This window comes from Coptis chinensis, chromosome 1 (genome assembly GCF_015680905.1).
Source record: "Coptis chinensis isolate HL-2020 chromosome 1, ASM1568090v1, whole genome shotgun sequence".
In the NCBI taxonomy this organism is placed as follows: Eukaryota; Viridiplantae; Streptophyta; class Magnoliopsida; order Ranunculales; family Ranunculaceae; genus Coptis; species Coptis chinensis.
In genome coordinates, this window is record NC_141456.1 from 8698138 (window position 1) to 8762540 (window position 64403).

At 37.2% G+C, this 64403-nt stretch overlaps 3 protein-coding genes and 1 long non-coding RNA gene across 7 annotated transcripts; 3 read left to right on the forward strand and 1 right to left on the reverse strand.

Annotated features, from left to right (window-relative positions):
* Positions 1-18691: 18691 nt before the first annotated feature.
* LOC147521894 (uncharacterized) lies at positions 18692-19684 on the reverse strand. Its single transcript, XM_086566675.1, has one exon. It carries the CDS (start codon positions 19682-19684, stop codon positions 18692-18694), a length of 993 nt encoding a protein of 330 aa, XP_086422801.1.
* A 28586-nt stretch (positions 19685-48270) lies between these two features.
* LOC147521895 (uncharacterized) lies at positions 48271-50162 on the forward strand. The gene is made up of 3 exons (XM_086589147.1): positions 48271-49105; positions 49190-49246; positions 49850-50162. Exons 1-3 carry the CDS (start codon positions 48295-48297, stop codon positions 49903-49905), a joined length of 924 nt encoding a protein of 307 aa, XP_086445273.1. The 5' UTR covers positions 48271-48294; the 3' UTR covers positions 49906-50162.
* A 223-nt stretch (positions 50163-50385) lies between these two features.
* LOC147521896 (phosphoserine phosphatase, chloroplastic-like) lies at positions 50386-53622 on the forward strand. 2 transcript variants are annotated; one of them, XM_086589158.1, is made up of 8 exons: positions 50386-50863; positions 50969-51184; positions 51413-51545; positions 51637-51744; positions 52183-52276; positions 52545-52694; positions 52775-52828; positions 53226-53622. In XM_086589158.1, the coding sequence occupies exons 2-8, from the start codon at positions 50980-50982 to the stop codon at positions 53349-53351; spliced, it is 870 nt and encodes a 289-aa protein (XP_086445284.1). In that variant the 5' UTR covers positions 50386-50863; positions 50969-50979; the 3' UTR covers positions 53352-53622. The 2 variants fall into 2 exon arrangements, with proteins under 2 accessions (XP_086445284.1, XP_086445294.1); XM_086589168.1 differs by having other exon boundaries at positions 50610-50871.
* A 329-nt stretch (positions 53623-53951) lies between these two features.
* LOC147521897 (uncharacterized) lies at positions 53952-57846 on the forward strand. Of its 3 annotated transcripts, XR_015211121.1 has the most exons (6): positions 53952-54071; positions 54147-54242; positions 55185-55286; positions 55638-56028; positions 56881-57145; positions 57369-57846. It is a non-coding gene; the product is annotated as an uncharacterized LOC147521897 (long non-coding RNA). The 3 variants fall into 3 exon arrangements; XR_015211114.1 differs by lacking the exon at positions 53952-54071 and having other exon boundaries at positions 54104-54242; XR_015211123.1 differs by lacking the exons at positions 53952-54071; positions 55638-56028 and having other exon boundaries at positions 54104-54242.
* Positions 57847-64403: the final 6557 nt, after the last annotated feature.

The window sequence follows — 64403 nt, forward strand, 5'->3', positions numbered from 1 at the left end:
ACCAAGTTAATGTTGTCACCACTCTGAGGTCAGGTAAGAAAGTTGATAACAAGATTGTCTATGAACCAGGAAAAGATTCTGCGGAGCCTGAGGTAACTTATGTTCCCACCATCCCACCCAGTTCTAACATTCTAGATATATCTAGTGTTGTGCCACCCACTGAAGTAACTGTTGAGAGAGAAGCTGAGGGAACTATTGTGGAAGTAAGTAAGAAGAAGCCATTATGAGTGACTCCACCTGTCACTCCACTATTTGTTACCAAGCCAACCAAAGCCGAAAGAAGAGAACCGATATTGAAGAATCCGCCAGTACCGTTTCCTTCGAAACTAGTGAATACCAGGAAGGATGACCAATACAAGGAGATTTGCGATGTATTTCAGAATTTGCATATTAATATCCCATTTCTGACCGCCATCAAGCAAGTTCCCTTGTATGCCAAGTTCGTGAAAGATCTAGTGAAGAAGAAGACCAACATTTTGAAAGAAGCTTTTATCACTCAAAGATGTTCATCATACCTACAGAATCTAGCGGTTGTGAAACTGAAAGATCCTAGAAGTCCAACTGTTACATGCAAAATTAGAGATTCTTTGGAGGAGCAAGCTTTATTAGATTTGGGTGCCAGTGTGAATCTTCTACCATATTTCGTTTACAAGAAATTGGGCTTGAAGGATCTAAAACCGACTGATGTTACTTTACAGTTGGCAGATAGATCAGTGAAGATACCTAGAGGACTCATTGAAGACGTCATAGTCAAGATCGAAGATTTCTATTATCTGGTTGATTTCATAGTACTAGACACAGAACCTACATCTGGTAGGCAGATACCAATCATTCTAGACAGACCATTCTTGGCCACTGCAAATGCACTCATCAAATGTCGAAACAGTAATATGACGTTATCCTTTGGTAATATGAAAGTCGAGACCAATGTTTTCCATATGTTACAACAACCACAGGAGGTGTGTGTTGTGAACGAGGTATGCATGATTGAAGCGTTAGCACAGGATTATCTGACTCATTCATATCCTGCTGACGAGTTGTTGAAAGCTCTGACAGACTCAGACTATGAGGAACTTAGTGTTGAGGCAATCAATGCGATTTTGGATTCATCACCTATCATGGATGACAGCAAGTTCAGAGAAAAGTTTGAATCACCTATGCCTGATGGACCATCTAAAGAGTTTAAGAAGGAGCCACCTAAGCTAGAATTGAAGCCTTTGCCGTCTACACTCAAGTATGTTTTCTTGGGAGATTTGGGAACCTACCCAGTAGTCATTGCATCAGATTTGACTGAGGAGCAGGAATCCAGGTTAGTAGCACTTCTAAAGGAATACAAGCCAGTCATAGGTTGGACAATTGATGATATCAAGGGGATCAACCCTATGATAGTTCAACATAAGATTCATTTGGAAGAAGATTTCAAAACTTCTAAGCAACCACAGAGGAGGCTTAATCCAAAGATGAAGGAAGTAGTTCGAGAAGAGGTCATCAAACTCCTTGACGCTGGCATTATCTACCTTATTTCTGATAGTCAATGGGTTAGTCCAGTTCAAGTTGTGTCGAAGAAGTCCGGAACCACAGTGATCGAGAACGAGAACAATGAGTTGATTACAACCAGGATTCAGACTGGATGGAGAGTTTGTATCGATTACAGGAAATTGAATAACGCATCAAGGAAAGATCATTTTCCATTGCCTTTCATCGATCAGATGTTAGAAAGATTAGCTGGACAAGCTTATTACTGCTTTCTTGATGATTACTCAGGATACTTTCAGATCTATATTCACCCTAAGGACCAAGAGAAGACCACATTCACATGTCCTTTTGAGGATTGTCTGCATCATCTCTCCTTAGTCCTTAAACGTTGTTGCGATACCAACTTAGTTCTAAACTAGGAAAAGTGTCACTTCATGGTAAAGGAAGGGATAGTGCTGGGTCACCAAGTTTCAAAGGAAGGAATTCTAGTAGATCGAGCGAAAATGTCTATAGGAAGTAAGCATGTTGTCGAAAGATCAGTTTTGAGATGGAAACCTAAGTATTCCCCACCTGTTAGTTTATGGGATTTACTCCCTGTTGACCTTCAAAGGAAGATTATTTCTATGGCTCGTGTAGGGTCGGTAAAAGTCCATTTGCACATAAGAGGAGAGTGCGTAAGCTAGGTTCGCGATAAAGAATTGTCATTCAAAACTTGTCCCGGGTTACGACCATTAAGAGAAAATTGTTAGTACAAGGTATACTTTTGTCAATCACATCTTTGAGAGAGATCGGAAGAGAATTCCTACAAAGTGGAACCTAGTGCGTGGGAATACTAGTCTTGAGGATCTGACTATAAAGGACTCAAAAGTCTTGAGAGTCTGACTTTAAAATACTCACATTACGACTTGGGGATCTGACGTAAAAAGACCTAAAAATTTGTTTCTTGAACTAATTCTGATATTTGGCATCAATGGTAATATCCTACCTTTTTCTCATCCATTTCATTTACTTCTTTATACATTGAAGTCAATGCATGCATAAGTAGGGGGAGGGTGTACTTGAGAAATGAATTTCGAAAATTAGTTTTCAAAAACAAAAATATTTTTGTTTCTATATCAATAATATGAGAAAAATGAATTTTAATGATGAGTCTGGGATATATATTCTATACTGCTTAGTGTTGAGTTTGATAGATAGTTGATATTATTGATTTCATTACCGTTTAGACTATTTATTATGCTCGGACATAGTTCTTGTTGATAGAATTCTTTATCAAGGCACCACCACCATAATACTTGGTCAGTTTTGTGTATTTTTGCTAGAAGAGAGATTTAAACCCCTAGTAAACTGGAAATAGAATTTTTTTGACTTAGCCCGTAAGACTTGAGCTTTATACCCATTCTTTGGAGAGTTCATACGAAAAATCCGAGTCTTAGTGACTCAACATCTTTTAGTTCTTTATGTCGTTGTAATATAGTCTCATTATTTGTTGATTTGGTTAATCACGAAGTGACATCAACTGGGGAGATAGCCATTAGGTCTTGTAGTCTATTCGAAACAAAGTATCATACTAATAAGTCAAGTAGTGAACCCATTCAGCCTTTATCCCACCTAGTAGGACCATCATGTTAAACCCTTTTGAGCCTTACAATAAACCATTTTCTTTCATAAAACTCTTTACCCTTTACCCAACTCCAGACAAGGAGTATAGCCAAAATCTTTATCAGTCATACCCATATGTTTCTGAGAATACGAGGGGTACAAAGAGGAAGAAATAGCACAAAAGGAAGATTACAAAGAAATACCAGAGAGATACAATGAAGACCATCATTCTATTCTAAGTGAAAGAAGCTAGTGGAAAACAAGCATACACTATACCAAAACAGGTCATACCTAACGGTCAAAAACTGTTACTAAAAATATTTGTAACGACTTTTTTGCGTTACAGTTTTGGCATTTCTAATTCGTTATTAATATTTGTAACGGTTTAAAACCGTTACATAATTATTTATTGTAACGGTTTTTTCCGTAACTAAAAATATTTGCTAACGGTTTTCTTTGCTCAATTGTATCACTCTTCAGTAACGGTTTTATAAAGTTAGTAACGTTTTTTTGTGTTACTTTTTTCTAACATGAGTAACGGTTTTATAAAATTATTAATGGTTTTATAAAATTAGTAACGCTTTTTTGTGTTACTCTTTTCTAATATCAGTAACGGTTTTATAAAATTAGTAACGCTTTTTTGTGTTACTGATTTATAAAATTTGTAACGGTTAATTTTCTTTTGCTAACAGTTTTGTTGCTTCATAAGTGTTACTTATTGCAAAGCTTAGTTACGGTTTTCCACCGTTATAAAACTATTTCATATGTAAAAAAAATAATTTTCCCCAAAACCACCCTTTTTGGGAGACTACTGAACCTGCATAAAAATGCCCCCACTTATTGGGTATTCTACAATCGTCCATAACATAAACAAGAAATCTTACAAACACATCCAATCACATAATATTTTATTAAAATAACATCACCAAAACGTCTTTCATAAATAGGACTTACCAAGAATGAAATACACATTGTTTTCCAAATCAATGGGACTTGTCCTTAAACTCAAACTCTCACGTCATTTGTATAGAACTAGCACCTTCAGTAGTTGCAAACATCAGGGGATGACTTTGGGATGGTATCATTAGAAAAGTCCCTTTCATCCTATACACCAATAGAAATAAATAAAAATGAGTCAGGTAGTAGAAAACAAATATGTATAGATATATACTTATATCCTATTCTTAAGTAGTAGCTCCTTATACTCAAACTACGAAATTTAGAAAAGAGAGTATGGCAATAGACTAGTAGCAATAGAAGCATAGTATAGACATGAAAGTTTATGTAACGCCTCAAAACCTTATAACCTTGTCAAACACTTTGACGAAAGACATAAAAATTTCGATAGAGTCTCCTCTGTATTTTCAACATTTCATATACATAAATCCTATCATAACCTAAAAATCAAATAATATATTGATTCGTAGAACCAGCTACTCAAATATATATTGATTCGTAGAACCAGCTACTTAACCATCTCGACCAATGCTAGTAAAGTCAAATAACTAATCCTCGAATCAAAAGGACGCTATAAATTATATACCAAAATTAAAATGAAAACAACATATACATCACTTCTACTTATATCAGTGTTATACACCTCTATTAGTTCCAACCATAGATACCACACTTCGAATATATATACACCATACCTTCACACTACTCACATGTAAGAACCCATCTTCCAAAACAAAACTCATGAATATTCCAACATTCGCATACAATTGTCACGTTTGAAACAAAAGAAAACCACATAAGGACCTTACCTTTCATTAACTGCTAGGTCTCCTGTTGTTGCTCTCTATCTACGTTCTAACACGGAACGCTAAAGCTAGTTCCTCACTTGGAGACATTTTAGTTCCTTATTCCCCTAACAAAATAACTAAAGTAACAAGTAACATATACGCAATTATACAAAATAGCGCTACATTTAACTTTACTTTTACCTTTAACCGAGTTAGTTTCACATATGATTTTTGTGCCTTAATAGAAACTGCAGGTGTTTTTCCTAAACGGGTATCCCATTTGGCAAATGTACCATCCACTGAACATGATGTAAAAACATCACCTTCGGTAGGGCTCCACTGCATGAAAGAATTTAGACAACTTTTAAAATGGAATAGACTTCAAATTGAGGGCTTACTGCATTAAAACACCCACACAAAAAAACGAAAAAGTTTTGTTAATCAAGTTAGAGTATACCTGGAGATCCTCTACACTCCCAACAAGCCCAACAAAAGGAGTAGATTCTACTTTCCATGTTCCACTAGACAGGCTCCCACAAATGAATAACCTTCTTGCAATCCCCTTAAGACATGAAAAAATAAGAAAGAAAATAGTAGCAATGTTAGTTTTGAGTAAATTGTTTTGCAGCACCATATTTCAAATACATCACCAAACAGAGATATATCACTTCAAATATACAACGAGCTAGTGTGTGATAATATGCCAGCTAGTGTATACTTGCTCAAAAAGGTACATTTAGGCTCTTTGCCATGGGTTTCAATTGTGCCACTCCCTATGATTAAATTACATAATTTCCACACTACAAATTAAAATTAAAAAGCAAATTAGAGTACTTGTTATTAGTGCATAAATTTAAATAGATTTCATCAGAATGACATATGCTTGCTTAGCTTGTCTTGTAGAGAATGTCGTAGTGCACCTATCAAACACCACAAATAGTTGTGAGAAACACAAAGTTGGGCAAAGGAAGCATAATATCTAAATATGTGTCCCACCCCGTGTTTCCTTAAACAAGAACCAATGCACCCTAAATTACATCTTAATACCTTACTAAGTGATAACGTACCATGTGTAACAGAGCATGTTTTGAGAATACTTCCTTGCATGATGATAGGGGTTTAGTAGAACTCACAATTAAGCATGGTGCATACAAAAGAAAAGCAAGAAAATTATGAGTGTGCAGAGGCATGTAAAGAGACTTGGAAGTACCAAACATCATTTCATACCATGTAATAAAATAACATGGAAAAAGAACCGAAGTACTAAACATTAATTATTCATAACAATTCTCCTAATGCTCCCTTACCAAGCTTCTCAAGAACCCCTTTGTCACTGATTTGTGCCTACCAATTCCAGCCCGGCATTCACCTTTCTCCTTCACTTCGGAAATTAGTGACAAATCACTTCAATTGATAATAGTACCAGATCAATAGCACACACCTGTTTACACACCAACAGAGACACATGGCCGGAGTCATCAAGAACTAAAATTTGGGAATATTTACAAACCTGAATCAGTCGATTCTTGCCATCAAATTGTTATTCCATAAACTCCGCCTTTTTTTGGTTGTGGAATGACCCATCCACCTTCCAAGGAATGGGGATATCCCACTTGTACTCTCTTGAAAACAATAATGAAAACGAGCATAGATTCGTCAATATCATATGATAGTCTTTGTCTCTAGCAAATTGAATAAAATCGGGGACCCCCTACCTGTACACACTCCCAAGTCTGTGTCATCCAATTTCCAAACCTTCATAAAAATACAGAGTCAAAAGCATTTCTAAAAAAGTGTAAGCTAGGCATCTTACCGGAATTCAGTTAGTATCCAATAAAGAGTTCGCGTGAAGGCAATCAAATATTTTCACCTACATATGTACATGGTCTTTACATCAAACAAATTAACTGTAAATATATAAGATTTCAGTTAAATCACTACAGCTAACATGCATACACATCTAGTCTTCATTCCCGAAAGCTATTTTTTCTTACTCGCCACACCTACATGAGACTGGAACAAATACATGTATACCCGATATGGTTGCACTGTGAGGATTGAGGTCAGACTAGCAGTGTAGCTTGAGTTGATTATCGGTACCAAAAAAATCCATATGAGAAGTACAAAGTGACCGAGGGTGGTCACTGTGCTCTGTCCTACATGTTAAACAAGCAATCCGATTTAATAAGATTGTAAAAGAACCACTTTCCATTCTCCTTGGTATACAAACCTGATAAGATCTCTCCTATTACTTACTGTGCGAAAAGATTAAAGTGGAGAAGCTAAACCTGCAATAAGAGCACAAGACATCAGACAACATTATCTTTAAGTTTCGAAGATCACGGTATGCAAGTCACACGTAATAAGGTGGAATATTAATTAGTGAGTAAATAAGAAGCAAATAACAGAGTTCACAATCTAGTTATGGTAAGACTTTTTCATCTATTACAAAAATGAAGCACAAATATTAGGAAATCTAATTGTTATACAATTCGTAACACTTTGAAACTTTGACCAATTTTATTATTATAACTTAACTTTTACTGATAAAGAATAAAATAGCCCAACTCAAGAGAACTTGTAAACCAAGCTGGTATTATGAACTAGGTTAATATTAGCAGTTACGATTACAGTTTAAAAATTCATTAGAAAATTATTACAAGTTGTTCTCTTGGAGGCCCCTTGAACTCACTATTTTGTCTACGTTCCAGGATCCACGCAACTGCTCCTACAAAAAGGAAAAATGCACCAGTGACGCACCACAACTGTGGTGTAAATGGCCGAAGAAAAGACCAGCTATCCGAATTCAACCTTTTAAACAGAACTACTACAAGAAGTCCATAATCATTATAAGACTGAGTAAGTTCTGTTTGGATAAGAACTCGCCCAAACACACCAATGGTTTCGTAAGGGAGGTTATTGTAATGAATTGTTGAGACTGTACCTTCAATGGCTGCCTACGTATCCAAATCGTTCTCTGGAATCAAGTCTCTCAAATGAACGTAGTTCTTTGTTTGAAATGATTGTTGGGTATTTATAGGAATCTTATTGCTTAAAATACCCTTTCCTTATTTGATGAGATATTTCCCTCTTTGTATGAAATCTTTTCAAAAGCTTCATATGGAAAAAATCCCTTGACATATCTTCAGACCTGCTATATATAACTTGGGTGTCATATTAGTGGGCAGTGTCATTGCTCCAATAGAGGGCATGCCCGAATGCCACACTAGTAGGCAAGCGGGACTGCCACAGTAGCGGGCAAGCAAGCCCGCCTCACTAGTAGGCAAGCGATGCCACGAAGGCGGGCAAAGCAAGTCCACTAGTAGGCAAGCGGGACTGCCATGGTAGTGAGCAAGCAAGCACGCCTCATTAGTGGGCGGCTCTTATAGTAGTACCCAATGATGATCGTTCGTAGGGGTACAAGTACACTGGTACATACACCTCCCCCTCTTTGCCGGATGGAATTCGTTCCTTGCGGCGAAGAATAGACATCATATTACTGCAAAAGAATGAAACAGTGTGATTGAAATTTCTGCGATGCCATGTGAATAACTTAGTTAAAGTTAACTTAACTTAGAATGCTTTGTATTAGGTGCTGGTGCGTGCACAGTCTCTTTTATAGTGAAGAACACCTAGGTGATAATGTAAAATTTGGGAAACAGAAATTCAATATTGTTGATAGACACGATAAACCATTTTGCATTTATATAGTCATTCCAGCTTGATTGCTATGTGATTTGTGATGAGTGGGGTAAGGTATTGCAAATGCCAACTCCACAACTTTCTGGTGCGTGGGGCAAGATGTTGCAGATGCAAACCCCATGACTTCTTGATGCGTGGAGTAAGGTGCTGCAGACGCAAACTCCACGACTTTGTGATGCGTGGAGTAAGGTTTTGCAAACGCAACCTCCACGACTTTTTGATGCGTGGAGTAAGGTTTTGCAAACGCAACCTCCACGAATTTTTGATGCGTGGAGTAAGGTTTTGCAAACACAAACTCCACGACTTTTTGTTGCATGGAGTAAGGTTTTGCAAACGCAACCTCCACGACTTTTGGATGCGTGGAGTAAGGTTTTGCAAACGCAACCTCCACGACATTTTGATGAGTGGAGTAAGGTTTTGCAAACGCAAACTCCACGACTTTTTGATACGTGGAGTAAGGTTTTGCAAACGCAACCTCTACGACTTTTTGATGCGTGGAGTAAGGTTTTGCAAACGCAACCTCCACGACTTTTTGATGAGTGGAGTAAGGTTTTGCAAACGCAAACTGCACGACTTTTTGATGCGCCAATTATGTTTGTGTGAGCCATCCGTGTAAACAATCCATGAATCGGATGAAGGGTCAGTATGCTTTGGCAGGGCTTCCTCACCCCGAACTATAGCCGTTTCGCTATAGATACCGCTGTCTTGGTTGACTTCAGGGACAAAATCGTCGATAGGGAAATCTGCCATTAGGGATGCAAGTGCATGACCCTTTTCTGAAATGCGAGATTCAAAATTGATGTTATAAGCACTTAAGTAGATGTCCTATTCCATGAGTCTACTTGATTCCTGGGCACTTCGGAAAACTTTGCGTAGAAGATATTCCGTATATACTTTGATCAGTCTTCCTTGGAAATACGGCTTGAGGCATCTGGCAGCATGAACCAACCCTAGAGCAATTTTTTCAATTCTCGAATATCTGATTTCCTCCCCCGTTAGTGTTTTACTAATGAAGAAGATCAGACGACCGTCTTCTCCATCGATGAACAGGACTGCATTTACTGCAGTATCTGTAGCTACCAAGTAAGCTCCAACAGGTTGCCCTGTAGCTGGGATGGCCAAGATTGGTGGCGAGACTAGGTAGTTCTTAATTGATTGAAAGGCATTTTCACAATCCTCATTCCACCTTGCTGAGTCTTTTAACGTCTGAAAGAAAGGATGATCGACACCGGTCCGAGTATTTAGAGATGAAACGATTTAGTCTTTGCTAAAAATGAGTTTGTTGAATCTCCTTTTTTGTTTTTGGAGAGGGCATGGCTTGAATGGATCGGATCTGTTCTGGGTTAGCTTCGATGCCTCAACGAGTCATCAAATACCCTAGAAATTTTTCTGATATCAGTCCGAAAGCACAAAGGATTTAGCCACATGTTGAATTTGTCAATTCTGTCAAACACTGATTGTAAGTCAGAGATGTGATCGCCACTGTGTTTGGATTTTACAACCATGTCATCAATGTAAGCCTCCATTGTCTTGCCTAACATATCTCCGAATATGGTGTTGATCATCCTCTAGTACGTAGCCCCTGCGTTTTTTAAACCGAAAGGCATAACTTGGTCACAAAAAATCCCTTGGTCAGTGATGAATGCAGTTGCTTCTTGGTCTTTAACAACTAGCGGGATTTGGTGGTATCCCGAATACGCATCCGTAAATCATAAGCGTGGGTAGCCAGACGTGGCATCTACCAATTCTGATATTCGTGGAAGAGGGTAGGGATGAATCGGGCAAGCTTTGTTAAGGTTCGTAAAATCAATACACACTCTCATTTTACCATCCTTCTTGGGCACTGCAACCACGTTAGATAACCACTACAGATATGAACTTGGCCGTATGAACTGAGTTGAGAGTAACCGATCAATTTCCTATCTGACTTTGAGTTTTCTATCTGGGGCCATGCGCCTAGGCTTCTGCCGAACTGGCTTGATGGTAGGATCCATGTCAAGTGTGTGGCATACAACTTCTGGGCTGATTTCTGGCATATGCTCGACTGACCAAGCAAAAGATCTTTTTGTTCTTTCTGAGCAGTGCTACCATTTCTTTTTGTTCACTTTCCGTCAGTTCTGCCGATATGAAAGTTGTTTCTCAGCCTAAATTCCCAATTTGAATTTCTAAGAGGCAGTCGATAGTCGGCGGTCCTTCATTTTGTGAACTAGCAGTATAAATACCATGCGTGACTGATTCTAATTTAGACATTGCTTGCGAATTACTGAGAATTGTATTTCCCTACATATCCGACTGACGATATTCCTCCAAGACTTTTTCGTGACAGCTGTGGGAAACCATCTGGTCGCCGCGCACCTTACAAATTTTGTCAAGAGATGGGAATTTTACTGCCTGGTGGAAAGTAGAGACTACTGCGCCCATGTTGTAGAGCCAGTCTCTTCCTAGGATTGCATTGTAAGGGGACTTACAATTCATCAGGAGGAATTCAATGTCGATGGACTTGTCCATGAGCGTGACTGGTAGAGAGACTCTTCCTACTGGGGTTGTTACGGTTCCGTCAAACCCAATGATTGGAGTACTTTCTATAATAATTAAATTTTCTGACAGCTGCATGTTCTTGTAGCAACCTGCAAAAATGACGCTAACAGAACTTCCAGTATCTATCATGATGCGCTGAACTCGCCATAATCCAATGAAAGCTGAGATGACGACAGCATCATAATGAGGATGATGGACGCCAATTAGGTCTCTATCACTAAAACATAGGGGACCATGCTCTATGGTTTCTAAACAAATTCCTTCAACAAAATCAATGTTATTGACTTGATAAAATTCCCGCAAGAAACCAAACTTGGCTCGTTGTTCACACTTTTGCCTTGTTCGTGAAACATCATTAATTTTGGCATGACTAGTGATAAGTACCCAAAATTGTGTTTTAAACCCCGCAGAGACATTATATTTGGGTCAATTATGTGTTTAATAAATGTAAATTAATTGTATTTTTATGTTTTCCCAGGTTTCGACAGTCAGCGATAAAATACACACAGAACTTGCATTTCAGCATGAAATATAGCCGAATAAAGCTTGGACTTGAAATCTTCAGTATCAGCTCATTTAAAGCTCCAATCTGCCAGCAAAGCTCATGGACTCAGAGAACCATGAAACAAGTTGAAGAATCCAAACTTGAGTTCCTGAGCTAGCCAAAGGAGTCATGTTTGGGTCAAGACTTGGTCAAACTGACTTGTAACAGTCCGAAAATCAGGAGAAAGTTCAAATGGTGATATCTTCCGTCTCCTAACTCCGATTGAAGCATATGACCTATCAAAATGATCGGTATGAAAAAACTCTACACAACGGTATATTGCTTTTTACAAAATGGACTTATGGTTTTAAATCGGAGATAAAAGCCAAGCATCGTCACTATTCATCGAAGACGATGTAGATATTTTAGATTTTTTTATTATTTAACTTTTTGTAAAGTCAAAAGATGAATAGTTCGAATAGTGTCAAATAGTGATTACTATTCCTTAAAGTCAAAAAGTTGAATAGTGATCAAATCTCGATTCGTTGGATCAGATTTAGAGATTCGATCACGACCGGCCCATTCAACTATAAATAGAAGGGTCTAGTTTTAGTTTTTCTCATGGAATGGTTAGCATTCCATCGGTAGGAGTAGAGTAGTTTGTTTGCTTTCCTAGTGTAATGAAGAATTTAATTTCCAGTTTTAATTAAAATATTTTTAATTCAGTTTTATTTTCATTAATTAGAAATAAAACTTTAGTTATGTGATCTTAGAGCGAAACTCCTGCCGAAAGTGAGAATTATAACCGTTTTGGGGGAGTTAATAAAACTCATGTGAGGGAAAATCTTCGTTGTTGGTTTGGTAAGTTGTTTAGGAAGAACAACTAGACCTACATCCTATCTCAAAATGATAGTTGGTGTAGTGTCGAGTTAGGGATCAAAGTGATGAGCTTAGAGATAAGTCATTGCTTTGGTTCACACTTTGCATGTATGAGAAGCTTAGAGATGAGCCATACATGTTAGGGATCAAGTTTTCTTCTATTAGACTTGTCTATGAGTTCTAGGAAGAATAAAATGATCTTATCAAACAACAAAACTTATTAAAATTATTGAGATGAAATATTTTGCAATTTTATTGAAATGTGAACAAAATGACAAACCCGACTTAAAAATAATTAATTAGCTCTTATCAATGGCGCCGCTGCGTTTTCAGTAAAATTAGCAAAATAATTAATTTGATCATATACATCAATCAAATTCATTTCTTCTTCCTCTCCATATTTTTTTTTATTTTCCATACTTAAAAAAAAAAAAAAAAAAACCCACAAAATCAACCATTTTGTGGTTATGGGCCTGTTTTTGGGCCTTAAAAAAAAAGAAAAAAAGACGCACCCATCTTCTTCTCTTTCTCTTCTTCTTCAGCTCACTTTTCTTTCACCCCTCATTTTTTCCCCACTCCTTCCCTCATCTTTCTCTTCTAATCATATAACTTCTTCACGATTTCCTCTTATTGTAGGTGGTGCTGCTGCTTCCACTTGCTTGCCGAGGAGATGATGCCGCTGATGGAAGGTGCTGGCGGTGTTCGCGATCGTGATGAAGAAGGCGGTGGTTGTTGTTGCCGCTGTTGGTTGTGATCATGGTGTTGGTTGATGTTGAGATGGGTGCCTGTAAAAGTGTAGTGGTGGTGACGGTAGATGCAAGTGGCTGTTTCGGTGGTGCTGTTCGGTGGACAGTGGTGCTGTTCGGTGGTGTTGTTCGGTAGTGCTGTTTGGGGTATTTGAATTGTTGTAGTCGGTGTTGTTTCCGTAGTGCTATATTGGTAGTGTTGGTTTGAGAAAAAGGTGAAGGTCTTGCTGCTGGATGAAGCTGATTTTAATGGTGCTGAATTGAAGATGGAGGTTGCTGCCTGATGAAGGAGGCGATGGTGGTTTGAGATCAGCTAGAGGGTGTCTGTGTTTGTGCTGGTGGTTGTGCTTTCGGAGTCTGTTGGTTATGTTTAGGTGGTGATACGTGGCTGGTGGCTTGAGGTAAGTTAGAGTGATGGTTGTGTATAGGTGCTGCTACTGCTTCCAATTGATGTTGATGCCGCGACTGTTGCTGCACGCTCCTTGCTTGCCGAGAGAGATGTTGCTGTTGGAGCCAGGGACAGGCCCAGTGAGTTGTTGCTATTAGCACTGGCGATTGAGTGCAATGTGACTCAAAATGTAAAGTGTGCGTAGTGTATGAAAAAAAAAAAAAAAAGTGCATGTTGTCTATGTGAGTATTGATTATGAGTTGACTTCGAGGTTTGGTATGGTTGGGGATGTTGTTGGTGGTAGTTAAATAATTAAGTGGATGGGGTGTTTACTTAAAATTGGGTGCTGACGCCGCGTGCATGAGACATGTGGATGTTGCTACTGTACTTCCTGCTACTAGTGACTGTCTTGGTACTAAAATGCGGTGAGTGTTCGAGTATGCGTGCTGGAAACTTTTTGTGATGGCTGTACTCTGTACTAGTGCCCTATGGATTATTGTAAATAACTGTAATCAAATAAGTTAAAATATAAATACATAATAATAATAATAATAATAATAATAATAAATATTTTTTGTGTGTGCTTAGGATTTAAACATTGAGGACATTGGACAATACCTAATGCTAATGGACTAACGAAAAATGGACTTCGGACTTCAGACTTCAGACTTAATGCCTTTTCGCCTAATCCTAATGCCTCCTCTCTCACATTTGATTGTGTTGACCGCACAAAACTGTGGACCCCGATTTTCATCATCCAAGCACCACACATTTAAAAAATATATATAATAATAATAATAAATTAGAATGTAGAATTATTAGGTTTTTATTTTATTTTATTTTATTTGTAATTTTGTTGTTTTTATTTTTTAAATATATTCGTGTAATCAAGCCCTCGAAGGCAAACTCTGTAACTTATTGGCCTTGTGCCATCATTTCGGCCTAGTTGTGGGCTTCTATATGTTTGTATATAATTTTCTAAAACAGATGAGTGGTATTGACCCGACACATCAAACAGTCAATGACCACTCAAGTCATCTTTGACCCAAGTGTGTGTAAGCACAACTTGGGAAGGTACGTTTTCTTTTATCTCTCCCTTGAATCTCCTGTCAAAGGGTTATATGTCATTTCCACACATGATTAGGCTACTTAAACGAAAATCAATTTTAGCATTTTGGAAATGGTATGATAGCATGTTTAAAATCGTGATGCATGTTTAAAACGTATGATTAGCAAGCATAATTAGAATTCAAATTTTATGAATGCTTTATAATTTTGCAAACATGATCAACTTTAAACACATGCTTTTATATCAGGTATATGAACTATACTTTTAGGGAATCTACCACATGCAAAATTTTCTACCATCACGGTAAATCAAAATGTAGACCACCCTGAGAGTAACAAACCTTTACCTTTGCATACAAGAGATAAATCAATCATTTCCGTTGTTGAGACCAATCTCTTGAATGAGTATCTAAAAAAATGCTGATCTGTCCCATTTTACATATCTAAGCCTCATGAAAGACAACTTCTGATTTTTTATCTCGACACATGGGTGTAAAAATACCATTTTTTAGGGGGGTACTCGCTAAACCCCCAAATCTTTCAACTATTACCTAATAGTTGATATAGAAATATGACACCCCAGTTTCATCCTGTTTAGGGGTGTGCATAGTCTAGGGGAATCTGACGTAAAAAGACCCCACGTACCTAGTCTCGGGAATCTGACTTAAAAATACCCAATATAAAGTCTTGAGAATCTGACTTTAAATGACTCATTTTCGTTGCATTCAAGTAATACCATAATAAGGTACCCGCGCCTTCTATTTGGAGGGATAGTTGTCAGCGTCAGTTCCTTCGTCCAAATAAATCGTGTATTCCAATTTAATACCTTATGGGTGGTAAGGTAATGTTTATCAACGACGCGAGTTTATTTGTTCAACATATTAGCGAATAATCTGTATTTGCTAAATCATTCCACCATCTGGGTGCGAATGTCAAGGGTTTCTACAAACCCTTATATTTGATAAAAGTCTTAGGAATCTGACTATAAACGACCTAAATTATTATGTCTATATATTTGTGTATATTTTGGTTGTTTTTCTTGATTGGTGTGCTATTTTCAATTTTCTTATTGCATGCATTATGTAATTTTTGTTATAGAGATTCAGCCGAATTTTTGCTCACGTTTCTCAGGTAATTTCTTTCCCTATCTCTTTTGATAATTTGAGGACAAAGCATCTATCTGTTTGGGGGTGGGAGAGAAACATTTTGCAAAAATTAGGCACTTTTAGGTTATTTATTTTTCTTTTTTTCTAAAAAAAAAATCAAAAAATCAAAAATTAGTTAGTCGTAATTAGTAATAAAGGTCTTGTTTCCTTTTATGTGATGAAAATTGTCTAGAAATCTCACATTAGCATTAGAATTATGATTGGTTCTTAGAAACTTATGTTAATATGTATGCAATAGTTTTTACATCTTTTCATGAATTTTCATGCAATGAGTGTCAATGACTGTACATAGCAGTAAGTTTCTGGGATCCACGGTTAGAATACTTAAATTCCAAATCCAGTGAGAATTTAGCCAAAAAGCCTCAACATAAGTGTATCCGAAAGTAATGACCCAAGGATGAAGCAATTCCGAAAGTAGAAAGAAATCACACGCCCACTTGTTTGATCACTATACCATATCCTAGGCGCAGAATTTAGGCATTCTTTGGACCGATATAGCCAAATAAAAAATATATACAAACCCAAAAAACTATATTTTCCCTAGTTTTTCCCGTTGAGCCTTTATATTATCCATTTCATTTTTCAACCATTATTTCCTTACCCATATCCATATATGATGAGTTTGAGAAATATGATGAAGAGCATAAAAGAGAAGAGAAAGACCTATACAAATACGAAAAATTCGCTCTATCGGTTAAGGCCGATTGATGAATCTAGTTAGCTGTGTCAAAACCAAGAAAAAAATAAATTCCATGAAAAAAAAAATAAAAAAAAATCAAAGTTATTAACTCCAAAAATAAAATCAAATGGAGTAGAAAAGCCAAAAAGGGCGAAGTATGGAACAGTTTTGAAACAGAAGAACACTAGGTTTTCTCCAGTAATTATTTGAATACCATATTTTCTCTAACTCATTGTTTTGTTATCCATTCCATTCCTTCTAAACCATTTCCTAAGCCCCGTAATACCTAATAAAAGTCCTCTAGCTCAATTAGGATAGGTTAGTGCGATAATAAGTGGTAGATGTGATTGATCGACCTCGGCTTCCGACGTCATTGAGAATGTGAGGAAACGTGTGCCCACTGCACACTGGAGTAAGCAAAACTTGAGTGAAAAATATGAGAGAATTTGTGTTTCGACACATACCTTTGAGAACCTACTTAAGGACGCTCTCCAAAGGATCCAGAAACGGCCCTGCTTGTACATTTCATTGTAAAGTTCACTGCATACATATTCATATGTAGATGTTTTGATTATTGTACATTTATTAACGTAGGTTTCAAAGGAATTAATCTGCGTTCCCCCGCTAGTGAGAGACGATAGATATCCGATATCTAATTTAGGGAACAAACCTTTGTTACCGAAGTCGCCAGAAGATAGGTGAAGTTTGTGGGTATCTTCTCGGAAAACTCTCACGAGGCTAAAACTCGTCCACTAGGGAATTCCTAGTGGTTTAAGGCCTTGTTGCATATGGTCAATGCAATCGCACTCTGTGAAATGAGAAATAGCTTAGGACTACACATTTTTTATCACTTATCTGTTTTAGTGCCTCTTCTTTGCTTGAGGACAAGTAAAGTGCTGTTTGGGGGTGGTTGATAAGTACCCAAAATTGTGTTTTAAACCCCGCAGAGACATTATATTTGGGTCAATTATGTGTTTAATAAATGTAAATTAATTGTATTTTCATGTTTTCCCAGGTTTCGACAGTCAGCGATAAAATACACACAGAACCTGCGTTTCAGCATGAAATACAGCCAAATAAAGCTTGGACTTGAAATCTTCAGTATCAGCTCATTTAAAGCTCCAATCTGCCAACAAAGCTCATGGACTTAGAGAACCATGAAACAAGTTGAAGAATCCAAACTTGAGTTCCTGAGCTAGCCAAAGGAGTCATGTTTGGGTCAAGACTTGGTCAAACTGACTTGTAACAGTCCGAAAATCAGGAGAAAGTTCAAATGGTGATATCTTCCGTCTCCTAACTCCGATTGAAGCATATGACCTATCAAAATGATCAGCGCAGAAAACTCTACACAACGGTATATTGCTTTTACAAAATGGACTTATGGTTTTAAATCAGAGATAAAGCCAAGCACGTCACTATTCATCGAAGACGATGTAGATATTTTAGATTTTTTTATTATTTAACTTTTTGTAAAGTCAAAAGATGAATAGTTCCGAATAGTGTCAAATAATGTTGAATAGTGTCAAATAGTGATTACTATTCCTTAAAGTCAAAAAGTTGAATAGTGATCAAATCTCAGTCGTTGGATCAGATTTCTCGAGATTCGATCCGCGATCATCCCATTCAACTATAAATAGAAGGGTCTAGTTTTAGTTTTTCTCATGGAATGGTTAGCATTCCATCAGTAGGAGTAGAGTAGTTTGCTGCTTTCCTAGTGTAATGAAGAATTTAATTTCCAGTTTTTAATTAAAATGTTTTTAATTCAGTTTTATTTTCTGTTAATTAGAATAAAACTTTAGTTATGTGATCTTAAAGCAGAAACTCTGCCCGAGTGAGAATTATAACCGTTTGGGGAGTTAATAAAACTCATGTGAGGGAAAATCTTCGTTGTTGGTTTGGTAAGTTGTTTAGGAAGAACAACTAGACCTACATCCTATCCCAAAATGATAGTTGGTGTAGTGTCTAGTTAGGGATCAAAGTGATGAGCTTAGAGATAAGTCATTGCTTTGGTTCCACTTGCTAGCATGTATGAGCTTAGAGATGAGCCATACATGTTAGGGATCAAGTTTTCTTCTATTAGACTTGTCTATGAGTTCTAGGAAGAATAAAATGATCTTATCAAACAACAAAACTTATTAAAATCATTGAGATGAAATATTTTGCAATTTTATTGAAATGTGAACGAAATGACAAACCCAACCGCTGTTATACAGCTAGATCAACCAGCTAGTATGACATTGTGGCTAGTCATTGCTACATTTTGCCTCACAGTTTTTGAAAGCACAAACTCATCTAATTGTCCCTTGTCAACTAGCCTCTGTATTTTTCCCTTGAGGGATCTACACTCTCCTGTTTCATGGCCAAAATCATTGTGGAAGTGACACCAAAGATTTTTGTCACGTGTAGACATAGTGTTTTCAGGCAAGGATAGCGGAGGAAAAAGTAAATTGCGTCCCTTGATCTTTTCATATATCGCATCGTACTTGGCATTTAATAGAGTGAGCTTCATTTCCTCATGAACTGTGTTAATCTTGTTGTATTCTGACTTCTGTTGTGGCCCTTCCGATATCTTCTGCTTCTGTTTACCTTTACCTTCGTTTGAGTCTTTACTCCGAAAGTCTTTGTCTCTTGAGGCTTTTGATCTAACATCTTCCTCCACGTTAATGAACTGTTGCATTCGTGCAAACAAATCGGATTTTGATTGTGGGGGGTCCCGTACAAGGGAGTTGTAAATTCCATTTTTATCGAAATGGACTCCTTCCTTGAATTCATGAATGATCATTACGTCAGGGACATCGGTGACCTCTGCTTGCACTTGACGGAAACGAATTACGAACTTTGCCAATGCTTCATCCTTTTGCTGCTTGGTGTTTAGCAAGATGTTGACATCCTTAGGACGTGTCCAATTATGCTTAAACCGATCTGTGAACTTGTTTTCTAATTCCTGAAATGACGTGATAGATTGAGCTGGCAAGCTAGAAAGCCAACATAGAGCTTCTCCTTTTAACGTAGATGGAAAAAGTTTGCACAGGAGGGGGTCATCTTTGCGCCATAGAATTACCCTGCTTTTAAACTCCATAACATGATCATTCGGGTCTCCTCCTGCTTCGTAGGAAGGTCTGGTTGTTTGAATCATTCCTGATGCTCTGCATTTTGTATCTTTAGGGAAAATCTCCCGACGACATCTTCGTTCACTGCAAGGTATTTCCATCGTGCATCAGCGACACCCACGTTGGTTATTGTTTTCTTGATAATGTCTTTGATTTGTTGTTCTGTGAATGGTGCGCCTGTGACTTCTAGATTTCTGATTTGAGGAGTAATTTCACCACATTGCATCTCACGGTATTGTTGCCCCTAACTATTGCTTGCTTCAATCTTTGGCTGGTTTCTTGGGCTGTGAGACCTATGTCGATAAAAAGGGCTAAGCTGTCGAACTGGGGAGGCGCTTCTTTGGTGTCGTCGTACTCTAGGCTGACCTTTGTTAATCTGCCTGTATCGGTTTGCTGCATTCAAGCCATGTCTAAGGTCATGTTGCAATTCGTCTCTGAGGTCCTGATCTTGGCGTCCAACATTGCACCTTATGGTGGATGTTGTCCACCTTTCTGATGCGCTATGATCAACCTTCAATGATCTTGTCATGTTATGACCACTACTACACCTAGTGTTGTTGGTATTTCGAGATCTGGATCGCCTTCTTGAATGGGATGTATGTCTGCTTGACCTTGAGTGATTCTGATGATTCTCAGGGATAGGCTCCAATGGATGGGATGTACCGTAATTAAATTGTAGTCGGTTGAATACATTCCGATTTTCACCAGATATGGGGGCTCTTGCCGGTGTAGAAGATGCAGCATCGGCGCCATCCCTTTGTACTTGCTTCCCTTTATCCAGTTGCTTCTGTAAGTAGTTGTTATGTTCTTTCTCTCTTCTGAATCGCTGACGCAACACTTCTAAAGGCACATCTTCATCTCCTATCTCCATATTCTCTGAATCTGCTTTGTTTGCCTCTAGATCTTGAGAATGAGTTATTGGAGCCTGAAGTCGTGTACGTCTAGATCTGCGTTGTCATGGCACCTGGAGGTTTGAAGGCTGAGCTTGTAGATCTGGAGCGACTGGTTGATTCATCAAGGTCTGACTAGTCGGAACTTCGGGATTGGGTAAGTTGTTTTCTTCTTCTAGTTGTAGTCTTGCGTTCTTGCTCACTTGAGATCTTGTTGTTTTTGTCATTACCGAATCTTGAAAGAAAGAACATGGATGAAGGTTCGTTAGTAAGAACCACAGACGGCGCCAATTATGTTTGGGTAAGAACTCGCCCAAACACACCAATGGTTTCGTAAGGGAGGTTATTGTAATGAATTGTTGAGACTGTACCTTCAATGGCTGCCTACGTATCCAAATTGTTCTCTGGAATCAAGTCTCTCAAATGAACGTAGTTCTTTGTTTGAAATGATTGTTGGGTATTTATAGGAATCTTATTGCTTAAAATACCATTTCCTTATTTGATGAGATATTTATCTCTTTGTATGAAATCTTTTCAAAAGCTTCATATGGAAAAAATCCCTTGACATATCTTAAGACCTGCTATATATAACTTGGGTGTCATATTAGTGGGCAGTGTCATTGCTCCAATAGAGGGCATGCCCGAATGCCACACTAGTAGGCAAGCGGGACTGCCACAGTAGCGGGCAAGCAAGCCCGCCTCACTAGTAGGCAAGCGATGCCAGAGTAGCGGGCAAGCAAGTATGCCTCACTAGTAGGCAAGCGGGACTGCCATGGTAGTGGGCAAGCAAGCACCCTCATTAGTGGGCGGCTCTTATAGTAGTACCCAATGATGATCGTTCGTAGGGGTACAAGTACACTGGTACATACAAGTTCCACAATCCGTGTATGGTTTGTGACTATAGCAATGTCTCCTAATACAACGTCAAATCTCTATAATAATCAAGAAACAGAGAACTATTAGAAGCAACATATAGTCACATTGCAAGTCTGAAATGAATTTTCTAACTTGAAACTCACAATCAAATTTACAAGCTCATTATTGTTTGGGTTTTGATGACCATCTCCATAGGGTACAAATTTAAAAGGAACAACATGTGGTAAAACACAGCTGGAAAGCAGTCCAATACTGCTTCCCGGGGCATGCTGCAGCACAATGTTCTCAAATTCTCACTAATAGACCAGGTCACCATGGTTATGAATAAATATGGTTGCTACTTACTTGTCCCTTGCACATCCACTCTACATGGTAGCTAAACATGGACAGTAAACTGAATCCATAGGGTGCTACTTGGTCGTTGTTGCTTGCTTCAAGACCACACCAGCTAACCCACACATTCATTCTATCAAACACATTAAGAGCAAGACAAGCGGCTATTTACAGAACAACCAACCAATGAAAGTGAATCATCACAAAGAAACAACACAGAGAACCTAAATCGCCAAGTATCCAACCCTCTCAAATTTAATTGACACGAATTCTAGTGAAACTTTCTCAAAGGAGTAGTAGTGTGACGACAAACGTACATAGATTAAATACCAAAAATTTCATATTGAATATTAGAAATTCTATTTAATTACTTCATATACTTAATAAAAAGAAACAAAATTTGAATTTTGGAGAAGGAAAGATAGATCTTCCAGTAACTGAAAACTCTATCTTGTAAGTTGGTAGTTGAAGTGACTTCCACTGTTCGACATGAATGAACTCTATTACTATTTCTAACTAGTAACGACAACTCTGCACATGCATTTGTATTTTGTTTTCTTTAGAAAAATTGTAACACGTAACAATCTAAGTCATCCCGCCCATCTAAGTATACTAAGTACCATTTTCTCTTTATCTCAACCAACAGTTACCAGATGAGAACGAAGAGAATTAAAAAAATGGAAGCAACACGATCTTATAAAGCATGAAACAGAAGCAACACAATTCGAAATTGGCCATAAGTAAACGCAGCAGTGAGAGAAGAACACAAGATATCAAATAAAAATTGAAATTTTCCATTGTATATCGAAATAAATGTCATACATTTGGTTATAACTGAAGCAACTAACACCGAAATTACTTGCAGTTGTGGATTAAATACCTAGGGCAGTGTGAAAAAAAAAGCTTAAAAGTATAAATTAGATGATAAAAATTAACAAACCGTATAAGAAGAAGGCAAAGGAAGAGAAAAATACTGGATGTCGGGGGCGACAGAAGTGTTTATTTGGTTGAACGAGAGAGAGGCGTTGGAAAAACAATAAGAGGGGATGAAAAATATAAGAGAGAGAAGAGAAAAAATAGAAGAGAGGAGAGTGCGATTTTTTATTTTTTCCCTCTCACCCAAAATTAGAATTTTGGGCTTTGATGTTTTTTTAGTTTCTATTATCTTAACCTTAACCTTAACCTTAATTCTCAAAACAAAGCAAAACTTTAGTAACGGTTTCCTGTCAAAACAAAACTTTATAAATACGTTACAAATTAATTCTCAAATCCAGGAAAATTAAAGTAACACATTATTTGCAATTTTAACGCTAAACAAACGTTAGGAACCTAGTTACGCCTAAAAAGCGTTAGTAACCAAAAAAAGTGTGCGTTACTGATTTCCTGTTTTGGTGTAGTGATATCCAGTACTAATCAAGGATATACCACTAAGTTTACAAAAAAAAAAAAAAAAAAAAAAAAAAAAAAAAAAAGAATGGATGGAAAAGCTAAGACAAAGGAAGAACTTTCTCTACAATACATAATTTGAATAAATCTTCCAAAGAATGAAGCAAAACCCTTAGTGTTTTCAGAAACAACCTTAGAATCCTTTTTACCTTTCCTACATAAACCAATACCCAAGCCAAGTTACAACCCATGACTTATCACTACAGTATGGTACAAAGTCTAGAATAGGTGAGATGATGCTAAAGTGAAGGACCCAACACTTCATATGTGATTGACATTCTTTCCATGAGACTACTTTTATTCAGAAGTCTATTTTTCAAAGTAGTATGTGGGATGTTCATATGCATTATTCTTTTCCCTACATACATGAGGTAAAATAGTAGACCATCTTCTGAGAGATTCTTTTCTAAGAATATGACCGGTGAGGATTGAAAGTCGAGATTATCTACCTATGGTAAACAAGGGATTCCGTTTCTTGGATAGGAGAGTATAGGAGATTGACTAAGTACACACATAAGCCTTGATTAAGAATTTTGTCAATTTTTACTATCTCCCATCATAATTTATGAGTCTTTGCAGCAATGTAGTTAGCAATAGAGACCGTCTGTCGGAATAAGCACTAAGTGGGTAAGGAATTTCTCTTTCTGAAAAATACTATCATTCTTGAACATGCTATTGATTGATTTTGTGGGTATATCACCTGAAAACCCTCACGAGACTATAACTCGTCCTTTTTGGGGAACTTAAAGGTTTAAAGCCTTGTTGCATATGGTAAATGCAATCGCGATGCCTGCGAAAATGAGTTAGGATTTTATTTTTGTTATTAGATGTGATTTTGATCACTTATCTATTTTTTTTCGTATTTGCTAAGAGACTAGCAAAAGGCTAGTTGGGAGTTGTGATAAGTGCTCAAAAAGTGCTATTTAACCATCGATTATGCCTTTTGTTTAACCATCTTAGTGGACTAATAGTATTTGTAAGTTATGTTTTATGATTCTACAGGTGAAAGAGAGAGTTTTGTGGAATATTAGAGAAAAATGGGGTAAAACGGAGCAATTCGGAGCATTAAGGATTATATGGGAAGCCTGTGGACAATCATGGAGAAGGCCAAGGAATTAGAGCTATTAAAGATGCGACTTGGACCTATTTTAAAGCTTATTTGGAAGCCCAAAGCCAAATCATTCGTTGTTTGGACCAAAGCCCGCAAAAGAGGATAGAAGGATAAAGCAGAAGAGACAAAATAGGCTTACTCGTCTGGGACGCATGGATCGAACGTCCAGACGCATTGATCGGGTCTGAGATGCATGGATCGACACTGTAGCCAATTTCTTCTCAGTTTTGGAGACGAAGTTGGATTCTGAAATAAGTCTATTTGTATTAGAAAACAAATGACGGTTTGGAATGCTTCTAGAGCTCATTGTAACCTCTATAAATAGAGGACCTAAGTGCCTCATGTAATTTGCCAATTCACTTATATTCTTGTCTCCAGAACTTGAGGCAGAGAGAGATTAATAATAAAAGATCAGTTTTAATTAGCTGAGTCTTAATAAATTAGTCTTTCTAGTCTTATGTTCTTCGACTCTTCTTCTTCTCGTTTTTCGTGTTCTTCCTTCTATATGGAAGGCTAATCTTCTCCTTCAAGGGAGGAGATGAAGCCAGTGCTTAAGGTTTAATGATTCTTTTGGTTCATGGTGTTCTTCAATCAGGTTAGTTCTTTATGTTTTTAGTTATTAGTTCTATTGCCCACACCAGGGGATGGAAGTATAAAACAGGGTTTATGTTTTGCAATATTAATATCATGCTAGTGTTCTTTACTTTTCTTCTAGTAGTATAGTTCTTTAGAGTTAAGGAAGTATTCTTTGTGTTGCCTTAGAAGAGGTAGCTCAGGGAGTGGCTGCCTAGGGTAAGTATTCTTTGTGTTTTCCTTAAGTGGTAATTCATTGAATGACCACCCTATTAGGAAGTACTCCTTGATGTTGCTCTCGGTAATACATTGAATGGCTGCCCGAGCTTATATAAAAGGAAAGAAAATATTAATAGCATAAATATAGAAACAACCTTAAGTAGAGTTAATTATTAACGATGTTTCGTCCAAAAGGGCATCGGCACTCACTCGATTGCCTAATTATATTGTAGTCTACTTGTAAGAATAACCATGAAACAGAATGTCATAGATTAAAAGTATTGGTGGATCACTACTACAGAAAAGCTCATATACCACTATTATATACAGTGGTAAAAAGCCTTTAGCCACTGTTTTCAAACCGTGGTAACAACCACCGTGACAAATACTTCTAACAGAACCATGGTAAAAAGTACCTATTATATACCACGGTTTTAGCTAAAACAGTGGTATTGGGATTTTTGAACCGTGGTTAATATTTTTTACAATTTTCTCTATCCGAGGTGGACTGTGGGAAATAGTCATGTCAGATATCTGACAGTTGGATAAAAACCGTGGTTTATAGAATCTCCTTATACCTCAGTTCTTACAAAACCGTGGTTTATAGACATTTAAAAAAATAAAAATAAAATGCCCCTAATTATTCGATTTTCATCATATTCAACCCTGCAACCTGCAACCTGTCCATTTTCACCATATCCACATTAGATTTAAAAACACATTCTTCAAATAAACAATTCATGGTGTAACAAACAAAAGAAATCAATTTAGACATTGAATTGCTAAAAGAAGCTTGAACTTGTTCCATCTAAAACATCAAAATAATGGTGAGATCGACCAAGTACTGAATCTTAACTGGAAAGGGTCAAAACCTAGCTAAGACACAACGCTTGGCTTGAACGCTCCATTATGCTGGATGAATCTAAGAATTTCAAGTCGAACAACATCAAGTTCTTCTTGTGTGTATGTATCTTTGAGGCTTAGATTTGTCATCTACACGATCAAAGATCAAAAAGTAATATAATAACTAAATAATTAATGAAGAGTAACACAAAACAGAGAATACTAATGTATGACGACTTCTACTTTATTTTCAAAAGAATTATCTATTATCTGAACATGCAAGCTATTCCATTATTTCTCTCATGAACTTCACAATAAACGGAAGATATATGTATGACAAACCTGCAGAGCGGTTATAAGAACAGCAAAGCCATTGATTAAGTAATGATAGCTATACAGCTTCAGATAATTTTCCCCCTTTAAAACCCTATTCAATAGAGAATCATGAACTCGAATCAGATAAGAGCCCTGACTTGATTTGGAAATGTTCTTGTTTCTTAAGAAAATGCAAAGCAAGTGTGTCTCAGAAAACAATCCAAACTCCACAAAGTTTTGGAAATTGAGTATTGATGACTTAAGATTCATGTATTTCTAACACATTAAAACTGGCACTAGAAAACATAAGTTAACTAATTCTACAAACTTAGAAACCTTAGAATACGTAAACAAATTAAAAACAATGCCTGAATGTCTATTTGAAAACAAAAAGTATGTAAGTCAAATTCTCACACTTACACAGCATGAATGAGTATATTTATCCCCACATACAAATTTGTAATTTATCTTATTTTTGCTTTTTCATACGCATTAAGTACACTAGATGTTAGTGTGTGTGTGTGTATGTGGGGAGTGACATTAAACACATTGAGAAACATACTACACTCCCACATAATTGAGAAAAAAAAACATAAAAACACGATCAAAATAGATTTTAGTACTAATCAAACACTACAAGAAAACAGGTTTTTCCCACGGTTTTGGACTGTCGGAGGACCGTGGGCTTTTTGTGGAGTCTAATGCAGATAAATGATGCTTCCCGTGATATTTTTGTTCCTGGGGTATCTTTTCATCCCCGCTTCATCAGCATTAAAAAAAAAAAAGAAATCACTAACTTATATCACATTAAGAAGAACTGCATTACTAATAGGATCACTGGTGCTAATGACAAGAGAAAAATTTGAGTATTATTATATAAGAAACACTAATTTGATTGCAAAATTTATAAAGTAGCTTCTTACAATTTCAAAAGATGTTTGCTCTTGTAAAGGCAAAATGGCAGACTTTGTTTAGTCCCCATGTTATCTTTCCAAAGAAATCTTCTCTAGCTCATTATCTAGAACTTCGAAAACCCAACCTTTTACCCTAGGATCCTTGCAAAGCATGTAAAACCCGAAACATGCGAATCCGATGCATTCATTTCTTTTGAACTTGTAGAAGTCGTCCACTGTTTCGCTTTTCTCCGATTGATATAGGGAAATCGATGATGAATCAAATTTATAAATAAATTTAATATTAAGTAAGACTATATTAAGTAGTTTCTCTTGGAAGGAGGTTATAATTAGTTGGGAGACTTACCTCCATATTGTGCCTCGCTGAAAGTATTTATTTCGAGCAATGTAGGATTTCTTATGATGTTGTATGTGGCGTCATCGAAGCTTCCTCATATCTCCTCCAAACATGAGAGGGTCTGCCATAGACCATAGAGTTATCTGCTAGGAAGAAAGTTTTGCTATTTCCACAGCCTTAATATATACCGTACTTGAAGAATAACAAACACGGTAAATAAAAATTGCATCTAGACCTGAAGTTCTTTGCTCTTCGATTGTGAGGTTAGAATTTATCTATGGCCTTGATTTACACCTGGCAATGGAATATAAGAAACATGATTTCTATTTTAAAATGTGTTACCCCTCAACAAGTCAACATTCAAAAGCAAACAAGAAAAAGTCAGATCAAGAAGCTACGCATGGCAAAGATATAATTCAATCAAGAAAGGACTTGGAAGAAAATGTTATTTTCTAAGAAAAATTTGTTCATGTATCCTTTATATTGGCCATAAATAAATCCCTCACAAACTATATATAACGGTTAAGCTCCAGGAATTGTGTGACAAAAATGAAGCCTTTTCTGGTGAATGAGCAAATGCTTTTAGTGGGCATCTTATGGTGAGAAAAGTGCGAGGCTTTTGTGGTAATGCGTTGCCCTTGTGCAAAAACAAAGAAAAATGGATGCATGGCACAAGTTCTTTAAAATTAGGGTCTTTTAGACATACCCTTCCCCCACAGAACGATAGCAAAATTTGACATGCCCCATGGCCCCCCAAATCCAATATCCAACGGTTAAGCTACTTCAGAAAGTTAAAATTCATCTTGTAGCAGTTGGATAGGGGGGGGGGGGGGCGGCAGTATCTCACTTTGAAACGTTATGAATGTCAGAGTGGAATATACGTATATAGTATACTTGTGAATAGGTAGTGATGGGATCATAATGTGTCGTCTTGTGCCAAGTTTTTACCTAGATCAGTAAGCCACCCCAAATGAAGCATGTCTAAGTCCGGCCATGAGTTTCCCCACAAGCCCGTTGATCCTATCATATTAGCTGCAGCGAAGTTGCTGACGCACAAGTTTGTATAAGTTCCTTTGAAATTCTTGGCAATTATAAGCAAAAGTAATGAACAGGCAATCTGCATCAGAATTAATGTTTGGGATTTGGTAGTTCCAAAACTGAAATTAATGAGCTAGTAGAACATTGATATGTATACCTTGTAAAAAATGACAAGAGGTGTTAAATATCTTTAGCATATATCCATATCTTCACATACATACCTTGATACACTAAAATGAGAAGCTACATCACTCCATGAATCCCAATCATCTCCTGTAGCCCTATACATGTTCACAAGAGGGCTCACATCCTTGGCAATATAGCTGGTGTCGCACCGACTCCAGGAGAGAGAGAATACATGATAAGGTGATCAATCTCCTTCAGTACCTGCATAAAGATAATTATTTCATCTCCTTCAAGAATTGATAATTTTGTCTTTTGACTTGGGAGTACGTGGAGAGTGTTCAATAATCCCTAGTTTAAACAGAAAATTGCATAACAACAAAATCAGTATATACTTTTCTGAAAAAAAATAAAAAATAAAAAATCATGGAACCACATTCACATTCACAAGTAGGCAAAAGATAGAAGATCTATTTCAAATGTAAACGGACCTGTCCATTAAGTTTTTCCTTCCCATGATCTCGCCACCGGTTTTGGCTGTAAATGAACCAGTAACCCATAGCTTCTTCTTCCTCCCTTAGCTTTAAACCCGTGCAACAAATAAGATCCAAGAAAAAAAAAAATGAATATGAAAACCTTTGAAGAAACTAAATTGACCTGGGTTTCAGCCAGCAATGATTCCAAGTTGAGACGTTGAAGGAAAATAAATGTGTCTTTGAGTAGTGAAGAAAAACAAAGCTTGTAAATCCTAAAAAAATTAAAATTGAAATTTTTTGTCAAATAAAACCTTACACAAAAAAATCGGTGCTGAAATAAATAATTTTTTTGATTTCATTACCTTGTTGAGATGTGAGAAGAAGAAAGAGTGAAAAAAAAAACCGAAAATACTTGATCGATAACCAAAATTGGGGAGAGATGAAACAAAACACTACTTGAAACCCTAGCTAGTCGAAAAGAGGGTGTCGATAGAAGTTTGAGCGCTAGACAGTTTTCCCCCCTTTTTTTCTAGTTTTTTATTTTCTTCTAGATTGCTTTACCCACGGAAGGTTTATTTTTTGGCAAAACATTAGTCACATTTTCTTTATAAACGGTGGGGTAAATGAATGTGAGAAAACAAATTAGGAATTTTATGTTGTACCGTGGTATATGGCATATTATATGCCACTGTTTTACGAGACCAGTGGCATTTGCTTGTACCGAAATTAGAAAAACCATCTTTACTGTGGGAATTGACTATTAGCCACCGTTATTGGGAAAACGGTGGTGTATACCATTTGACCTACCGTGGCTAATGTGCATTTTTGTAGTAGTGGATTCTAATCTCTTGAATTCCCTCTCTTAGAAATTCTTAATAGTTTAGTTTTAGTTAATTTAGTTTAGTTTTAGCATTAGAATCTAAAATCTCTACAATCATAGTTTTTAATCCCCTTAAACCCCATTTCCAGTCATGTTCTTCACATAACATACACTTAAAAGTGGAACGATACCCTACTCATCATTTACTTATTGAAGGATAATTAGGCTTTGATACGCTTTTATTTGTTCAACGACCATCATCCATCTACATTATCTATATCATCCACCTCATCTACACACACAAAAAGAGGCTGGTCAATTATCAATAAGTTCGAAGTTAGGAAACCAAAAAACGAGGGGTTTAGATCAAATTAGAGCCTACTGTAAAGCAGAAGAGTGCCCATGGATGGCATGTTTTAGAAAGAAGCCAAACGAGTTTACTATGAAGTAGAGAAAAATTGTTCCTTAACATACATGTTATGCTGATCCACTTGAGCACAACTGTATGGTTGATGCCAACTTTATTGTGGAAGAACTTGAAGACTAAATCACTCTACATCATAAGACTTTCAAGCCCTAAGACATCCAGAAACAAATGTTCTGCAATTTTCTCATAGAGGTGAGTTATTGGTCAACATGGCATGCTAAAGCAAAAGTATTAGAGAAATTGTTTGGGGATTATGATGGAAGCTATAGGATGGTCCCTGAGTTAAGAAAACAAATTCTCTTAAGCAATCCTAGTTCAATTGCTACATACTTAGGGGATATGGAAAATGGCAACCAGTTCACTGGACTTTGTATTGCGTTCGAGGGTTCTCTCACTGGTTTTGTTACTGGGTGCAGGCCAATTGTTGGGTTAGATGGTTGTTTTTTTAAGGGATAATATGGTGGTTAGCTACTTAGTGTTGTTTCATTGGACGCCAACAATGGTCTTTTCCCTTTGACAGTGTATATATGCAAAAGTGAGAGTACAGAAACTTGGGGTAAATTTTTGGAGATCATCTCTCCAAAACTAAGTCAGCATCCTCTACCACTAACTATCATTTCTGACAAACAAAAGGGTCTTGTAGAGGCCGTGAGTTACGTCTTTGACGATACCAGGTCTCATAGAATATGTTTTCGCCATATGTATAAAAATTTCAAGAAATTGTTTAAAGGAAGGCACCTTGACAAAATGGCATGGTTTGCGGCCAAGTCTTACAAGGAAGTGGACCTTAAAAAGTGGATGGACAAGATAGGATCTACGAAGAAAGAATCAAGAGAATGGCTCGAGAAGGAAAATGTGGAATCATGGGCACAGTGTTGTTTTGATCACACATCAAAGTGTGAGCATATAACTAATAATTTTTTAGAGTCCTTTAACAATTGGATCCAGGAAGTTAGAGATAAGCCAGTATGCAATCTCGTTGACAAGTTGCATTTAGCTTTTATGAGGAATATATATGACAAAAAACAAAAAGCTAAGAAGTGGGATGATGAAGCAGGCCATAAGTTTCGTGGTCTTGTTCCGAGAGTGAAGCAAACTATTAAGACTCACATCAAATTCATAAGGAACTACGTTGTTAGTTGAGAGAGCTGAAAACCATTGTTTCTCTGTCAAAACTGCATATGACACTAGGTTAGACAATTTTACTAAGAGTTTATTTGTTATTCTCTAATTTTACAACAATTCATAAATTAACATTATTTACTATTGTATTTTCACTACCTAGATGTACTACTGTTTTTTCACTAGGTGGATAGTAGAATTACGTAGCAAGGAATGTTCATGTGTAGCATGGCAACAATCTGGAGTTCCATTTATACATGTCGTTGCAATTATATACCCCAGGAGGTGTTCATGGGTTGACTTTTGTAGTCCTTTTTTCATTGTGCAAGCATATAAACAAACTTATACTGGTTACATCAATCCAATGAATGATATGGCTGACTGGTCCACTGAAATTCATGTTATTAAGGTGACTGCATGAAACATTGTTTCTTGGTTTCATATAGATTGCTGCAAATACTAACGTGGTTTCTTGACAGGGTGTACCTCAGATTATTAATCCTCCACCACATGTCAGAGGTATTGCCGTATTGGCAACCAAAAAAACAAAGGAGGGAGGAGGATGAAGATGCTCCTAGTTCTAAGAAAAAAAATAACTTGTAAGTCTTGTCATCTGCCTGGTCACAACTCAAGGACATGCAAAGGACTTCCAGCTAATATAGCTAAAAATCCCAACAAAGGTAGCACAAAATTTTTTGTGTATTAAAACTAAGATCCTCGCAAAAACTATTACGTTAATTTAATTAATTTTCAACATTATATTTTTACTTTGTAGAAAAAGAGGCAGCAACAAAGAAGGCAACAACAAAGAAGGCATCAGCTGAGAAGTCAAAGAAAGATAGATCAAACACATCAAAAGAGAAATGTGGAACTAATGGAGGAGGCGGTGTTGTGGATACTACTACTGCTGCATCATCATCTCAGTCCAATACACCAACTTCCATGTTTGTTGTTGATAAGAGCCCAAAACTGTAGTTTTAACCCCTTAATAATCATACTGTTAGACCAATTATGTGAATAATAAGTAAGAGTTAATACTGATTACGCGTTTTTATGCATTTCAGGCTTCAAAGTCCATTATGTGCGAAATGTGCCACTTTAGCGAGATAAAGGAACAAAATTCAGCCAGAACTTCCGAATGCCATATCTTTGGACTCGGACCTCCGGATTGAGGCCTACCTTATGTCAAAACGACCGGCTCGGAAAGAGCTTGGCAATGGTTTAAGCCTTGACCCAATCAGAGGAGCAGAAGTGGACGAAACGTCTGTGGAAGCCAACTGCAGCTGAAGAGGCCTTTTTGGACTGAAAGAATTGGGTTTTGGGCCCGATTCTCGGCCCAAAACATGGCTCCAAGCCCATGCACGATTTTGGATCTGAATGTATAAAAAACAAAAGCTTGACTCGGTGTTAATGGCAGTCGATGGCGGTCGAGTAGCCGATGGAGTTAAAAAAGAGTAGATAGCTTAGAATAGAAAGTAGCCATTAAAATAGCTTCTGATCTAGTTTTATTTAATTGTTTTTGATTAAGTATAGTTTCAATCTTATTCATTTTATTAGATTAAACCTTGAATCTTGTTCTTCATTTCATTAGATCAATAAAGTAGTATTCTTTATCCATTTCGATTTTTGTCATTCCAATTCTAGATCTAATTTCAATTCCTGTCCTTATTTCAATTTAGTCATTAAATTAGATTTCATTATTGTTAAATTAAGTAAATTTCAATGCTTTATATTATGTTTAGTTTTAATCTGAATGGAAATGATTGCGGAATGATTCAAGGCTAAACCTCCATTAGAGGGGGTTGTGAAGCCTTGATGAAAGCTTGATTCCGATTATCGTAGAGTCGTCATATTTTCTATTCCACTCTAGAGACGATTAGTTCACCACGAGAATGGGTTTAATTGTTCACATGCTAGTTATGAATTGGTAGAAATGCCATGTATAATTAGGGATTAGGAATAACCAATTGTCTGCCGATTCATTCGGATTACGATTAAATTCGTCGTTAGTGGATTAAGTTGAGTTAAGGTGGAATCAATCCCCCTCTAACTCCTTATCATAGAATCAACGTAGCATTCCCTTAGTATTCTGATAACCGATTAGTTGCATCTGGTGGGTAGCTGCATCGTAGTATAATTCCCTTCGTAAAACTCTCATAGACTTAAAAACGACTAGTTAGATTAGAAAACATCAATGCTAGAGCACTAGGAGTAGAACGAATTCGTTACTCCACTCTATTTCGATAGACTTGAGAGTAGGAAACTTTGATAATCAACCACGTAAAAGAATAGTTCTAGTTTACTTACGTTGTGAATTCATAGTTCATTTCGTAGGTAGACTAGTCATTTGAACTTTATCAAATGGCGCCGCTGCCATCTTAGTTGCACTTTAGCATTGTTTTCATAGTAGAAGTAGTCATTTTTAAGTCCCATTTCACCCACTTTGTTTGATTCATACCGTGGTTGCCGTTTTGAGTTTTGGAAAAATTCCGCGAAAATACACCGAATACCACCGCTTCAAAGAGAGCGACCCGCCGCTATGTTCTTGAATTTGATCAATACACCGAAGCCACGGCGCTTCAAAGAGCGCCCACCAGCTAAGTTCTTGGACTTTCGAATTTACATAGAAGCGCACCACGCTTCAAGATAGAACGCGCCAGCTTAGCTGAAATTTCGGATTTCCACAGTTTGATTCGAACTTCGAGTTGTCAAGTTTTTCGTGTTCTATTCTCTTATATACACCGAACACGCTGCATACACAAGACGCTATTCATAAGCGAAGCAAGGACGCAATCGGTATTCCTTTCTTCCACACCTCGCATCTCCCGTTAGAGGTTTATACTAGTACATCGAAATGTTTGGAGTGTTGCATGTTTAGTTAAGCTCGACTTAGTCTTGCATGAGATTAAGGTCTGGCCGAACAAAAACACCTAACGTAAATACACACCAACATCAACAAACAAGTCTATCTAGTATACCACAAACTACACCTCTAGCTACTATTCCACACACACCACCGATATAATGGGGAAGAAAGAGACTCTCTCTCGGACTTCTACAAAGCCTTGAGCGATAGCCCCAAATCTTGCATCGTTCTAGCGGACCCACCGGGATTTGAGAATCCTTCCAAATATTTTTAATTTGTTACCCGCTTTTCATGGTTTAAACCATGAAAACCTTACCAAAGACACGTAGGGTTGAACAAGTCCTAACAACATTCCACCATCCTACGGTTGGTTGAACAAATTAAATTAAGGGTATTCCCTTTCACCTTAGCCCGATAAAGGCGTCTTGGTTAACTGCCCAAGCGCTAATTACAATGGACTCGTGGGCTAAACTTGTTCAAATGTTTATGGAACATTTTACCCACCCCTAAAGACGGATGAGATGCTTTCCAAGATTCATTTCTTTCGACAAAAATCCTCATGAATCATTTTCGAGGCTTGGAATCGCTTCACCGATCCGCTTTATAGAGTGTCCACACCATAACCTAGCAAAAGACACGTTAGTTCGTGCCTTTTTTTCAAAGGACTTCAACATCACCATAAAGAAGTCCTTGACATTATGAATGGGGGTAGTTTCTTAAGTAAAGGAGCCTCTGAGGCTTATAAATTTTTAGAAGACCAAACTAAGCGAAATAATAATTGGGGGTAGTGATGATATCCCCCGGCCGCCTAGTTCTTCTTCAACAACCGCTTAAGGCCACGGTATGTTTGAAATTAAACACGATTCGAGCTTAAAACTCTAATCGAATCACTCACTAAAAGGTAGAGGCCATTTCGTACAACAAAAGCCTATCCCCGTCATGAATGTAAATTCAAACCCATGTAGTTTCATTTGGAGCCCCGAGCATCCCGACTCCCATCGTCCTATAGCCTATGAACGGGCTTGTTCCATTAATAGTGAACCTAACCCCTTGGAGACAAAATCCCAACTTCGGTTGGAGGAATAACCAACAAGTCACACCTCAAGGGGTACAATAATCAATATGTTAGGCCTACGCAAAGCTTTAACCAAGCCCCACTACGACAAGGACGACAGTCGTCGGTAATTTTAATAATTATAACAACCAAGTGCAACCCCGACAAGGTCAAGCACAAGGTCAAGGTAATTATAATAATTATAATGCTAATAGAGGTATCGTTCCTGTAAATAATAACTATCAAAATCCACTATAAATAATTCACGGGAAATAGTTCCAGTAACAACACCCGTGAACACTACACCCACCCAACCGGATCGTCTTGACACCTTCATACAAGTGAGCCAAAAACTTTTCCAAACCATGGCTCAATCTAACCAACAGCTTCTACAATCCGTTAATAATTTAACCCAACAGTTGGCTCAAGATAAAGCCCAACCCAAAGGTGTGTTTCCAGGTAACGCAATACCTAATCCTAAAACAACAAACACATCCTTTGAGGTCACCGATAATAATAGTAATGAATATGAAAATGTAGGTGAGATAAATGCCATCACCACTCTCCGTTCTGGCAGAGTGGTTGATAACAAGGTAACTATGCCTATAGTTACCCCACCAGTAGCCCCTACACCTGCTATTTTACTAGATACCGAAATAGAAACCAAGAGCCTACCACCGTAGAGGTACCCGCCACAACACAACCTAAGAAACGTAGAAAGCCACGGTTAAACATCCAAGTGATACCATTGCTAAAATATCGACAAACCACCGTTTCACAAAAATTAGCCATGTTAACTAGAGATACAACTTACGAGGAGATTAGGGACGTTTTCAAGAATCTAACTATAAACCTTCCTTTCCTCGAAGCTATAAAAAGCTACCACACCATGCTAAGTTTCTTAAGGAATTGTGTACTACTAGGCGTAAGACAAATATACCAAAAGACGCTTTTAATGTAACAATTCCCAACCTTATCCCAACATAATGGAATTGTTAAGTACAAGGACCACCGGTCGCCCCATCTTGTCTAATGCACCTTAGAAGATTCCTATACGACGACGGCGTTATTAGACACGGGGGCTAGTGTTAACTTACTCCCATTTTATTTGTATAGACAAATAGGTCTAGACAAGATGCAACCCACTAAAATGACATTGCAATTAGGCGATCGGTCTATTAAGTATCCTAAGGGTGTAGTCGAAAATGTGTTGGTAAAAGTTCGAGGATTTCTACTATCCGACCGATTTTGTAGTCCTCGATACGTAAGTCGCTAACGACTCTGTCCGATCATTCTAGGGCCCTTTTTCTTGGCAACCGCCAATGCGCCATTAATTGCCGTGATGGTTCAATGTACATGTCTTTTGGCCATCTTGTCATTGAAGTCAATGTTTTAAAACAAGGACACAGCATTACCCGATTCGATCTATGGATGGAGAGGTTAGCATGATCGAGCTTTGCTTTCGAGATTATTTCAACAACACGCTCCCCGATAATCATATGCCAAACATTCTTTCCTTTGGAAAGTCGGACTCAACATTTCCATTCCTACACTAGTCAATACACATATTAGTGATGAGGGCGGGATAGATGACTTTCAAAGATGTAGAGGACTACCATAGTAATGTGGATATGACCAATCTTGATGAGGAATTTGATGAGTTTCTTCGAGTAGGTGACAATTCACCCTATCAAGAACTAACTTGCACAACATCCACCTCGATTCCCCTCCTTCCACCCTTTCAAAGGAATCTCGAGTTTGCACTCGATCCTCGTTATTTCTTCTCAGGCTTCATAATTTTTAAATCCTCCTAGCAAACGATACTTGTAAGGAATGACAACCTATTTGACACCTTCATTTTCAGAATTGAGACAGTCCCTACACACACAATGAATGAGTTCGGTGCTAAAACCACATCCTCATTGTGTACAGGCTGTCTTTCTAAAACTTATCCATATCCACCATATTCTCCACACCCATTCACTTTTCCACACTTATTTACTAGAACACCCACTCATTCAAAAAATTAAAAAAGAAGGTGCATGATAGGTTACACAATAGGGTAATCCGACTTCCCTTTCATATCACTAGGTTGAGTCATAGGAAAATTGGTGTTTGATTGTGTTTGGATATGTTTTCGTGATATTTATTTATGGAATGATCCACAACTATTTCGGTTGTTGATATATGATCAACCTGCATGTTCATACATATGTTTTAGATAAAGTCTTGAGTATCCGACTATAAACGACTCAAATTTCTGTGTTTGTGCATTTCCTTTCATTCCAATATATTGGTGAGTGCACCATTAAGGTAACCGGGCCCTCCCTATGGAGTGTGTGGTGTAAGTACGGATCCTAAGTCCACGGTTCACATAGTTCACGTTTTCCACTCTTGCATGTTTTCTCGGATTTTTGAGTCATGTTTCTCTATGGTGTGAACTATGTCTTTATTGCTTATTGTTTTTCCTTTTAAAAATAAAATAAAAAATAAAAAATAAAAATAAACATAGTAATCTAGGAAGTCTCGGGAATCTGACTTTAAAAGACCCACTGCTAAAAACAAATTTTCTAAGCTTCGTTGTAAAAAATTATTTGGGGGTGGGGTGTTCGTGTTTCCGTACTAAAATGTTTTATGTCCCATTAGAGTTGCTTAGGCCGTTTTATTGTATTACGATTCGGATTGACATAATCTATTAATTTAGATTTCATTCGTTCGCATAACATACGTCATGCACGCATTTCGAGGCGTTTTCCACTATCACGTATGTCATCTGAAGTCGGAATAGAGTGTTTTATGGATCATTGGATAGGAAATTCTCTCCTGATCATTTCCATACCTCATTCGCAAAAATCGGACCGGTAACGAAGCGGGAATTTTGATTTGAAATTCGCGAAAAAAATCGAAAAAATCAAAAATTTCGATTTTGGGCTTGGGCCCAACCCGCGCCCACCCGCGCCCATGGAGAGTGCGCTCGCGCTCTTACCTTCTCACGAACAGTTCATCGTTTTTTCCTCCATTCCGCCATTAACAAGCTTCAAAACCTAAACAAAATAAAAATTAAAAAGGAAACCCAATAAACCCACGCCCAAAATCAAATCCTAACCAAAATCTTCTCTACAACCAAACCACCACAACCCCCACCGATTTTAAGCACTACAAACCACCGAAATTTATAAAATTTGGTGCTGCGCCGCCACCACGCGACCACCACCACTGTTCTTCCAGTCGGCCAAGTTAATCCACCACCACCACATCATATTTAGACCCTCACCCATTCCAAACACTAGATGGCTCAACGCCATTATCATACCGGCAAGTTTTCATCGCACCATTTCGCGTTTTACGGTGACGAAATGGCTAGTAGAGACTGGAATAGTCTCGGTACTTTCGACCGAAGACTTCTACCATGAAGACTTGGTCGACGGTTCTACAACACCGGGGAGTTGGAAGGGAGTAGGATTTTTGTGTTGGTGAAGAAGAAGAGGAGGAGTTGACTCATCGGTCATTGGCTGAGATTCTAGGCATTCCACCTAGAATCCATCCGAGGTCACCTTACAGAGCCCCAGTTTGGACGGGTAGAGCCGTTGATGGGCGCATCTTGTCATCAATGGGAGTTACAATCCAAACTCCCATTGTGTTCGACAGCATCCCTCAGACCAACCAACCGCTACTACGACTCGATGGATTGGTCGGAATGTCCTAGGCAAGGACAAGGTCGATTGACATCGGTCCGACCTGCCTCCACGCCCTATATGGGTACTCCGGGAGCGAAGTATGATTTCTGCATCCCGGAGTTTTTGTTGAACATTATTAGGGGTTCGGAAGGTCTTTGGCACCTCTCCCATTGCTTATTACTAAGATCATCTTTGAAGATGAAAGCAACTCCGTGATCCGAGAGGATTTACATTACCCCGCACCGTAACCCGCGTATCTATAGGGAGTGTGTCCAACAAGTTTGGAGGAGGGCTGAGGATAGAGAGGAAGAAGAAGAGGATGGTGGAGCCGGGGACAGACAGGATGATTCGGAGGAGGATGAGGAGGATGGGACTTGCTTTGATACGGATGCCTTCCGTGAGGTGTTGGTGCGATCTTGGCTATGCTGGCTATGCTTCATAGGGGCATCGCGTTCACTCAACACTCTCTGCAGACCTCCTGGACTCGACAGGCGACCATTCATCACAACTTCGAGATCCGCACCCGGGAGGATGAGAGATGGAGCAGGCGGGGCTGAGATGGAAGCCCAGCCGGTTTAGAGTGGATATGCTAGCACGCTTCCCACCTCATACGGACTCGGCCTCGAGGACACAACTGAGGGCATGAGCGTCGTCGACGAAGGACGACTGCTCTTTGGACTCTCCGGAGCCCAGAGAGCCACCACTACAGATCAGTGCCCTCGGCCACCACCGGCGAGGTGTTTAGAAGGATGAGGAGTGATAGTCGTAGTTATTTTTGTTTTATAAGTTGTTGTTTTATTTATTTTTTGTTGTTTTATTGTAATGTAATTTTTATTCTCGTAATTTGAATTTTGTAAGTGAAAGGACCTCCGAATGAAAATTATAATATAAAGGGTTATTTTCGGTATGTGTGCTTGTTTCATATTGATCCCACCTTCCCAACTTGTTTGGGGGGTGGTTTTATCATTTCAAGCTGTATTTTTTATAAAACCCTAGTGTTAGAATTTCTTCATGAGTAAGGTGAAAATATGGAGTTTAGGCCTATCTATGATTGAGAATCATTGTAGGATGAAATCTAGATTAAATAGGTACATTCAATCATAAAATCCAAATAAGAGATCTTGGGTTTGAATCGAATCCGGGATGTGAGTTGTTTCCGCTTCGAGTTTGGAAATTTTAGGATTTCCGGAACCTGCCGTAATTAGTTTTGGCAACTTTCCGATCCATTCTAGCAACTTTAAACCTATATAAACTTGATACAATCTACCCTCACAACTCACACTACACCTAAACCCCATCACTCACCCTTCACACCCGCGATTCCCACGCGTTTAAATCTCCATTTTCACAAAATCGCAACTTTCGAGGCCCCATGCTACTAGTTAGTTGCGCTCAGCGCCCTACACTACACTGTCGAAAAAATTTGCTCGAGCGCGCCAGCATTCAAGTCAAGCGACCAGCTAAGTTCTTGGAATTTAAAATACAAAGAGCCGCCAGCTCTATTTTGAGCGCCAGCGCCGACTTCTGGACCAGAAAAATTCCAGTTTTTCGCTAGCGTTGTGCCCGGTCGTTTTGCAACTATTCCAGAACGTAGTTTTGAGATGACATCTCCCATAATAATACCGGAACAGTCCTTCGAAGATTTGTTCCAAAGCACTACTTACGGTGCTTGGTTTTTATGAGGTGATCACATACGTTGGTTTGGGAACCTCTTATGGTAAGACCGGCTGAACTTTATTCTCCAAAGACTTGCATCTTATTTTTATAATAACTGCATTTTCTTTGAGAGACCGGATGGAGAACAAGTGTTCTCCATCACCATTGACGATGAACCAATGGAAATTACCAGGTTCTTGCTAGCATTTGTTCTTGGACTTGCTATGCCCGCTGAGATACAAGACCCATGGTGCTATTGGGTCGATAATATGCATGTCTATACTTATGAGTCCTTGCACGAGGCTTATATGGCGCGCATTTTCCGTATTATTGAGGACCAAGGGGACTATAACGTTGCCTTTGGTAGCCCCGTCCATGAACATAGAACCTGTTATGTTTTGGATTATGCTAAACATTTTAGGGAATGGCGTTTTTCTTACGTGAATGGCGCCACTTGCAGCGCGTTTTCCTTTGCTTTAGCCAATGGACGGCGGGTTCTATGACCTTCCCGGGACTTTGATGTCTAGTTTAGCACGAGCCCATACCATGAGGCATAAGTACCTTCTTATGCCTGTTCTAATTTCACGTATTATGCTATGTTTCTTTCCCCGCTTTTTTGTACACGTTTCATGGATTGGATTAAGGTAGATACGGTCGCGACCCACCAATAGTATTATTCGATCTTTCCGTGCAATGACTTGGCATGGGTGGCGGATACAACCTCACCAGGTTGCACCCTACACCCCATCAGACCAAGTGGCACTTAATAGGTTAGCAACCATAGATGATAAATGGCGTGAAGCCTGGCAAATTATCATAGCATGGCAGGACGCGAAGGAACCTCACTTCTTTATAGAAGTAGAGGATGACGAAGATGACGAATAACAACGGGAGTGGAGGTAAGTTTTAGTTACTCATTGAGTGTCCGCTTATGTCCCAAGCAATTTAATTATGTTAACCCCATAATGGGTGGAACTCTTATAGAGTTAAGGTCGGTTTTATTTCCTATATTAGTACGTTCTAACCTTGTTTTGCGATGTTTCTAAATTTCACGCAGCGTTTCAATGGTATGGTATTTTTCCTACCCTCTTTATTTACAATGCTTTGAGGACAAAGCATGCTTTTTGTTTGGGGGCATAGAAACACGTGTAATTAAGACATCTGCTAGGATATAAATATATAATATGCATTTGTTTTCTAGTTAAAAATTTCAAAAATTTAAAAATATAAACAAATAAGTTATGCTATACACTTTAGAATATTGGTATTGTTTCTTTCTCCATGCTTTTAACAATCTAGAAGTCTCACATAGTCATTTGCATCGTAATAATTGTTAGAAACTTAGGTTAATACGTGAGGTAATAATCTTTGCATCTATCTATAAATATATTACATGAGTATCTATGATTGTTAGCGATGAAGTTTCTCAAATCTAGGCTAGAGTACTTATTCTACAAATCCCGTGAGAATATAGCCTAAAGCCTTATATGAGCTAAACATTTGAGAAATGACACAAGGGAGAAGTAAAATCCGGATAGAGAAATCACACGTCCACTTGCTTGATCACTAAACCATATCCTAAGTGAGAATTTAGGCGCTCTTTGGATCGATATAGCCGAAATTCAAACCTATGAATTATTTTCCGCTAGTCGCCACTCGAGCCTTTCATTAGCCCTTCCATAAACCACAATTCCTTTACCCCGCTACAAAACAAAACAAAATAAAATAAAAATAAAAAAAAAATAAAAAAAAAAAATATATATATATATATATATATATATATATATATATATATATATATATATATATATAATAAATCAACCTACCCAATGAAGATAAGTCCGAGAATAAAATGAGTGAAGAAAGAAGAAGAGAAAACCCGTGGTAAACAAAAATTAGTTAGTTGCTTCCGAAAAAAGAAAAGAAGTTTCCATCCAAGGAAAATAAAAAAAAAAAAAAAAATAAAAAAAAAAAAAAAAATAAAATAAAAACTCCAAAAATAGAATAAAAGGGAGTCAAAAGCCAAAAAAAAAAAAAAAAAAAAAAAATATGGCTAAGGATGGAAACAAATTGTAGAAGCAAAAGTAAATAACAAGGTTTTCTCTAGTTACATAATATGAAGACTCTATTATCTCAGACTTGTCCTTTAGAATATCCATTCCCTTCCTTCTTAAACCATCTCCTAATCCCCGTAACACCTAATAAAGACCTCTAGCTCAATTAGGAATAGGTTAGTGTGATAGTAAGTGGCGATGTGTTTTGATCGACCCCCGAACTTCCTTGTTGTCATTGAGATTGTAAGGTAAAGTGTGCCCACCGTATTAATTGGAGTAAATAAACTTGAGTGGAAAAATCGAGTGTTGTTTCTTGACTATTATTGTGAGAACCTACTTAAGGACGCTATTCCGAAGTTCTCGAAACAAACCCGCTAAACATTTGATAGTACTACTCTCATTGTATATATGTTTATTGTAGATGATTGATTATTATGCATATATTAACTTAGGGTTTTGACGGGTTATTCTTATGTAATTGCTAGAGAGATGTATAGATAGTTGAGCATGAATAAGGAAACAATAGTTTTATTTTCTTAGTCGTTGTAGATAGATGAAGTTTGTGAGTACCTTCACTGGAAAAACTCTCACGAGACTATAACTCGTCCACTAGGGAATTCCTAGTGGTTTAAGGCCTTGTTGCATATGGTCAATGCAATCGCACTCAGTAAAACGAGATTAGGTAGAACTCCATTTTTGGTCACTTATTCTAATTTCTCATCTTTGCTTGAGGACAAGCAAAAAATCTTTGTTTGGGGGTGGTTTGATAAGAGCTCAAAACTGTAGTTTTAACCCCTTAATAATCATACTTGTTAGACCAATTATGTGAATAATAAGTAAGAGTTAATACCGATTCGCTGCGTTTTTATGCATTTCGGGCTTCAAAGTCCATTATGTGCGAAATGTGCCACTTTAGCGAGATAAAGGAGCAAAAGTCGTGAGAACTTCCGAATGCCATATCTTTGGACTCAGGCCTCGGATTGAGGCCTACCTTATGTCAAAACGACCGGCTCGGAAAGAGCTTTGTAATGGTCTAAGCCTTGACCCAATCAGAGGAGCAGAAGTGGACGAAAAGTCTGTGGAAGCCAACTGCAGCTGAAGAGGCCTTTTGAATTTGAAAAGACTGGGTTTGGGCCCGATTCTCGCCCAAAACATGGCTCCAAGCCCATGCACGATTTTTGGATCTGAATGTATAAAAACAAAAGCTTGACTCGTTGTTAATGGCGGTCATGAGAAGCCGTTAAAAAAAAAGAGTAGATAGCTTAGAATAGAAAGTAGCCATTAAAATAGCTTCTAGATCTAGTTTTATTTAATTGTTTTTGATTAAGTATAGTTTCAATCTTATTCATTTTATTAGATTAAACCTTAAATCTTGTTCTTCATTTGATTATATCAATAAAGTAATATTCTTTATCCATTTCGATTTTTGTCATTCCAATTCTAGATCTAATTTCAATTCCTGTCCTTATTTCAATTTAGTCATTAAATTAGATTTCATTATTGTTAAATTAAGTAAATTTCAATGCTTTATATTATGTTTAGTTTTAATCTGAATGGAAATGATTATGAATGATTCAAGGCTAAACCTCCATTAGAGGGGTTTGTGAAGCCTTGATGAAAGCTTGATTCGATTATCGTAGAAGTCGTCGATTTTTTCTATTCCACTCTGAGACGATTAGTTCACCACGAGAATGGGTTTAATTGTTCACATGCTAGTTATGAATTGGTAGAAATGCCATGTATAATTAGGGATTAGGAATAACCAATTGTCCCGCTGGGCGCTTCATTCGGATTACGACGATTAAATCGTTAGTGGATTAAGTTGAGTTAAGGTGGAATCAATCCCCTAACTCCTTATCATAGAATCAACGTAGCATTCCCTTAGTATTCTGATAACCGACTAGTTGCATCTGGTGGGTAGCTGCATCGTAGTATAATTCCCTTCGTAAAACTCTCATAGACTTAAAAACGACTAGTTAGATTAGAAAACATCAATGCTAGAGCACTAGGAGTGGAACGAATTCGTTACTCCACTCTATTTCGATAGACTTGAGAGTAGGAAACTTTGATAATCAACCACGTAAAAGAATAGTTCTAGTTTACTTACGTTGTGAATTCATAGTTCATTTCGTAGGTAGACTAGTCATTTGAACTTTATCAGTTGTGCCAACTCAAACTAAAGCTCCAAATATAATGCCTCATCTTACATCATCCAGATCACCAGCTTTTCAGCCATCTTTTTCAACAATTCCTGTGCAGTCAAGACAGAAAATGACTAGTGTGAGGCCGCCAAGTACACCTTCTAATAGACAGTCATATACAAATCAGTCTCTCTAATCATTATGATGTGTTTAGGACCTTTATTATACTGTGGTTAACTTAGCTTGAAGAAATGCATGACTTACGATTTTGTTTGGATACTTTTCAGGAGAGTTTTATGATGGTATTTATTGAATGGTCACATGTTATTATGAATCTTTTAAGGGGCCCCATGTTTTAATGTGGTATTTGACTATTTCATAAGCAATTTGCTTTTGGATACATGATGGAATCAAAAGTACTTGCTTTCGGTTAAAATAAAGTCATTCTGTATGTACTACTAGTCTACTACTAAACAAGCATAAACGTACTCAACGGGTATACGGTATACCCAAGTTTTAATTCGTAAAGCCATAGCGATCCATGATTAAGATAAATCCACGTGGCAGTTGTTGTAATAGTGTTAGAGGGCATATTCGGTATTCTATCATAGGAGATTTTTTTAGGAAGAAAATAGACTAACAGTCAAACCTTATTGACCGGCATGAAGGCGTTAAAATGGGGGGACATGTCTAAAGAAGATTAGAGTGGGGGGATATGTCTGATTCCCAATTATAAAAGGAGGGGGAGATATGTCTAAAAAACCCTTGTTTTTATTTTGATAGAAGAAGAAGAAGGAGAACACTTTCTTTTTTAGTTACAAGTGGAGAACGTAGAGTATCTAGGGTTGTTCAACAAAAGACCGGAATCGTGAAACCAAATCGAACTGAACCAATTCAAACCGGGCAGTTTTTACGGTTTTTGGTAATTTTGGTTCGGTTTATGGTTCCAAAAGTTAGGAACCGGCGGATTAAGTTCAGTATTTGGCTTATGGGCTTTGTATAACACCCCTATTTTTATTTTCCTTTTTAATTAAATATATATAAAACTAATTAATAAATAATAATAATAATAATAATAATAATAAATAATAATAATAATAAAAAAAGGATAAAAATAAAAGAGAGACAAACGTGGGGAGAGAGAGAGAGAGAAAGAAAGAAGGGTTTACAACCGAACCCTCTTTTGCTCCCTTTTTTCTATTCTTGTGAGTTTTTCAAAAAAAATAAAAAGAAAGGACATGCTAAAATAAAAGAAAAAGAGAGAGAAACAGAAGAGAGCCTACTGCTTGAGAAAGGAAAGAAGAAGATAACCTTATTAACGCGTAATCGATTTTTGAGTTCGGTGCTTTCGGTTTCGGGTTCTTTTGCTAAGTAAACTATCAAGTTTGATATCACCAAGTGAGTAGTCTAAACCTTATTTTTATATAATTGATTTATTATTATGGTTTAGATTAGTTGTGTATTTAATTCTCTACAATGGAACTTTGAGATCGAAATTATTTGTTTAATCAGAGACTTTCGGTATACTGAGTTATTGGCACCAAAAGTTTAGCTTTGATATATAGGTGTTGTCGTGTTGAGGAATATTTGTATACGGTAGTGAGTAAATTATGTGTTTATTGATTGATTGGTAGTATTATATAGGCCTGCAAATGTTTTGAATGATGTGAAGTCATTGGATTCATGTTATAGGGTTTTGATTTTCAGAATTTCAGAACTGCTCTTGGTAATTTAAGCATAGGAAATTCGTTTTTGATCTTTTTTATATGAATCCAACGCCTATTTACTATAGACAGACATATTTACAACTTTCATGTTGTAAAATTTCATATCTAGTCGTTTTGCATACTGAAATTGAAGTTGAAGTCTGACCACAAAAACTGGGACTGAAACTGAGCAGTATGCAGTAATAAAATCTTATAAAATAGAAAATATACTCTTTTATGTTGATTCCAAAACCATTAGAATCTAGACTTACAGAGGTACAATCTCATACTTTGACCCAAGTTCATACCCGTGTTTAAGATTATGAAACTAACTTCAATTTATGATGAATGTTTATGCACATATTCTGGACATGTTGCATTGTAGGAAGTGTATAGGACATAAAGACACTATACACTATACTTTGTAGATTTGTGCGAAACCAAAACCTAATAAAACCTTAGAGAGTCTTTTATCCGACGCAGTGAGCCTCACTGAATTTGGATGAGTGACGGAAAAAATATGACCCTGACAATTTTATGGGTCAAAAATTATATTCATTAGAAAACATTTTTCTGCATAGGGTTTGATCACAAATTGCATAAAGCTAGGGGGAGAATTAGAGTTTTTGTAAAACATGAAAAGGTGATTTTTATGAGTCTTATTTCTAACTCAATTGGCTTCATCACATTCCGAGTTCTGTGGAGGTAGATATAATGTCTGGAAGTTTGGTTGACAGAAAACAGTGCGTCAGAAATAAGTTTCTGCACACTGTGTTCAAGTTCAGTTTTAATATACTTATAAATACGGAATCTGTTAATCTAATTTTCAGTATAATGTTTAAGTCCTTCTGTTAATATAAATGTTTATTGTTTTTGAAAATACGGAATGATGTTGATGGTTAGGCAGGCTTTGGACTTGGGCCTTTGGGTGATGTAAGTGGGGACAGTATCGACAGTGGTATCAGAGCCGAAGATGACTTGATCTTAAAGTGGTGGAATTGTGATATTCCAGGCGTGGCTCGAGGAGGGAGTATGATGGAAAGGCGTCTAGCCCAAATTTGGGTGACGGTTGCGCCATGGTGTGATCTCACTTCACTTAGGCAACTGTCCAAAGATACTAGCTATAAGTAATTAATCTACCAAATCCTATTGTCGAGGCCTTTTCCGAAATGTTTGGCTATGGATTTCGTATGAATTCTGCAATTAATCGTACTTGGGCGGGAGTAATCCAAGGATTGGTGACCTTTTGGGAAGCTGTTATTCGGAATCCGAAAACCTCACACTATTAGAGGTCTGCAGTGACTAAGTAGAAACAGTATCGACGTGGTAAGATAGTAGATTCGTTACAGTTTCTACTGGTAAAGACCCAAAGACGCATGGACCCCCACTAAATCACTGTTACTTTGTTGTATTTCCATTCTATAATCTTATTTTCAATCATCGTTCATGTTGTCATGATGGGGCTATTGACTAGCAACATGAGTGAAGGCTCAACTTTTGAGGAATGCAAAGCAATGTTGAAAATGTTTCACTAGCACCGAAAGAAGCTAGATTACCCTCCAATTCTAATTCAAAATGTTTTGTCCTGAACTAAAATAATTATGCATACTTTTTTGATTTTTTTGTTCCCGTACGTGCCATTTAACATTTGAAAAGCTTCACCACAAAAAGCTCACCTTCTTCGTTCTCCAGCCATGTCACTAGCCCTTATATTTAAGCTTCTCATAATTCCGTTCTCTCTATTGTACACTATATCAGCTGTTGTGCACCCAGTCCCCAGCACCATTAATACGTGTCGCAGTACTTGTGGCTCGCTACCTATCAAGTATCCATTTGGTACTGGATTTGGATGTGGCCATCCTGATTTCGCAAATTATGTAAAATGCAATGCAGGAACAGTTCAAATTTCAACAAGCACTGGTGTATATCCTATATCCTCAATTGACTACAGTAGTAACACTCTTATAGTTACAGATCCTCTCATGTCAAATTGTAGTTCAATGCAAAACTCTGGAAGTTTTGGTCTAGATTCGGCAGCTCCACTCACATTAATAAAGGATAATATCTTTGTTCTGCTTGGTTGTTCAACGACTTCGCCGGTTTTCGATTCAAATGAAGATTTGTGTGACACAGGATCAGCTTCACATGTATGTAGAGGACTGTATTCTTGTGAAGGGGTGACAGGTATTGGGTTGGCCCCAAATGCACCTATTTCTACTTGTTGTGTTTATGACCCACCTATGGGTCTTGGATCTGGTTATGTTCTAGACCTACCGAAGCTCCAATGCTCGTCTTACACGAGCATATCTGGGTACAGGGAGCACGAAGGGGATCCAAAAAACTGGAGTTACGGTATTTCATTACAGTTCAACAGCTCCTATGAAACTGATTCATGCAAGAATTGCGAAGTGAGCGGAGGTTTCTGTGGATTCATAGGCTTTGATACAGCATTTGCGTGCATATGCCAAAATGGAATCAATACCACCACCAATTGTTATGGACAAGGTCTGCCTTCGTTCTTGTTTTTAATGCATGCAGTTTCTCTTATTATTAGGAACATTTCTTGAGATGTCTCCCCTTGGTTGATAGGTTATGCTTGGAGTGGCGCATGGAGGAAAATCATTGATAGCAAGTCGACTATCCAAGGTATGTGAAAGCATTCGTCCCATCATTTTCACAAAAGTTCTATATATAGGGTTGCTAATTTATATATGGGTGTTTCTTTAGTGGAAAAGAAACTAAAGACATTTCTTTTATCTTTCTATCTACAACTTGTTGGATCAGAAAAGTCTTCAAAACTATGTTAGTGTTGGTATTACCTTTCCAGATGCACAACTTTCCAGCATGATTTAGCACTTTCACCATCGATCAAGCCTATTTCGGCAATTCTGCTCACCAGAAAAATTTATGATTGCACTGGTTTGACCAACAAAGCCCTTCCAATGTACCAAGGGCCCAGGCTAGCTGATAATTCATGATGTTGCACACTATAACTTTCCTTCATGAGTATAAACATTACACCAGCTCTCAACCCACATATACGCTTATACACTTATACGGTTATACCTCATACTACACATTATATTGGCATGCTTACTTGTGTAGTGTGTACCCACAGTTAGAGCAAAACACAAGTTTAACAAATCACACCTGCAAAAGTAAGCTTTTTTGGGATAGTGTTACATTAAGCTTGTTTTGCTGATTTCTCATCCAAGTTCATAACAACGCTGTTTTGCTTACATTATTCAGGATTCTTTTATACATGGATTTTGGTCTTTGTCTGTGCCACGATGATCCGATCCTGAGCTGTTGGGGAAAACGTATTGCACAAGGTGGAAGAACCCCATTCTTAAGTATGGATTTAGCAGGCTACCCAACTTGTATATGTTGAATGATATTGCTTATCCTCCAAGCTTTAGTTATACTCTTATATTGGCAAAGGAGAAAAGTCTACGAAATACTAATAGGACCTTCACCCACTGAAACTTTCTGGACTGTGATATTCAATTTGTATTTTGCAAGTTGCAACCTCTTTGACGCTACATTGTTCCTAGGTCCAATTTATAATACCCCCTTCATTCTTGTAGTTCGAAAAACGATTAAAAAGGGTATCAAATATATAATCTAAATTTCTCATACATTGTTTCATAATTCACAAGTTACATACATTACTATACACTTTCTTATTAAAATATATCCATGTTACACCCTCGTGACCATATAAATTAATTCGAATTGTGAAACACCTATTAGAAATTTAGATATCATGTTACACATGTTCCCATATTGCAAAAATTTAAAAGTTTGATATCCAATTTAACCGAAAAAAAAATTTAGTCCCCAAATTGTCTTTATTTTTTTCCGGTAGAAATCCCCACTGGTAAAGTTTGATATCCTTTTATTCGTTTGGTTTGTAGTTCAAAGTTTGAAACATGATTTTTGTTCCAATAATTACTTCCATACGGCTACATATACAGTAGCTCTGTTCAACCAGCGCATGAAACCAATTAACCAAACAAATGGTTTGCATCGCCATGGAGAACAAAATTCGCTAAAATAGCACGTCTCCTATAAAATGAAAATAAAAAATCGAGGTGCCATGGTGGGTCCGAATGTCTTTTACTGTTTTTACTTAGGTTGTTGGTTCGGGGGTGTAGGTAAAAACGATTTCACCACTGTCGATTCTACATCGGAAGTTTGAAACAATCAACTACTTCCAATATCAATCATTTGAGTGCCAAAACCTCTCTCTCTCTCTCTAAGGTAATTAGGTAACAACACATCTCTCTATGTTTTACAACACATCAAATTGTATATCTTAACACCAATGACGTAACTTTTTTTTGGTAATTTATAATTGGAAATCAGATATACTTGTGATGGAAGGGTTGGTAAGTGCGCGTATTACTACCCCAATTCGTTTCCAAAGTAATAACCGGATTCAGTCTCAAATTATTCCTAAATTGCTTCCTCGGAGTTGGACGCACAAGTTGTATAGATATCCACTCAAGTTGACGAGACAATCAGCTACATTTACTCCAATGGCTACTCTTGGCAACTTAGACAATACTCTACCTTCCAAAGGTTGTATCCAGAAACACAAACACAATCTTTTTTTCGTATTGGTCTGAAAGGCCCAGTGTTATATTTAGTAGAAAATTGACTCTTGGTGAGCTGAGATTTTATGGTGTTGTTTGTTTAGAAGCTTGTAAGACTAAGTTGGTTTAGAGAATTGAATTAGGGTGATTACGATTGATTGTCAGGAATAAATCACCGCTCTTTAGCTGGCTTGATTGGTTGCTTTGAATGCAGAAGTTCTTGAGATTTGGCAAAATGCTGATGCAGTATGCTTTGATGTGGATAGTACTGTCTGCCTGGATGAGGGGATTGACGAGCTTGCAGAATTTTGTGGAGCAGGAAAGGAAGTTGCTGAGTGGACTGCCAGGTTGGTGTTATCGTGTGGTTTCATGTATTTGTCTAGCTGGCCTGGTGACAAGAATATTTGTGTTTGATTCTTCTCTTGTGATGAACGCTAGGGCTATGGGTGGATCTGTTCCTTTTGAGGAAGCCTTGGCTGCCAGACTCTCTATCTTTAACCCTTCCCTTTCCCAGCTTCAGAAATTTCTCGAGAAAAGACCTCCTAGGTACGCTTGGAATAACTTGTTTTTGTTTTGATGTGGCTTATTTAAGGACCAACTTTTTCTTTGCATTGACTAATCCTTTTTATCTAACTTGTTTATTCTATCTGCATCGAGGAACAAGTTTGAACAACTAGGAAGTGTTAGAACCTGGATATGCCTTTGTTCATGACTATGCATGGTTAAGTGCTTCTTGAGATTTTTGCCTCTGTTGTGATCTATAAGTTGTGAGGGAATTCAATTTTTTCCCTCTATATACGTGCTAAAAGTATATCTGATATATGTAGACAAAAGTAAAATTTGTACTATAATTTATAAGACAAAACATATAGGTCTGAGTGTGAGAGATAAGCAAGGATCTTTGAACATATCTGTGATGCCTTTGCCGGAAATGTTTATATCATTTCTGTGAAATTTATTTCAAATTGCTTACATCATTCTTAGGGTTTCTCCTGGCATTGATGAGCTTATCATGAAGTTGAAGGCCAATAACACTGACGTGTACCTGGTTTCGGGAGGCTTTCGTCAAATGATTCATGTAAACTTCAGTGCCCTCTTTTATACTTTTATACTGGTTCATTTTTCCTTTCTTTTTTCTTTTTATGTTTTCTCTCGTAAAAGCTAGTGTTCAAATTCAGTCTTGTACTAAATGGTTATTATAAGATATTATACCTGTACTTTGTGTTTCTTTTAGTGAAATATTGGTGATCTAGGCGCATCCACATTTCACTCCAGTTTACCAATTTGTTGGAAAACATCTTCTCTTTCATAATTTCAGATTATTAACTTGAAAACTTTATTTGAAGCCTGTCGCGTTACTGCTTGGGATTCCCGTGGAAAACATATTTGCAAATCAACTATTGTTTGGAAGTTCCGGGGAGTTTGTTGGATTTGACAAGAATGAGCCCACTTCTAGAAGTGGTGGGAAAGCCACGGCTGTTCAACAAATACGGAAGGTAAAGACTTTGTGAAGTGGCTAAATATTCGTGCATTGTTCATTATCTTATGATAGTTATGGGAAAACCATGATTTGCAGGCTCATAAATACAAGAAGATGGTTATGATTGGAGATGGTGCTACTGACCTTGAGGTAAGAGAATTCATCCAAACCTCCTATATACCCAGGTGGCGTTTGTTATAAAAGTAAAACACAGGCTCCCTTGCATATCTTCAATATTGGATCCAAGAAAATGAAATAAACAAACTTCTCAGTTGAAGTGTACTCTGAACAGAGCAATCATTACTGGGATGCATATTGGTCTAGAATTCTCTCATCAGCTATAAATCCAGTGTAGCACTGTTTGGTGCTGGTTCAACAAGAACACTGAGTGGTAGAAATAGTTCCTGGTTTAAGCTTAATAGTTCCTAATTGCCGAGATCCAGATCGCCTAGTGGTCCGTATCCATGCTTTCAAGGCACGTAATGGAGGCATTACTTGTATATAGAAAAAATTCTAATCAAATGTGGTTTTTCTCTTTCTTATACAGGCTCGTCAACCAGGTGGTGCCGACTTGTTTATTTGCTATGGCGGTGTCCAACTTCGAGATTCTGTTGCAGCTAAATCAGACTGGCTGGTTTTCAATTTCAAAGATTTGATAAATTCCTTGGCCTAGGTTGTGCTTGTTTTACTTAGGCTATGTTTGATACCCCATTTGCCATGGCAAATGCAAATAATTAGCACTATTCATTTGTTTGCCACTGTTTGATGTGTGTTTTGACTCTTGGCAATTTTTTTTTGGATTTGCCACAAATTGTTATTTGTCATGATTTTGGTGTCAAAATTTACTCTTGGGGGAGGTGTGTAAATTTTGCCACGACAATTTTGTACACAAATTTGCCACCAATCAAAAATGAAAAAGAAAAGCCCGAGAACATTTCTGACTCTCTCTCTCTCTCTCTCTCTCTCTCTCTCTCAATAATCTCTCTTTAATCGATTTGGAGGGGCGAGCTATTTCATTGATTTGCACGGCTCAGGTACTGAGGTACGTTCATCTCTCTCCATCTCTCATTCTTTGTTTATTCTTTTTCTTTTCTGTTTATTCTTTAGATCATTAGTTTAACAATTTAATTGGATCTATAATCTCATCTTTTAGGTTTTCTTTGATAATTATTCCATATTTGATTATATTGGAACTTTTGTTAGTAAATTCCATTTTGTGTTATTCTTAAAACTGATGTTTTGATGAATATATTTTGTTAGTTCTTTAAAACTAATGCGTAGAAAGGTTTATGCTGTTATTGACGGAAAAGACTGTTGAATGTAGTGGCATTCTCGCTATTTGGTCGGCACAAGCCAGTGTTAGAAAGGTTTATGCTGTTGAAGCAACCAAAATGTCTGATCATGCCTCCAAACTCGTTAAAGCTAATAACTTAGAAGATGTTGTTTAATGGTTTTATTGTTTGGTCAGGAACCCTGAGGAGATTTCATGGGCTGTGACTGGAGCTGAATACGTAGATCAACTGGTGTGTTTACCGCTAAGGACAAAGCTGCTACTCCTTTGAAGGTTTTCTTCTGTTCTGTAGCTTAATGTTTGTTTATATTGACTGATCTGTGTTGTGATGCTAGTAGATATTTATAAAGAATGGGACTGTCTATTTAATTTATTTCTTGTTAAATGGTGTTATGATATTGAATGGCGAAATCAAGTTTTGCTTAAAATGCAATGGGGACAATTGAAACAATATGGATTGTGGAATGCAATAGGTTTAAGAGGAGTTATGAGGGTCTAGACATGGTTGTTGTCTCGTGAGTAAGAGGGGTTTCGGTTTTTCGGAATGTAAATGGAGGGGGAGGTGGAGCTGGTGGAGGATTTGAAACACTAGTATTTCTCTTCTGAGAATGCTGACTATGAGCAGAAGCATTTGACAGTCTAGCTAGGGAATGTTTAGGTGGTGAGTAAGGTGGAGATGGTGAAGGTGGCTTTCTCTTCGGAGGCGATGGGGTCATGGATTTAGAATGGGGTTGTATATGTAGTTTGTTTCTTTGTATGTGCTGTTATCTGTGTATGTAAATGAAGAGATTGTTTAGAGTTTAAAATGACATTTGATAGAAATAAAATTTGCTTGGTAAGATTTCTACTTAAATACTACTGATAGGGTTGAAATGAAGTGGATGTTTTTTTTATTCCTAGAAGAAATTCTAATGGTAGGATTGAAATGAAGTTGTTTACTTTCTAGAAGACGTGTAATTTTTTGTATTGGTTTTCTTGTTTAGCGCTATCTTACTCTTTCCTTTTTGAATTTGGTATCTTTTGTTTATGGAATTCTTCTTTGCTTTATTCAATGATGCTTGCTCTTATAGTATGGTATATGAAGGTGATGTTAATATCTATTCCATGTTACATGCTATATCTATTCCATGTTTTGTATTACTTTCATGCAGTGAGTACGATGAGTTTATTTCCATCGCCTTAGATTTTAGCCATTTTGTTGAACTTTATATTTAGGTAAATAGTCATGTCACGAGCATCTGAAGCAAGTGGATTTGAAGCAAATGAATCTGAAAGCAAGTGGCTCTGAAGCAAGTGAGACAAGGACACAACCAAAAGGTAAAGTAACATTTTTTATTTGATTATTAATTGTGTTATAAGATTGGTGAGAGTATGTGGACTTCTCTGTTATTTTGCCTTACAGAATATGTGGCTGTGCATGTGGGTTTCTTTATATTTTCTCCATGTCATATGTTAGTACAACCTGCCTCTTTTTTATTATGTTTCCACTCTGCACGCTGGTTTGGTTATACGACACTATTTGTATAGATATACAAGATAGATTTTGTGGTGGTGGTGGTCGGGTTTGAACCTTGGTCTGTGTTACCAACAATTCCAACAGACTTACAACCTGTTGTTAGGGGAATAATAACCGAGCTACTCTAGCTAACTGACCTTGTTTTTACTCAGTGGTGTTGCAACATGACCTGAGGCTGAATAGACTCAAACTACTTTAGAAAACAAAGAATCCTTGACCTGCTCTGCTTGAACACTAGCTCTGTGGACAAGCTGGTGGTTGAAGAGTACTACTGTAGAAAATTAAGTAGCACAAGGCCATTGACCATATTGGAAAAATCTGCTTGAACCAACACAAAAAGCAAATAGTACAAGTATGTGATGCTTCAGCTCCTTATAAGGAGATTGCTCAAAGAGAGAAGAGAGCGCGTGAAAGCAGTGAGTCAGGTTGTGAGGCGATCGTGGCCTGGTGAGACTTGATGAAGCATACAAGGCTCGCAAGATACTTGAGGGTGAAGTTGCAGACCTTAAGCGACAATCTTCAGGACTTGGAAATGCATCCCAGGTAATAATTTGTCAATTTATGTCTAGACTAAGAATATGAACATAGTATATGATGCCCGCTCCACCCATTCCAGGATTGCCAATAGAAAAGCCATCTGTTATGGCTTTAACGAACCCTGAGGACGCCATCTAACTTCCATTATACAACCTGCTGGCTTTGGTTTACCTCGAATGCCATGTGAATGAAGCATAGTTAAATCATCTGCTGAGTTAAACATGAACCACCCTGTTGCTTTCAACCCCTTGATTATCTGATTTTTAATAAGAGAAAAGTTTATTCTCTTATCTTCAAAGTAAATGTGATTGCTAGTTTTCCAAGTCTGTGTCATAAGGAGAGCAACACCTGAGTTCCATAGGTCCTTTTTGATTGGGCTTAGGAATTTTGTCACAGCTGACATACCTTGCAGATTGATAATTGGAGTTACCTTGAAAATGTCAGAGAGCCAAGCCCATAGTTCTTTTGCTGCATCACATTCACTTTGGATAAATGGTCTGTAGCAGCGCTTCTCTTTTCTTGATAAACCAACCCTTTAGCTTCTCAAATATTGTCTGTGTTTGAATTGGTATTAACCCTAACAGAAGAGTTATACCCAATTATCCCCTGACGCTTTGGTTGTATCCCTCAAATGTCCCATCACATTCTGTTAAGCCTCCAGCTGATTGACATCTGGTTTTCCAAATTGTATTGCTGTTTTCTCCAATTCTCCCACATCCAGATCAATGCACGAGGTGTTGCATGTATAGAGTTAGAATTGCCTCTGGGTCTGTACAGGGATGTTCTTATATCATACGGCTCACCCCCTCTAACTGTAACTTATATTATTGTTTTTCAAATATTGGCTTTGTTTTTCAGAACTTACTGCAGAATTCAGAATTTGTTAAGCCAGGTCCACTTTTAGAGGATTCCAGCTTCAGAAACATTTCATACATACCGCCTCCAAAGAAATTGGTCCATACATCGTCAACTGTGATGCCTCCCCCGCCTCCAAGAACTATTCCTCCACCTCCTTTGAGGACAGTGCCTCCACCACCATTAAAGCTAATGTCACCGACTCCATTTTCGGAAGCCGGTCACAGTATTTCAAATCCTACCAAATCAACATCAGACCCTGTTCCAGGTGTGTAAAAAAATGATCCTTATTAAGACAATTATTTACTCTCAAAGGATATGGGTATAATCTTGTATTTTCCTGCCCCTCGTGCGTAAGTGGGGTAAAGTCATTGGCACTATGGGCAAGGATATTATTTTTACTTCCGTGTGCAATTTGTGAACAGAAATACCATGTGTTCAAAATACTAGTGGCTTTCTTGTGTTACTCATTACTGTGTTAATTCTTTCAGATACTTTGATCAAACTCATGGAATATGGGGATGATGATGATGACCCTGATGAAAAGCAATGTTAAGCCAATCTCAGCTCCTAAACCATTCTGGGCCTTGTGAATATCAGATGTGCTTCAGTTTTCTGTCGGAGTGCAACTTCTTGTCGCAGTCATTTAGGTCGAGCTATTGGCAATTGCAGAGCCTCGTCTCATTTGGCCAAGTCAGGTGGTAATTTATCCTTTGGTTGATCTGTGTTGCTGGAGATTTCGATACGTGGCTCATCTCTGTTTCTGATAGTCTACTGGAGGAGTGTTGTTTCTTAATTTGAAGGCGTGGAAATGTATGTACTTGAGCTTTTCTGTTCTTCTGGCAGTAGTTGTTCAAAGTTCAGAAAGAAAGAATGTAGTGATCAGAAGGTTCAGAACAGCTATAGTAGTACATGAAGGTTCACTGAATATCTAAATTTTGGCACTTTGGGTACAAAAAAAACTATAAATTCTGGTATACTATGTATTAAAGTATTAGACCCAGTAAGGCAACGCCAACCGTATAAGTTACCATAAAAGAAACCGTATAAGTTGTGAATCTGCTGGTCACTAGGTCCCGTCCAAGCATAAAGAAACAACTTCCTCTAATTGCATTTCAGTTTTTACACTCTTCTAAATAGGGTTGATTGATAAAGAGCTTCTTTATCTGTTTTTTTCTTTTCTGGTATTTTATTTATTTGTTTGATCTGTTCAAAGTTCATTGAAACCTTTTTTATTAGTAGAAACACAGAAAAACTTTCCAGCAATTAACATTGAAATTGCATAACTTTTGCCATATATATAATTGCTAGCTAAATTTATTGTTTTTTTCTTATTTCTTTAGGAAATACAACAATCACCAGTTCGTCACGACTCACGCGATATCCGACCTCAATCTACAACTTGTCATTTAAAGAGTTACATATATAACAAAAACTGTGGTTGTACTTGGAGAAGTTATTTGCACCTATTTACCGACACCTCCAAGTTTGCTTAATGTACGAATCGATGAGATACTTGATGATTTTGCACAATTGTATGAAGGAGACAGAAGACTTGGAGATATCGTGTTTTGTGTGTGACATCATTATTTGGCCAAAGAATTACGTAGTTTTTCATTGATAATGATAGATATGATATGAATCGACAAAAATGCATCTTCCTTTGGCGTGCCTTGTAAATTCAAGTACATGGTATATTATTTTGGTCTTTGGATGTGTTTACTTAGTTGTTGAATGCTTGTCTTGTAACAAGAGTTCAAACGTTTTGGTACTGTGTCGTGTCAAACTTGAAGGGTTATTATTGTATACTTCCATGTATACATTTTGAAATGATATATAGATTGTAGTTCAGTTTTCTTATGGTTTCATAATTGTAGTGCAGTTTAAAGCTGTTGGTGGATCTATTTGCTACTAGTATATGAATCGTCTGAAATAAGAAATCGAAACACTTTTGATGGAGCAGGACATAACACTAGACAACTTTGAGCTATTGTTTTAATCACTAACGACCAGCCTTTAACCGTCCACAAAACACATTTATTGACGCTTCTAGTTGTCCACTTAATTTAAATATTTGACAGCTACTAACCGTTGAGAACAAAATCGACGCTATTTTTTACGATAGCCTAGAAGACAGTTAGTAGCCATCAATATTGGGCAATCTCGACAGATATCAGCGATCTTAAATAAACTATTATGACATAGTGACCTGACAATGCACCTTGGACATGGAGACCAATAATTTCAAATATTTTTTGTAATCTCAGTTCCATGAACTCTTTTTCATTTTGTTATACTCCAAGGGTTTGTAATAGTCAAGCATCCAAATTGCTGCTTGGGCAACTAGAAAAGGTCCTACTAAATTATTTCTGTACTGTTATGACTTTTTGGAATTTGTTATGAATGAATAAATTTGATGCTTGTGTTACGACACAGGTCATCCTGATCCTCAAAAAAAAAAAAGTCAATGTGACAATTACCATGATTGATGCAAGTTCCATTAGCATCACTAAGCAACACTATTTACAGACTTTTCATCTCGTGAAAATCAACTACCTCCATGATTTTTCCCTTTCTCTTTTGTTAGGTTTCACAAGATCCAATGAGCATAATCGCTTGGGTTTTCTAACATTTGCTCAAGAAAAATTATGCTCCAGGAACATCAATCCGTTTCTTGAGGACTCATCTTTATCCAGACTTCATCCTTGTCATATGGATCTCTAAACTTCTCCTAAAACTAACATGAAACACTAATGGGTGAACAATGTCAACACCAAATATATTTATTGATAGTCATGCTCAAGTGTTTTAGCTATATGCCTTCCAACATGCATAGCCAAATTCGTATCTTGAACACATACACTGGAGAGACTAAATCATCAAATGTAGCCTTCAACCAAATTGAACTAGATTTTGGTACATTTTATGTTTTTGTGGCAAGTCTTTATACTCCTTTTTAGTGTGATATAGGTGAAACCATATACAAGTAAAATAAATTTACAAATAAGAGTAACTTGTTAAAATCTATAGGTTGGCCCAATGTGGCTGCCCACCATGAAGTCTATCAGTTATCTATGAAGACGTTACCTAATGTAACATACGTTTCCTATTATGTTTTATATCTTGGAGGAGGTTACCTCATATATATATAAAGGTAAACCTCCTCCCATTACCTGACACTCATAATAAGAATTTCTCTCTTACTCTCATATGTTGAACTTCACTCATTTGTATCATTATTAAATCGTAACACGTTATCAGCACGCTTTACGTACGAGTTTCTTTTACATCTCTAATTTGAGACCAAAATGTATGTAACATTAAATTAATTTTCACAAATTTATAAGACGAAAATATGTGCTTGATTGATCTCCAATTTAATTTTGGAGTTAAAGCAATTATTAATGTTTTATGTGATACTTTACGTAACTCTATGGTATGTTATCCAAAGTTAGTATTACAATTACGAACATCATTGTCATATATATATATATATATATATATATTCAACTGTAAGAGTATGTTGAATAGGGTTAATATCCATACCCCAGAGTATCAACTTTGAATGTGCACATATTCACATTTACAAATTTACCTAAACATGCACAAACTCAAAAGTTTCGAATTGCATGGGTAAACATATAAATCATTACCAAATCATAATGATGTGTAGAAAAGGGTCACAAACCCTATCCCCAAAACAAACTTTGATGGACACACATCTTAATAAACTCAAATATGCACAAACTAAACAAGTTTTGAATTGCATGAATTTATTAACTCAAATATGCACAAACCATTGGTTTTGAATTACATGAGTGAATATTCATTGTACGATTTGGATTATAATGTACCATTACAAGTAAATTGATAATTAATGGTGGTTGAATATATATTTGTCCATATTTACGTACATATCATATATATTTAACTTGCTCTCTCTTTGATAACAGTTATGGATAATATCCAAAAACCTTCATTTGCTAAGCTTATTGATACTACTGGCAATAATTCTTGTCATGGAAACAGGATGCTCGTTTTCACTTAATTGCTACAAAATTGGATAACACTATAGTGTCTGAAAATCAAACTACATAATTGCAAAAGGCCAAAGCAATCATTATGCTTAGGCACCATATTGATGAGACACTAAGCTTATTGATACTACTGGCAAGAATACTTGTCATGGAAACAGGATGCTCGTTTTCACTTAATTGCTGCAGAATTGGATAACACTATAGTGGCTGAAAATCAAACTAGACAAGTGCAAAAGGCCAAAGCAATCATTATGCTTAGGCACCATATTGATGAGACACTAAAACTTGAATACCTAATTGTTCAAGACCCCCTTGTACTATGGAGCAATTTGAATGACAGGTTTGACCATGAAAGGACTATTATGCTACCTCAAACAAAACAAGATTAGATGAATCTCTGATTCTAGGATTACAAAAGCGTATCATAATATAATTCTGCATTACGCAAAATTACTTCTCTCTTAGAACTATGTGAAGAACCAATTACGGAAGCTACTAAGATTGATAAAACTTTGTCAACTTTTCACGCTAATGATATCATCCTCTCACAGTCTTATCGCAGAATAATGATGTTCGATTTTCAGATCTCACGCAAAAGCTCCTTCTTGCTGAGAAGCAGAATAACCTATTGCTTCAAAACCATCAGCAACGACCCACTGAAACTAATCCACTTCCACAAGCTAATAATGTTGAAGCAGATATCAACAAGTGGAAGGGAAAAGGGCGAAAACGCCCTACGTGGTATCACTCTAGTCAAGATAATGATTATACAAGGCAACAAAATAAACGAAGGTTTAAGAATGCCAAAATTAACAAGCCTAAGAAAGGCAAAGAGCACAAGTCAAAGCAAACCCACACTGACGAGGTTTGTAATCGCTATGGCCGAAAAGGCCACCACTTGCAAAAGTCAAAGCCTATCAAGATCAGGTTGCACATCTTGCTGAGGTGAATGCTCCAGAGGGTAACTTTTGGGATCCAGAAATTTTTCCAGAAATCACCGTGGAGGATTTACAAGAATTTGATAAGGCTAATGGTTTAGCCGATTTTGATTGATTTTTCTAGGAACAATGTCTGTAGTTTAACTATTACCAATAAATTAAAGGAATAAGTATTATATATCTCCTTATATGGTTTACAAATAACTCTATTTTGCAGGATGTGCATTGAATGTTTAGTGGATAGTGCTACCACACATACAATCCTACAAGAAAGGATTTTCTTCTCTGACATTAGTTTGTCGAAAACAAGTCTACATACCATTAGTGGACAAGGTACCATCATAGAAGGTTATGGCAAGACATGTTTCAAATTACAAAATGCCTTCATATTGTCTATTGCAAATGCTCTATTTGCATCAAAATCACAACGATCCTTAATTAGCTTTAAGGATTTAAGAGCAAATAGATACTATATTGAGACTGCTTATATTAAAGGAGTTGAATATATCTATATCACTAGAATAGTTTCCGGGAAAAAGTAACTAGTTGAAAAACTACCAGCTTTATCTAATGGTCTGTATAAAGCAACCATTTCCCAAATTGAAACATATGTTACTAAAAAGACTACTCTGATGGTTCCTTTCTTGATTTGGCACAACTGATTAGGACATCCTGGAAAGAATATGATGAGCGCAACATCATCAATAGTACAAATGGACACAAGTTCAAAGATGTAAAAGTCTTACCAACTCATGAATTTGACTGCTAGGCTTGTGCACAAGGTCAGTTAAATTAATTACTAGATTATCTCCTTCCGTCATCTCACTTAAATATCCTCAATATCTTGAGAGGATACAAGGAGATATATGCGGACAAATACATCCATCTTCTGGACCTTTTAGATATTTTATGGTCTTAATGGATGCTTCAACTAGATGGTCACATGTTAGTCTTCTATCAACACAAAATTTGGCATTCGCTTAACTCTTAGCTCAAATTATTAGACTAAGAACTCATTTCCCATACCACTCCATAAAGTCCATAAGACTTGACAGAGCCGGGGAATTTACGTCAAAAACATTTGATGATTATTGTATGACACAAGAGATTGATGATGAACATCCAGTCCCATATGTACACACAAAATGGTTTAGCATAATCCTTGGTAAAACGGATTCAACTCATCGCACGCCCTATGCTAATGAGAACCCAATTACCAGTTTCTGCATGGGGACATGTTGTCTTACATGCTTCTACATTGATTAGACTTAGACCAACATCTTATTTGAAACAATCACCATTTGAAATGGTCTCAGGCATTAGACCTGACATATCTCATCTAAGGATATTTGGTTGTGCAGTGTATGTTCCCATAATACTAAATAAGCGTACAAAAATGGGACCCCGACGCCGATTGGGAATTTATGTTGGCTATGAGTCACCTGCTATTTTAAAATATCTATAACCTCAAACAGGTGATCTTTTTATTGCTAGATTCGCAAATTGCAAGATTGATGAGACAATTTTCCTTACATTAAGGGGAGATACATCACCTAATAAACAACTAGAACTTACTTGGATTACACCAAGTTTGTCTCATCTAGATCCACGTACATCTATATGTGACGATGAAGTACGTAGGATATGTTACTTACAAAATATTGCACAAATGTTACTAGATGCTTTTAATGATGCAGCAAAAGTGACAAGATCACATGTACTAGCTGCCAATGCTCCCGCACGTATTGAGCTTCCTTCAAGAAAAGACATACATCAAGTTGTGATTGAAAGAGCACAAATGTCTAAAAATTGCAATTTGCAAAGGAGACAAGCTGATATACACTCAATGAGTGGTAGACCGACCAACTAATGATATATCTCAAACTTGCCAAAAACGAAGTAGACCTTTTGGGTCAAAAGATGTAATTTCTCGAAAGAGAAGGTCTTTGATAAAGATACCTGATAGTAGTCACAATGACAATACTATCATAAGCATATCTCAAGCTCAATCATCTCATAACATGCAGTTTTCACGGGAGACGTCCCCAGTAAAGACCATGAGTAGTATTCAAAATGGATCTACCGAAAAAGAAACACCTTTCAGACCCAATATCTCCAAAAGCATATCACCAGAAGTAACTGAACATGAAACTCAGGAAACTGGAAATGAAGAGATCTCTATAAATTATGCTATAACTGGAATATTATGGGACCGCACTAATGTTATCGTAGATGATGTGTTTTCTTATGTCATCACCACTAAGATCATGGAAGATGATCTTGAGCTATTTACAGTGGACGAATGTCAAAAAAGAGATGATTGGCCTCAATGGAAGGAAGCAATTCAAGCTGAACTAAAATCCCTTCTGAAAAGGCAAGTCTTTGGACCTATAGTCAAGACACCCAAAGGAACTAAACTGATTGGTTACAAATGGGTATTCATACGAAAACGAAATGAGCAAAATGAGATTATGAGATACAAGGCTCGTCTAGTGGCTAAAGGTTTTCTACAAAAACCTGGAATTGATTACGATGAAACATATTCTTCTGC

Bases quoted from the DNA above. Each gene is read 5' to 3' on its own strand.
- LOC147521894 (XM_086566675.1), bottom strand. From the start codon at position 19,684: ATGGAAATACCTTGCAGTGAACGAAGATGTCGTCGGGAGATTTTCCCT.
- LOC147521895 (XM_086589147.1), top strand. From the start codon at position 48,295: ATGTCACTAGCCCTTATATTTAAGCTTCTCATAATTCCGTTCTCTCTA. The intron at 49,106-49,189 runs GTCTGCCTTCGT...CTTGGTTGATAG, and splicing joins CACCAATTGTTATGGACAAG to GTTATGCTTGGAGTGGCGCA. The intron at 49,247-49,849 runs GTATGTGAAAGC...TACATTATTCAG, and splicing joins TAGCAAGTCGACTATCCAAG to GATTCTTTTATACATGGATT.
- LOC147521896 (XM_086589158.1), top strand. From the start codon at position 50,980: ATGGAAGGGTTGGTAAGTGCGCGTATTACTACCCCAATTCGTTTCCAA. The intron at 51,546-51,636 runs GTTGGTGTTATC...GATGAACGCTAG, and splicing joins GTTGCTGAGTGGACTGCCAG to GGCTATGGGTGGATCTGTTC. The intron at 52,695-52,774 runs GTAAAGACTTTG...CATGATTTGCAG, and splicing joins CTGTTCAACAAATACGGAAG to GCTCATAAATACAAGAAGAT.